This window comes from Mercenaria mercenaria, chromosome 5 (assembly GCF_021730395.1).
Source record: "Mercenaria mercenaria strain notata chromosome 5, MADL_Memer_1, whole genome shotgun sequence".
Taxonomy (NCBI): Eukaryota; Metazoa; Mollusca; class Bivalvia; order Venerida; family Veneridae; genus Mercenaria; species Mercenaria mercenaria.
The window spans coordinates 23,845,181-23,900,710 of NC_069365.1; the positions used below are offsets into that span (position 1 = coordinate 23,845,181).

The window sequence follows — 55,530 nt, forward strand, 5'->3', positions numbered from 1 at the left end:
ATACCCTACTCGTAGGCGGTTAGGCAAAATGGTTGGTAAAAATGTAAAAAATGCGAACGAAATTAGGTCTTACATTAAGACTTGCGCTTTACTTGGAAGAGGTTCAAAGGACATTTATGCTGACATATGTGCTGTTTCTGCTAGAAATGAAATGTCCTTTTACACAGTTTGCAGATGGGTTAGGAAGTTTTGTGCAGGCGTGGAGTCTGTCAAAAATGCGCCTAAAACTGGTCGACCTAAGTCTGCAAGTAGTCCAAGGATTGTTGAAAAAATAAACAAATAGTACTTTCTGACGCAAGATATACTCCTCAGCAGATTGCGGACATGGTTGGCATTTCAAAAGCATCTGTGTTGCGCATTCTGCGAAATATTTTGAAATTGAAGAAGAAAAGTGCTAGATGGGCCCCGCATTTGCTCACTGATGAGCAAAAACGCACGTGCGTTAATATGGCGCGCAAGCTTTTGAAAAGGTTTCCAAGATACGATAAAAAAACATTTATGAATGTAGTAACAGGTGATGAGTCTTGGATACATTTCTTTGAACCGCATCGAAATATTAGTAACCGAGTATGGCTCACCAAAAATGCCACAAGGCCTTGCATTGCCAAAAGGATTGCAAGTGTGAAAAAGGTTATGTATGCTATATTTTTCACTACTAAATGTCTCGCCATCAAGGTTCCTGTACCTAAAGGCAAGTCAATGAATGCTTAAAGTTCTTAAAAAGCTTCTCATGTATTTCCAGAAACGTCGACCAAAGACGGGTATCCGAGGCATCCATTTGTTACATGACAACGCCTCGAGGCACAAGGCTGGGATTGTGACGTCGTTTTTTGAATGAACAGGGAGTATATGTTCTAGAACACCCACCCTATTCTCCGGATCTAGCCCCCTGTGACTTTTTTCCTTTTCCCTTGTCTCAAGAAAAAGCTTGCAGGCAGAAAACATACATCCCGCCAAAAGATGGGGGCCGCCATATTTAAACTCTTTAGTGATATACCTGAAAAAGACTATCAGAAAGCTTTTAAGGATTGGATTAAAAGATTGAGACGTTGTGTCTGTCAAAGGAGATTATTTTGAAGGTTTGAAATAAAGATTTTCTTAATCCAACCTTTAGTTGTCATTTAACACCATTAGTTGCATTACTTTTGATCCCACCCTCGTAGTTATTAATATCATTTTTAACAAATTTATTTTCATAATTGCTGTTACATTAGATAATACAACAACACATTATAACACAACTGTCCATCTCAGCACTTACAGTTGCACTATAAACATTCGTACACCTTTATATGTATTATTTTTTATCACATTTTTATTCTTAAGCATCTCAGGGTTTGTCTATTTGCATACACCGGTCATTTCAACTAGCATCAGCAAAACTACGAAGATGATGCCAGGTTATGTTAAGGCTGCTGATAAATATACATAATAAGAAAAACTGAGCTCACCTTTTACTTGATCTTTTATTAATACACTCTTAGATATTGCCTAGAAAATGATATGGATTATAACGTACCAGTTCCGTTTTTCTTGCACCCGATTAAATAAAATTATTACACTCTGATAATTATGTAATCATGAGCTTAGACATCTATTGTAAGATACAACCGGATGTTGTGTTCATAAAATGGTTTTGCACTGAAGGTAGAAACAAATACAGATCTTTTATTGTTCACATTTAAACTGAAAAAAAGAGATGTAAATATCAACTTCATTGATTGTACAGGAAACAGGATTTGTTTTCTAATCAATATTGGAAGTTCCACATTTATACATATGTAAATAGACCCATATTATGCAATTAAAGGCTACGCAAGCTGATCATTTAGAAAGCCGTGGTTCTCTCGTAGAAGAGACATATAGTCCTAGACATTCTAATGAGTTGAGACTATACCTATGACTAAAGCTAGCTGGCATCTTATATAATTCCCTTGACGACAATGTGATTACTTACGTAAGTCTCTTCTTTTTATAATTACATGTATTTTCAAAAAGTCTCTATTTTAATTACATACAAGGCATCAAAATCAACGATATTATATGCAATGTTTATTACCAAAATATTATTTTTATGAACATAGTTCCAAAGTAAAATTATTTAAAATTTATCTCTTTATCCAACATTTATTCCGATTTATTAAATCAGCTATATAACAACCATTTATAACCGATTAAATTATGAAATATAACACTTTAATATAGTTCATTCTCGTTCATTACAAAAAGAAAATGTTTCTGAAACCGACTTGTACTTTGTCCAGTATTCTTTACAAAAATCTAAACGTTTTGAAAGTGTTTTCATTTTTCTAAACATTTATTGAAACCCGTAAAAAATTAGTAGTCAGTTAACTGCTGGTTACATATAAATAAACCATAACATAACAAGATTCGATTTTTTTTTTACTTTTGAATAATTAATTTCTGTATTTGTAACTAATATACAAACTATTTAGAGCTAAGAAGTTCTTAAAATATTCAAAGTGATCATCTCTATGGAATTGATTATAATGATGCCACGAGACCGTCCCAATCGATTTCAAGTATTGTTTGATCCCCTGTATATATAGAGACATACATACGTTTTTCTTGATTACGAAAACACGTGTAAAACAGAGGGGTAATAGTTAATGAAGTTGATTACATTCTACTCTGCTGATACCATTATTGTTGACTGTTATATCTGTATCTATTGGAATTATTATCGCAATAATTTGTGCATGTGTGAATTACATTTACTACTTATTTCTTATAACAGCCCAGACGGAAAGGCGGAATTATGTGAATAGTTGATGTAAGTAAAGATTTTTGCATGTTTTCGTTTTACATAATCTATTACATTTCAGGTTATTAGTAAAACTGCATTTTTAATGAACTTGATTTCTCGAGGAATTATGTGAATAGTTGATGTAAGTAAAGATTTTTGCATGTTTTCGTTTTACATAATCTATTACATTTCAGGTTATTAGTAAAACTGCATTTTTAATGAACTTGATTTCTCGATAAAATGCACGTAAGACGACTAGCAATCACCTAGTGTCTAATTAAATTCTAAGTTAAACCTATAATGAATGAAAGCTGTCTAAGACCATTTGCTACAGCGTGTAACCGTTGCCAAACTGAAAAATGTCTGTTTTTAATTATTTATTGAAATTTTGAAATTCTGGCCTGAGCTGATGTTGAGCTAGAACTGCGTTGGAGGAAAGAAATAAACTGCATTCCTAAATTACCACGTATGTTGTTCGCATCGAACCGCAACCCCCTCCCACACACTTTTGGTCTTAGTGTCGACATTATTTTTAAAAAAGTGGAAACGTGCAGAGTACGCTTGCTTTTGGAAATATGCACGAGGAATCAATTCTGTAAAACTTGAAGAAAATGATGAAAAGTAAACAAACAATTAGACAGCATGTAGTACCCAGTATTTCTGAAATAATTAAAGCTGGAAATAGTCTACGTAAAAAAGTTCGGATAATTATATATCTACAATTATTGTCTATATACGTCAAGTCTCCGGAAATGACACTAATGCATTTACATGTTACCACTTTTCAAGAATCAAATAATTATTTTTATCTAAAGTAAGAAGATTCAATCATGATTTATGTGTTTCTTTTTAACTATTTACTATGGCAGTTTATTAGGTCCTCAAAGCTTACTGCCTATGAATACGTAAATTATCCAGTTCAATTCAATTACATTCGTTCATTCACTCATTTTCACTGATATCATGACACAGTGAGGTAATAGATTACATATTCTACTGCATTAACATTGACAAAAGAGCCAGTAAGTTCTTAAACATATATGAAATTCATACGATAGTTTTTAAAATTAATGCTCATGCGGGACAACTTTAAATTTTACAAACATAATATACAATATCCAATGTGAACTGATGGAAACGACGAAGTTATTATGTTTCAAGTAAATGGCAGCTTTTATATGACTGAATTTGAAAGTGTTTGAACTAACTCCTATGAATTGTTAATCATGCCGATTTCTATCGTCATTACGAGGGTTGCAATTATTTAATATACCGGTTATACGTCTATATTTCATGGAAAATCCATATAGTAGGTTCATAAATACCATAGATGATATAGAATGTCCACATAAAAAGCTCTTCTATATATTCATGATTTTCTATAGAATATCCTCATAAAAAGCAATTCTACACAATGAATGAAATTCCAAAGAATGCCCACATAAAAAACTCTTCTATACATTTATGTTCCATAGAATATCCACATAAAACTCTTTTATACAATAACTGATATTCTGTAGAATGTCTACATAAAAAGTTCTTCTGTATAATAAATGATATCCCGTAGAATGTCCAAATTTGAGTAAACGATATTCCGTAGGAAATCCACATTGTACGCTCTTCAGTAAAGTAGACGATATTCCATAGAATGTCCAAATAGTAAGTTCTTCCGTAAAGTAGACAATATTCCGTAGAATGGCTAGATTAAAAAAAACTATAGTCCGTACAATGTCCAGATAGTAAGCTTTTCCATAAAGTAGACGATATTCCGCAGAATGTTTAGATAGTAAGCTCTTCCATAAAGTAAACGATATTCCGTAGAATGTCCAGCCAGAAAGTTTTTCTATAAAGTAAACGATATTCCATAGACTGTCCAGAGTAAAGTAAACGATATTCCGTAGAATATCCAGATAGGAACTTCTTCCATAATGTAGATAATATCCCCTACAATGTCCAGATAGTAAGTTCTTTCATAAAGTAAACGATATTCCGTAGAATGTCCAGATAGTAAGTTTTTCCGAAAAGCATACGAAATGTCGTAGAATGTTCAGATAGTAAATTCTTCCATAAAGTTAACAATTATCCATAGAATATCCAGATAGTAAGCTCTTCCATCAAGTAGACAACATTTCGAAGAACGTCCCGATAGTAAGTTCTTTCATAAGGTAAACGATATTCCATAGAATGTCCAGATAGTAAGTTCTTTCATAAAGTAAACGACATTCCGTAGAATGTCCAGATAGTAAGTTCTTCCATAATGTAGATGATATTCCGTAGAATGTCCAGATAGTAAATTCTTCTATAAAGTAGATGATATTCTGTAGAATGTCCAGACAGTAAGCTCTTCCATAAAGTAGACGATATTTCGTAGAATGTCCAGATAATAAGTTCTTCCATAAAGTAGAAGATATTCCGTAGAATGTCCAGATACTAAGCTCTTCGATAAAGTAAACGACATTCCGTAGAATGTCCAGATAGTAAGTTCTTCCAGAATGTAGACGATATTCCGTAGAATGTTCAGATAATAAGTTCTACCATAAAGTAAACGATATTCCGTAGACTGTCCAGAGAGTAAGTTCTTCCATAAAGAAGACGATATTCCATAGATGGGGAAAGGGTAGTTATATTAGAGGTTTTAAGCCAATTGCCCCCTTTAAAAACTTTCGACCCCTTTATATGAAAACCCAAAGAAAAATATGATTAAACATTCTGCCAAATTTTTCCCAAAAATTCCCCCCGAAGGTAGAAATGGGGCAGTCGCTCCCCTTGGGCAAACTTTGGCAGAATTTTTGGCAAAGTTATTAATGTACTTTAAATTTGAAAAAACACAATATTTAACTTCTCCCAAAATTTCTGCCACAAAGACGACAATGTGGCAGTGTCTGCCAACTTGGCAAACTTTTGGCAGAAATTTGGCAGATTAATTTCATTAATAAAATATAAGGTATTTGATCTTTTTTTAATTAGTAATTTAATTATTAGCATTAAAATCATTTTACCTTTTGAGTTGTCACACGCTTAAAAGTCCAACATTTATACAGTAAACGATAGGTTAACTTTATAATAAAGTATTTACGCAGGTGTCTTTTTTTTTGTATTTAAAAAGGGAAAAACATACGACTGTTTTTAAGAATGAAACCACTTTTCTTTAAAACTTCCCTGTTTTGTTTGATTTACTTTTGATACTTTGTTTTACGTTTTCAGCTATTTAATATAAGTGTTCTTTTATAAAATTTTTACGCTGATTTAATAAAAGTTTTCTTTTAAATTTTAAATACTATATAAAAATGAGTTTACAAAATAAAATATATTGTTTAAAAGAAAGAATTTTTACTGATAATATAAATCCCAATATATTCAAAAAAAAACGGGAGAAAAATGAAAATGGCTCCCTTGGCTCTTGTGGAAAAAAAAACAAAGTTTGTTAAAAGTACAGGGGGTTATTTAATATTCAAAAGCAATGTTCCTTTTATTCCCTTTTAAAGGGGTTTTCCACTTCCGGATATAACATTGTGGGCCGGGAAAAACCCCTATTAATGGTCCCCCTTTAACAAACTGGTGCTTATGCAAAACTCTGATATTGCTACGGAAACGTATTGATTAGCCAAATGCGAAAAAAAAAATGTTTTCCCAATTTAAAAAACACAATAAAAAACATTTGGGGAAAGATTGAAAAAAATTTTTGTTGTGAAACCTTTAAAATTTAAAAAACGAAATACTTTAACTTGGGCTGGGCAGGAAAAAAATTTCCCCAGGGGTTTAACGCCGAAAAAAACAAAAGTCAAAAAAGGGGAAAAGGGGGGTAGGTATCCCCCCGAAATCACTGGAGCTAAAATACAAAGAATTACAAAACCAATTTAAAAAGAAAATTTTAGGAAACAAGGTGATTGTTCATATGTTGAGATAGCTACGATTTAGTTGACATGAAAAGCTTTTTCAAAATAGATAAAGGAGTAAAGTACTTGTTAACCGTTATTGTATTTCAGAATTTTTCTTGGGTTATTCCAAAAAGAATAAAACTGGGAATCTTTTACAGAAGCATTTGAAAAAATAATTTCAGAAGGTAGAACCCCAACAAATTTTGGGTAGAAAAAGAAAGGAATTTTATAAAAAAAAGTTTGAATCTTTTTTTTAAAATAAATAAAGATTAAAGTATCTCATTTATGAAGGAAAGGTGTAGTAAAGAAAGTTTAATAGAATTTTAAAAAGAATAAGTGGAAATTTTTTTACAGCAAATAATATTATACTTATTTAGATAATTACAGGAAAAGGGTTGAAAATTAACAAAACAAAACACCTAGTAAAAAAATGCATAAACCCCGAACTAGAAAAACTTAAAAAAAGGTATGTTTACTTTAATTTATTAGTAATTAAAGTACCAAAAAGAAAAGAAAAATTTTAAATTTTTGGTGTCATGTTCGCTTAAGAAAACTTAAAGTTTTTTAAAAAAGGATTACACCAAATGGACAGGGGAGATTTTTAAATTGATAAAATTTAATACAAATCCAGAAAATACACATAAAAGATTTAAATGATGAAAAAATTCGGGTTCATTTTATGAACAAGAATTTTACCTATAAAAAGAGGTTTTTAGGATAGAAAAATTTCAAAACGAGATATAAAAAAAAAAAGCTTTGTAAATGGAAGGTTATAGTGAAAAATTTAATAGTGGAACCATTTAGTAAATTTGGGAAAGAAATTTAATTTAAGAAATAAAAAATTTATTAATTATATGAATGAGTCATAAAAATCTATTTTAATAAGGAATAAAAACAAAGATCAGTTAATCATTTTTTAGAAAACTAGTGGCTTCAAAAAATTTTAAAAATTTTGTGGAGAGAAGTAGGGTTAAAATTACAGCAGTTTTTTTGGGTTGCCAGCGATTCACGTTCCGTTTTCCCAATTTGTAGCAGTTGGGGCGCTGTTCCTCAATAATTACCTACTTACTAACAGCTAAAACTTGACGAAAAGAAATTTTTTAAAAGACATCACACAAAATAAACAACTAAAAACAAAAGCACGGTTTAAAAAGGTAAATAAAAAAGAGAAAAAATTTATTCAGGTATTTTTACAATACTATTAAAAATGCGGGAAAAAAAAAAATTTTCAATCCCCTTTTGAAACGTTTTGAAGGAATTTAAACTGAAGGATATAAAAGTAAAAAAGAGAAGAGCTGTTTAAAATTTTTTACGTGTGTTTTCAAAAGATTTTTTTTCTATAAGTATTTATATAGATGGTTAATAGAAAGGTAGTAGAAGTTATCCCAAAAATTTTATCTAGCACTTTAGGGGAAAAATGAATCCAACAAAAATTTTAATAAAAAAAAAGTTTTTTAAAAGAAGAAATGTTATTAAATCAAACTTGACAAATAGTTAGCGATGAGAAAAAAATCACGTTTTTGAAAAATTTCCCAAAAATTGTTATGGCCCTTGTTTTTAAAAAATAATTTTTTTGGAAGGGGGACTGTGGTTGTCTATAACTGAAGAAAAAATGTTAAAAGTTTATTGATTGCCCCCAAAAAAATTCATCGAAACCCCCTAAAACGTTATTGCAACGTTTGTGACACTAATGAAGAAAAAAATAAGATGCACTTAGCGCATTTAAAGCCCTTTGATATTAATTCTGGATAATAAAAGTGCTGCAAAGGGGAAAAAACATATAAAAGTGGAATTAAAAAATCAAATGAAAAGATTAAATTTAAATATTTTATTTTTTTTTAAATTTTTATTTTTTTTTATTTTTTTACCCTTTTTTTTTTTTTTGTTAACGTTTTTTATTTTCTAAATATAATATAAAAGGGGGAAATCGAGAGATAAAAAATCATTTATAAGAAATTGAAATTAAAGTTGAATATAAAAGATCCAAAGAATCTTTTATTTTAAAACTAAAAAATTTATGAAATACTTAAATCTGAATTTAAAAAATTTTAAAAAGGGTATAAAAATAAACGTTGTTTTAAAAATAATTTTTGCAAAAAGGGTTTAAAAATGAGAATTATAAATCGGTTATTTTCAATCAAAGGCTTTAGAATTTTAAACACAAACGAAAAAAAAAACACTTTACGTCAAGTTTTGGATGAAATTAATAGAATTGGTAATGGTTTTCGAGGAAGCGGCTGGGAATAGAGTCAGTTGATACTCATTATATAAATAGATATAAGAAAGTCCTTTGGCTGCTTCAATTTTTTTGAATTACAAAACCTTTTCAAAACCCAAATAAAAGGATAAAAAATATAAAAAAATTGATGATAACAAATTTTTTTTTAGTGGGTCATTTAGCTTAAAAATTTCCCGTAAAAAAAATTCTGAAAGGTTCAAATTATAAAAAACTATAGAAAAAATTAATTAAAATGAATAAATTTTCCCTGAAAATTAAATCAAATACCTAAAATAGAAGTTTTAAATGAAAATATCATTAATATTTTTTGGTTGGAAAACCCAGGGGAATTTATCCTTTACATATCAAAATATCATACGAAAAAAATGTGACTGTTGCTAATTCATAATAACGGAATAACTGTGATGCTGTAAATCACAGGGCCCCCGGTTCATCATTTGTTTGGATAAAAAGACTTTGTTTAGATTAAATGTTTAACAAAACAAAATGCAATAAAAAACACTTCTGTAAAAGTGTCGCAACTTTTTCCAAGAAAGAATATTAAAGAACACATCCCAATTTTGTTTAACTATTAATGGTACCAGGTGAAAAAATCCCAAAAAAGGGGGGAAGTAAAGTACTTTTAAAAAATTATCATAAGGGTTTACAGTACCTTTTGTAATTTATGCGTTTGAATCAATAATAAAAAGTTTTAATGCTTACTCAACTAAATCTTCTTTACTGAACCATATCAAAATCTTAGATTGGGGGTTAGGGGCTTAAAGTTGTTTTTTTTGTTATGAAAAAATTTACAAAACCCCCCCCAGTTTTAGAGGCCCTAATGCGTTTTAAATTTATGAGAAAATGCTTGGAGGGAATATTGTAAAAAATTTTTAAAAGAGACTTTAAAAAAAAACTAGAATGTCAAAAAAAGATGAAAGTAAATTTAAAAAGCGAAATCTTGTCCATTGTGAAAAGAATTAAGGAAATGAAAAACCCTGTTCGAGCCCTTGTCTAACAGGAAAATTTGGGGAAGTGCTCACTCAAAATTAATATAATTTTTTAGACTAAAAATAAAATTCCCGTTTTTTTCAAAATTTAAAGGGGTTATGACGGTCATTTTTTTATGTAACAAATGGGAAAAATTTTAAAAAAGAAATTAATTTTTATTACAAACAATATGGAAAGATTTGGCTTTTGTTTCCGATTTGGGTCTTTATTGATTCATTTCAATTTTATGTCTCAATCATTGGATAATTTTGGGAAAAAAAATTTTCCGAATTTAAATATTTATTCAAATTTTGATAAAAATTTTGCGAAGCGGGAAACCCTTGGGGGTTACACTAAAAATTATTAAAAACAAAAGGTTTTTATCCATATGATTACATGGTTTTCATTAAAAAAATTCAAAGAAACGAAATTACCCCCTAAAAAATGAGTTTATTAAATTTTAAATAAAACACATATCAAACAATGAAAAGAACATGCAAAAAATATTGGAAGAAATTTAAAATTTAAAAAAAGGGGAGAATATCACAATCTATTTTTAAAAATGTGTATTACTTTTAGCTGTGTATTCGAAATTTTAGAAATTATTTTTAGGTCTACAAATTAGCCCTTGTCTTATTTTAGTAGCCCTGGTTAGTTGGGGATGAAATTTAAAAAATGACGGGAAATTTAAAGTTAGATTTAATAACTGATTTGTTGATCTTTTATTGAAAGGGATTGAGGGGGGGAAAAAGTTATATTTCAAACAGTACAGTAAAGCAAAAAAAAATATAAAAAGATTATGATCCAAAACTTGACAGCAAATACTTATGTACCTCGACGCCAATAATTTTTTGGTTTGGGGCCATGTTAACCTTTTACCCTCTGGAAACTTTAAATTTATATCCGAAAAAAAATTCAAAAAATTTAATTGAAAAGGTAAAAAAACTTTATAGTTGAATGTGATCTTGATATCCAAAAATTACTCTGTACATAATGATTATCCTTTAATCCTAAAAAAAATTAAAATACCAATAATGGTTCCCAATTGTAGTAAAATTATTAAAACAGAATTTGAAATAGGAAAAAGTAATGTAAAAAATTAGTTCCAACTTTAATGAAAAAAAAAATTATGTAGTTCATTATAAAATCTTGAACTATATCCAATTGGGGTTAAAAGTAACAAAAATTTACATAAAAAATTTTAAAATTTTTGACGAAAGTCTTTTTTTAAAAAAGTATGTTGTTTTTAAACTAAAAAAAGTTTCTAAAGAAAAAAATTCTTTTGAAAGGATTTTTTTTATTTGATGAACAACTCGTATTCGGAAAGCGTGGGAATTTAGAAAGGGGGTTAATTTTAAAATTAACACATGATGAAAAATTTTTATTAAAATCATACCCAAAACCTTCATTTGTTATTTCAAAAATTTTAACAAGTTTTTTTTTGGTATTCATAGAATAAAAGAAACTTTTATTAAACAGCCTTGTTATGGGGAATGTGCTTTCTAATTTATAAAAAATATTTAATGTATGATTTTCATTATAATTACTTTAAAGGGAAAAAGTACGGGGTTTGAAAAGCTTTTATTCACTGACACTGATCATTATGTTATGAAATTTTAAGCAAAAGATCTATGAGGAGTTTTAAAGGACAAAGATTTATTTGTAATAGATTACGATGTAATTCAAAATTTTATTTCGACAATAATAAAAGGTATTGGAAAATTTAAAAGACGAAGCTGCTGGTATTCCCAAACGTTGAATTTGTTGGATTAATAGTAAAATGTATTTATTTTTTAAAATGAAGTTAAAGTTAAAAAAAAAAAGGAATTTAAAAAAATTGTTGTCAAAAACAATAGTTCATAAAAATTACAAAGATCTTTGTTTAATTCAAACCCCAAAAAATCACACCCTTTTAAAATTATTCGTTTGAAAGCATAAAACTTTCCCGCTATGTTATAAATAAAAATCTTTATAAGGTATGATATAAAAAATATTTTGATAATGGTATTGTACATTACTTTTCTTAAATTTTTTAAAACTTAAATTAAAAATTAAATTAAAACTTAAAATTTAGAACCTAAATTGTTAACTGTATTTTTAACGTTTAAAGAAAATTTAAAAAAAAGCATCATTTATTTTAAATTCTTAGCTAATGGAAAAGAAAATAGATTCATTTTTTCTGTTATTTTTTTTCATTGTAACTTTGAAAAATTACTTTTCTTTATTTTTTAGCTGTAATTTAGCTTCTCCTTTTGCTATTTTAATTGCATCAAAAGAAAAATTAAATGCAATTTTTTTTAATTGTTAATTTTCACATTTTGAAATAAAACCCGGGGCTAATTTACAGTTTTCTTGAAATAATCCACTATCGGGATCTTGGGATAACTGTTAAGAACAATGGAGGTTTTTTTTTATTAATTGTCTTTCTATTGTCTTTTATTTTATTACTTTTTTATTTATATTATTTAAAATTCCCCCCTTTATAAATTTTTCCCGTTAAATAAAAACTAAGTTTTAATTTTTTAAAAATAAAAATTAACTCAAAATCTGCTTTTCAAAAAATACATAATTATCCGAAGTAGAATCTGACGTAACTATTCGTCAAAAGCTAAAAATTTTTTTCTGTAGATGATGAACTGTATAAGGTGAATGTCAAACATTGTCCCTTTTTTTTTTTATAAAATTCAAATTTTTTTTTTTACATGATATTGTTGTGTCCGGTCCAATGTCAAAGTCCCGGGTGTTTTATTTACATATTTTGTAAATATATAAAAAATGGATCAAAAAAAATTTTTTCACCCAAAATAAAAATCGATATTGGCTTTTCCTCAGTTCTCTTTAACCCCGGCCCCCCCTAAAAAAAACTTTTTCTATTATAAATTTTTGGTTTTTTCGACTAAAAACAAAACCTTTTAAAAATACACTGATACAGTTTTTTTTTTATTTTTGGTTTTGTGTTTATAAAAAATCTTTATAATTACGTTAAATTTCCCGATCCCAATTTAATGCTTTTGATAGTTTAGACACTTATTTTCAATTTGAATTTCAGGGACCCCGACGGTCAAAATACTTTTTCTTTTTAGTTTTTATGGGGACCGTATTTAAACCTTGGGTTGCTTTAAAAAGTATTTCAAAAGAACATTTACGTTTTTCTTTTTCTATTTTTTTTCCAATTTTTTTTTTTTTTTTGTCTTTCTTTTTAAGTTTAAAAATTACTTAGCTAAATTACAATCGTTTTGTTGTAGCAACTTCAAAAACAGTTAGTTTTTCAACGTATTCTTTGTTTTTGTAATTGTGTTTCTTGTTTTAAAAAAATTTTTTATTTTTTAATTTTTTAAATTAGTGGTAATTTTTTTCGACATTAGGGGTTTTTGTTTTTGTATTAGCAGTAATTACTTGGGTTTGCGTGATGATTTCCTTGTTTAGCTGATTTTTTAATACAGGTCAGATCATTTATTATTTTTTTTATTTTATCTTTTAAAATTGTTTATATCTTTTTTTAAAAAACCTGTAAGGTACTTAATTCCCCCGTACTTTAAATTTGACGTGTGTCAAAAAATATATTTAAGGCGAATTGTTTTTTTAAATTTTTTTTGCTGATCATTTAAATTTTGTTAATTTCTTCAGTATTGTATAATTGATTCCCTTTTTAATGATTTTTTTTTAACTACAAAGTCCAGTCATTTTTATTTTCACTTTTTCATTAAACTGCTGTATCTTCTTGTAATTTTTTTGATTTTTACTTAAGTCTGATTTTAAATTGTGACGTGTGTACAGTACTTTAAACCAAATTCGAGTTGTTTCTTAAAGTCTTCTTTTTAGAAATTAAACTCTTTTTTAAGGTTATCTAATGCTGTGTTTTGGGCATACCTCTTTTTGATGTGAAGCTCCTTTTCCAATTCAGATTTTTTATTTTGAAGTTTTTTTGAAATAAATTTTATCAAAACTTGTGTTTTTTTTTTCAGTTTCTTTTTTGTTTTTTTATTTCTGTTTTGATTTCTAAATGATACATATTTTTTTAAAATTTTTTTCAGCTTCAAAAATCTTGTCTTTTGTTCTTTTGTTTAACATACATCTTTAATTTTGAACTTGATTGTATAACTTTTCAAAATTGGTTCTAAATACTTTCTTTAGGTTGTCACTGTCAAATCAGATTTCTCTTCAAGTTCTTTATTGAATCAACCCCTACTTTTATTTTTTTTCAATTTTATCTTGTATTCAACTATTAATAATGAATTCTTTTTTTAAAACTTTTGTTAATTCTTCAATACTCTTTCTTTGTTCTGGTTGTTTTATACTTTTTTCTCAAAATTTAGTCATCTATTACATTTTGAACTTTTTTAAACAAATCGTCCTGAAACTGCATCGTTGGGTTTTCTGGTTCCAAAGGGTTTATTATTTATTTCCTCACTATCTAAAGTTGTTTATTGTGTTATCAATTCCTTTTTTCTGTGAAGATACGATTCCTTTAATTTTTTTAAATTTTTTTTAAATTTTTTTTTAGTAGCATAAACATTAAATCAATACAAATTTAACTTTTCTTATACTGTCGGTTCATTTTTTGTTCATATTATTAAAACTCCCTTATATTTACCAGTGAATTTTTTTAAAAAAAATTCCTTGGTTTTGTCAATATTTAAGAAAACATTTTTTGATTTGTTGCATTAGCAAAAGATTAGGGTTAATTTTGTTCTTTTCAAAACATATCACTTTTCGTTTCCCGGACTTTTTAAATAAAATATAATTGAACGTTAATACGGAATTTTTGGTTTTTTATAGTAAGATGACTTAAATAAAAACAAAAGTTTTTTTTACGTCCTTGAAAAAAGTATTTTGTTATTTCATTTTTAACCCTTTTTTCTTCACATCAAAATTCAAATATTACTACTTTTGTTTTTTTGATTCAAGTCATTTAAAAAATTTTTCATTATTGAAATTCAAGTATTCATTTTTTGGGTCTACTTTAATTCTTTTTTCAATTTTATTAGTGGTTTTTAAATCTTTTTTTTGATTGTTTGGTTTTTTGCATATAAGTATAATTTTTCAAATTTAAGGGTTTTCGAAGTATATGCTTATGATTTTTTTTTTTCCCGACCCGAAAATCCCCTATTAACATTTTGAAACATGAATCTGGCTAAAAGGATAAAGTTGTTTTAAAATTATTTGATTTATACTTTTTCTATCATAATTTTGGGAATTTCCCTTTATATTAATAATAATTAAATTTTTTTATTTTCAAAAATTTTTCTTTCTTAAATTTCTTAATTATTTATAAATGCAATCAAAATTAAAGAAATAAGAATAAAAAAAAACCGGGAAAAGATAGGCCTTTTGAGAAGAAAAATGAGAAAAAAAATTAAGAAAGTACAAATCGGGATTTTTCACTGAAATTTATAAGCCCTTATGAAGAATAAAAAGTCAAAGGGAAAAATTTTAAGTAGTAAAAACTTATGGAATTAAAGGGGGCAATTAGCGTTATTCCAAAAGTAAATCAGAAGATCTGACACAAGGTATTACTGATTAACTGGAATGCGGGAGAATCTAAAAAGCAACAAGCTTTAAAAAAGGTCCCTTACACCCAAAAGATTGGGGAAAAAAACCCCCTTTTGGTGGGTTTCCCCGATGAATTAAGGATTAGAAATTATGGAAAAGAAAAAATGGAAAAAACTGAAACAATGATAAAACTGAAAAAATCAGAAGAAGAAAAATTGGAAGCAAGACCAAAGAATTTGATCGGGGGTTTTAAATAAAGAAATTGATTTAGATCTTTTAGATGCAAAAAAAATATTGGACGCCGTAAGAAGTGTTTGATTTTTTTACACTGAATCTGAAAATCCCGATGAAAAATGACTGGGAAGAAGTAAGGGTATCATAGAAAAGGTTCAAAAAATTAAAAAATACGGTAACAAATCTGGGGCAATAAGGAAAAAGAAAAAACCCCCAAAAATTTAATCTAAACAAAGGGGAAGCAAAATAACTGAGTCGGGTAAATTTAAAAAAATATAGAGAAGTAATCAAAGATATTCTAAAAAAGGGAAAAAAATTTTGGGAAAAAAGGGAAAAAGATTTCATAACCCAAATAAGTTTCACAAAATGGGCATTATGGTAATTTAATTTTAACTTAAATAACTTTTTAAATCAAAACAAATTAATTGCAAGGATAGAATAATGGAAAGGAGAATTTAACCTAAAGTAGATAAAATTTGTTGATTGATTAATAAAAAATAAATAATAATAAAAAATTCGATTTATTCAAAAAAAAATATTTAAAGAATTAAAGAAAAATCAGGGTTACCCATCAATAAAAGATCATGAAATTTAAAAAAGTAATTAGAGAACGGGTTATAACGTTTGTCCATGTAATCCCGAAGAATTGGTTAATGACTTGGAGTTAATTTTTGGTTCGATTGTGCTGGAAATAAAAATGAAGAACTAAAAATGAAAAGGGGAGTAGCCAATTATAAAAATGAATTTTTTACAGAACAACTGAAATGTTATATAAAAAATATTTTTCTTGAATATATAAAGGAACAAAAAATTGTGTTAAGTTCTGAAACTGTTAAAAAAGATAATAAAAATACCCGAGTGATTTTCAATCAATTTTGCGTTCTTTTTTTTTAGATAAAAATAAAAACTTATGTTGTTGGTTTGGATGTATTAAAAACCCATGAAACTTACTTTGGATAATATTAGTTGAATATGATAAAAAAGTTCGTTATAAAAAATGGTAAAGAAGGGGGAAAAATATTATTTTAAATGGTTTTACGTTCACAATTTAATAATTATATCGAGAAAATTAATCGTAAAGGTGATTATGATTTGAAAAAATCGACATTCTCCCAATAAATTTTTGGGAAATTTGATTTAAATAGTTTTAAAGGTTTGATTTCAATTCATGATAATTTTTTGTTGCATTTTAAATGCCAAATTTTCATACATTGCTGGATTTGGGAAAAGCATTGAAAATACGAAAAGGGGGAAATACAACCCAAATAACTAATCTGTGGATACAATTTATATTCATTGGTCTTATTTTAATTATTGTTGATGGAATTTCAGAATATTTTCTATGTTTAAATCTGCGATTTAACAGGCTTATCCTTTTTCAAAAGAAACCAAAAAAGAGTCGGATATTTTGAAATTAATAAAAAAATTAAAATTAATAAGAAAATTTTATTAAGATATATTTTGGGAGAAAAATCAAATTTTAAAAAGAGGTTGAAACAAGTTTTACACTAAATTAAAAGAAAAAATTTTAATTTAAATTTGAAATTATAAATTTTAGTTTTTATAAAGTACAAAAAAAATTTATGACAAAAAAAAAGGAATGTTTTTTTTGTTGATGCTCAACGGAGAAGAAATTAACTGGTAGACCTGCAGTCTCCGGAATTTCCAACTTGGTTTAGGTATCTTTGAAACCCCTTTCGAAAATGTTTTTTAAGTGGAGTTGCATTTCAATTTGCACAGCTGGAAAAAAAAGCATTTTAAAAGAGGAAAAAAGCACTTTAAAGGGAACAAAAAAGATTGGAACGGAATTGGAAAAAATTTTGTGTGATAAAAATTTTTGAAAAATTTAAAAAGAAACCTTCTCGGCAGTTGGTAATTTTTAAAGTAAGGGAAATTACAAAAAAGAATAACGTAAAAAAATGAGAAGGGGATTTAATATGAGAATAAAAAGATATTGTCGGATCTGGAACTTTAGCGACAAAAACGTATTAACAATTTATTTATAAAAAAAAAAATAATATATAATATTTCTATTTTTAACCAAAACTTTGTGAAAGGTACGAACTAAATCCTATTAAATTAGATAAGCTTTAAATCTGTCTTGGGGAAATAATGTTTAAACAACAAAAAAAAAAAAAAGGATATCCTTAAAAATTAACGATAGAAGCTCATATTTTGATTGGTTTAATGGTTATTTTGAAGTAAGTTTTAAAGTAAATAAGCTTGCTGATGGTAATAACTATGCTGGTGGAGATCAAATTGCTTTAATTAATAATGCAGCTTCATTAATTGTTCAGTTAGTGGTTAAACAAAATGGATTGTAATAATTTATATAAGGTAATAAATGTAAAGGATTTAGTTGAACTATCTAAGGATTATGCAGAATCAACTGGAACAAATGAATTTATCTCTTTAGATACTACTGCTGTTGCCGAAAGTAGGGATGATCAAGCTGGATATAATAAAGGTTTTGCTACTAGGAAGTTATTAATCCAAGGTGGTAATGAGATAAATGCTAAAATTCCATTAAATAATTATTCATTTTTTCAGGGTTTAGAAATTAATATTATACCTCCAAGTCAAATTCAAATAACACTACAGCTGACAGATGATGATGAATTAATTTTTAGAGCTAATGCTGCTGATGCTGGTAGAGTAATTGTAACAAAATTAATTCTATCGGTTCCACGTTTAATTTTCAGTGAATTTGGACTTGATCTAATTGCTACTGAAAGATTTAAAAAGCAAGATGGTCATACCTTCGGGAAATGGCGACACAATCAACTGATACACAACAAAATAATATAACCTTTAGAATAACAGCTGGTATAACAAAACCACAACATGTATTTGTTTATTTACAACGACCTGACAAAAGTAATTCACAACAACATAACCCACATTTATTAGATACATTTAAAATTAATGCAGCAAATAATAATTGCACTTTGAGCTCCTGTCGTCTTGAAGTTGGTAATGGTGAATTTTTTTCCAGAAACAGAATACAGAAGTATATCAAGAATATATGACGATGTAATTAATTATTATTATAAACAAAATAATAAGACTACTGGAAGTCTGCTAAATAGATCAAATTTTTCTAATTTATTTGGATTTGTTCATTTTAACTTGGAATATAAAAAGGAAGTAATAACAGAAGATCCTAAGCATATTACGTTAACAGCTAAATTAAATATTCCACCAGCAGCTAATATTCGTGTTTACGCAATTGTATTGTATGAAGAAACAGTTGAAATAAATACTATTGGAAATGAACTTGTTATTGTTTAAATAAAATAAATTTTAAATATATAATGGTATCAAATTATATTGAATATAAAGTTAACCTTACAGATGGAGAAAAGAAAAATTTAGCACAAGCTTATAATAATAAAATTCCACATACTTTTAGATTAAAACATGAACAATTACGTGGAAATTTCCCTTTACTTTTAACAAAAACACAAATTAATCAAATTGAAAAGTCTTTTAGAAATAACAAGGGATTAGAAATTACAATTTCGAAAAAACAAATGTCCAGTCAAGGTCAAAATGGTGGATTTTTAGGAGCTTTGGCTGGTTTGTTAGGAAAAACAATTCTTCCAATGGTAGCAAAAATAGCTCCAAAATATTAGCTCCTCTAGGCATCGGAGCCCTTTCTGGGCTGGCCAGTACTGGTGTTAGTAAAATACTTGGAAATGGTATGATTTCGGTAGCTAATGATAAGAGAAATATTATTTCGCCATATCTTACATCTAATCAAAGAAAGCAACTAGTAGGATCTGGAGTGATTAAATTAACACAAAAACAGAAACAAAATGGTGGGTTTTTAGGTATGTCGGCTGCTAGTCTAGGGATACCTTTGATTACGTCTTTGTTAAGTGGAAAAGGACATGGTCAGGGTATACAGATTGATTCTCAGAGAAGACCTTACAGACGAATTCCTATAGTAAAAAAAATATATAAATAAACCTATTTCTAACTTTGAAATTGAACAATGGGTAAAGCAACTCGGTATAATAAACTTTGGGGGTGTATTTAGTAGAAATAATTTACCAAAAACAAAAGCAAAGGACGAGTGCGGAATTATAAATTTGAACGACTCTGTTGGACCTGGAACACATTGGGTTTGTTACTTGAATACTTTGTACTTTGATCCATTTGGGCTTCCTCCGCCGAAAGAAGTAATTAAGTATATACTAAATGTAAAATACAACAATGTTCAATATCAAGACAAAACAAGTACACTCTGTGGATATTATTGTTTATTTTTCATAAAAATGTTACAAGACAAAGTACCGTTGTATGATTTACTGTATAAAATACTAAAAGTTAATAATGTAAAACAAAATGAACAAACTAGTATAAATTATTTTAACCAATAAGGACATATAATTTTTTCTTCCGGGTTTTAAACTTTGTGCACTTACAAAATAGAAACAACAGGTTAAGTGAGGTTAAACTGACCCTGTTTTCGTAGTAGGATTTTGACAAATACTTGGTGGAAGTGTTTAATCATATTTTACTATAGGTTTTCATATAGTACTATGAAAACTTGTTTATTTTTTGGTTTTTAATTGCTTAACTTTGGATTTTTTAGAAGTGGTCAAAAGGTTAAGTGAGGTCAGATTGGCTTAAAACCATCATAATATATACTACTGTGGAGGTAGTATGTTCTTCCATAAAGTAAACGATATTCCGTAGAATGTCCAGATAATAAGTTCTTCCATAAAGTAGAAGATATTTCGTAGAATGTCCAGATAGTAAGTTCTTCCATTAAGTGGACAATATTCCGTAGAATGTCCAGATAGTAAGTTCTTTCATAAAGTAGAAGATATTTCGTTGAATGTCCAGGTAGTAAGTTCTTCTATAATGTAAACAATATTCCGTAGAATGTCCAGATTAAAGTAGACGACATTCCGTAGAATGTCCAGATAGTAAGATGTTCCGTAAAGTAGACGATGTTCTGTAAAATGTCCAGATAGAAAGCTCATCCATAAAATAAACGCGAGATGAAAAATGTCTAGAATAAGATCTTGGTATATAGACATAAATATAGAAATTGTAAATGCATAGAAATATATATAAGTGGCCTACGGCAGAAAGGGAGAGAAAGACTAAAGTTATTAACAATTTTGAGCAGGGAATTAGTTGAACTTTCAAGATGATATAATACATTAAACAAAATGATGACTAACATAGTTTTCCTGTTGAAAACCAGTCGTTTCTTTGAAATTAAGTTATTAACTATTATGGTGAAATATTCTAAAAGTTAATCGTAAATGATTTGTAGGCACTTGTTCAAAACAATTTCACTAGGGAAAAGCCTTATACATTAAAATGTCCCTTCTTCCTATACTTTACAGTTATGCTTGAAAAATAAAACACCCACTGCCCTTAATGGTGGATTTGAAATATATATCCGTCCCATAATTGACAGTCGTCATCGTAAATTCCTCATATTAAATGACTTTCTACAGGCGGTGCATGACGTGAAATAATTGAAATATTAAAAATTGATAAATAAACATAGATTTAAAGATATATTTCAGCACACGAGTCACAATCCATTGAAGATGATATGATATTAAAACCTGTTTGCTGAAACAGTCATGTTTCACAATAAATCGTAAAATTACTGCGAAAATATTTTATAACTGTTACACTGAAAGGCTGGAAGCAAATGATGTTTGTTATTGGTTGATTACTCTTTGATGGTGCATACCTTTTCAAAGGCGGCTAGTAAATCTATTCCGGGTTACCTGAATTTTACGCAGAGGGTACAAATTTATTCTTTGCAAAGTCACTATATAAATTAGAGGTAGACTGTAAAGGAGCGTTTCATTAATTCATACATATGCGTCTAGTACAGAGGTCTTTGGCACATACTTTATTAACTGGAATGAATATATATATATTAAACATTTGCTAGGAAATAATTAAATATTGTAGAAAACAGTGTTTAAAGTATAAAAAGACTATAAAATAACTAGCATCTACAGTGCATTTTTTAACTTTCGCGATACGTAACATGAATATATTCGTATTTCTTTCTTAAATTTATATAAAAACACGAAATTAATTTTCAGTACACTTGTATGAAACCAACACACTTCTGCTTTACGGAATTCCTTTAGGGCCATCGCCTTTGAATGTGTTTCTCTGAACGGGATACTCGATAGTACGATAATGAAAACGCAAAATCATGAAACTACGATAACGAAAACATGACAATACAATGATAAAGACGCGATGCTACGATAACGAAAACGCGATAATACGATAGTACGACGATGATAACGCGATATACTATTCGTGTTTTCACCATCGTACTGTCGCGTTTTCACCATCGTACTATCGTATTATCGCGTTTTCATTATCGTAGTATTGTGACTTCGCAATTTCACCATCGTACTATCGCGATATCACCATCGTAGTTTCGCGTTATCACCATCGAACTGTCGCGTTATCACCATCGTACTATCGCGTTATCACAATCGAACTGTCGCGTTATCATCATTATACTATCGCGTTATCACCATCGTACTGTCGCGTTATCATCATTATACTGTCGCGTTATCACCATCATACTGTCGCGTTATCATCATCATATTGTCGCGTTACTACCATCGTACTGTCGCTTTATCATCATCATACTGTCGCGTTATTACCATCGTACTGTCGCGTTATCATCATCATATTGTCGCGTTATCATTATTGCATCATCGCCTTCCGATGGGTATGTGTATGCTCAAAATCAGAAGATAGAAGTTATGATTTTAGAACTACAGCTCCCGCTCTTGCCCGCGAAAGGTCGATATGCAGATTCGAACACGGGTCCTCGTGTGTGAAGATCATTATTTTTATTAATGATCCTACTATAGCTACAGCTGCTAGTTAGCCAAAAGCAACATAATTGGCTATTTATTTTGCGTAACTTTTCAGCTTTCGTCAGCTTAAGAGACTTATACATATTAAAATGAATTTAAGAAGGCGAAGCGTGTGGAATGTTAAACAGGTTCAAAATGCTATGCAGATATAATTTGATTGCATTTCTAATTCCTGTAAAATCATAAATAAAATTTCTGAGTAAAGAGGACTAAACTCTGTCACTTTTGGTTGTAAACCGCTTTACCTTTTATTTTAACATGTGGTAGGCATAGGAAATAGAGATCAATATAATTGCACCTTTACTAATCCTACCAGGTGTTCTGTATTACAAAAGTGCTTCTATTGTGACATAATGATACAAGCAAAACTGTATTATCTGCACTATTAATTACTTACTGGTATTTTATTTTATTATTGGCTTGTTAAAAATTAACTTTTTACCATAAGTAAGTTGACAAAATCTTAGGAACCATGTTTTGAGGGGTAAATGAAACACATATGAATAAATCCTAAATGTTTTTGTTGTGCAAAAAAGTATGATATTGTGTCTAAAACAGTTTTCATTTTCCACTCAATTGTGTAATTGCAAGGGAAGTAAACTAATAGATATCTCATAATCTCTGCTTATAAGTACTAGCCCAAGGCAAGAGTTGTCATTCTTTGTGGATCACAACTTTAAATTAAAAATTAAAACTTCTGTTATTGATATTAACAAAACTATCATAAACTTCACATTTGTGAAATCATTTTTGGTTATTTGAAGGACTTGGAAATAAATTTCTAGACTTTATTTAATGTATAACTATCATTGAAAATGTTAGGGTCTATCTCTACATGTGGGAATCAAAATTGAAATGCTATCTATTCTTACTATCTATTTTTTCCGACTTTGATGCATTAAAATGAAAACATGTGCCATGCAAACTGCAAAAAATATTCTTTAAATATTTGCGATGCTCCGATACAGTGTGGTTATGCGTCTTATTGAATTCAACATCGATAACGTGAGTTTTATAAGACATGTATTTGCTTCAATTTTCAGTGTAGAAATAAAAGCCATCATATTTGTGGAAATATTCAACATAAAAATATAACCCGGTCTGATCATGGTGCAATATGACTTTCTCTTTTGTTGTTATAAATCGTATTCTATATAGACAACTCAAAGCGATTGACTTGCAGAGGTTTTACCAAATTCGTACAATTGTAATTGGTTTTAGTTGAAAAACATTGTACAACCCGTGAAAAAACAATAGAAATCATTTTGAATTCTCAGTGTTTAAATAAAACACTGTTATCGCAGTATCGCGTTATCCTCATCGTGTTGTAGTGTTTTCGTTATCGTAGTTTCGTGATTTCGCGTTATCATCATCGTAGTATTGAGTATCGCGTTGTAGAGCAACACATTTTAAAGCAATGGCCCTTATGGAATTCCGTATTCTTTATTTACGTTATTTTGCTCATTTCGAGAGGATAAGAGTACAGTGAATACTATGAGGAGTCGTTGTCGTTTCTTAAACGTGTACCGTCGTTTCTGTAATTTGTCCTAGGAAGACTGCCTACACCAAGGGAATAGTTATTGTTTACTTGGACTCCCCACGTCAATGGAGTAGTTGTCGTTTCTGTAACTTTTACTTGGTGGACTTCTAATGTCAAGGGAACATTTCTGTAACTTTTATTCAGTGGACTTGTAAGGTCAAGGAAATAGTTGTCGTTTCTCTTAATTTTACTGAATGAACTAGTGACCTCATCGCTACTGTAACTTTTGCTGGGTTGATTCGCAACGTCAAGGGAATAGTTGTCATTCCTGTAACTTTTACTAGGTGGACTCGTAACGTCAGTAAACAGTTGCCGTTTTTCTAACTTTTACTGGGTGGACTCGTCACGTCAAGGGAATAGTTGCCGTTTCTATAGCTTTAAATGGGTTGACTCGTCACGTGAATGGAATAGTTGTTTCTGTAACTTTTACTGGGTGGACCCGTAACGTCAGTAAACAGTTGCCGTTTTTCTAACTTTTACTGGGTGGACTCGTCACGTCAAGGGAATAGTTGCCGTTTCTATAGCTTTAAATGGGTGGACTCGTCACGTCAATGGAATAGTTGTCGTTTCTGTAACTTTTACTAGGTGGACTCGTAACGTCAGTAAACAGTTGCCGTTTTTCTAACTTTTACTGGGTGGACTCGTCACGTCAAGGGAATAGTTGCCGTTTCTGTAGCTTTAAATGGGTTGACTCGTCACGTCAATGGAATAGTTGTCGTTTCTGTAACTTTTACTAGGTGGACTCGTAACGTCAGTAAACAGTTGCCGTTTTCTAACTTTAACTGGGTGGACTCGTCACGTCAAGGGAATAGTTGCCGTTTCTATAGCTTTAAATGGGTGGACTCGTCATGTCAATGGAATAGTTGTTTCTGTAACTTTTACTGGGTGGACTCGTAACGTCAGTAAACAGTTGCCGCTTTTCCAACTTCTACTGGGTGGACTCGTAACGTCAAGGGAATAGTTGCCGTTTCTATAACTTTACATGGGTGGGACCGTTACGTTAAGAGACTAGTTGTCGTTTCTGTAACGTTTTCTAGGTGGGTAATACCAAAGCAAGATTTGTTGCTTTTTAACTGTGTGAACTCGTAATGTGAATGGAGCAGTTGTCGTTTCGTTAAGGTCAGAGACCACTAGTTCAAAAATACAGGGGACTTACTGGGAATAAGACATTCGTATATCTGGGAATAAAATAATGTTAAGTACCTCTGACTAGTATGTTATGTAAACAAAGAAGTGATTATTTTTCGAAGCTGAACCTTATTTAAGTGCGTTTAGAATATGCTATTACACATTTCGACAATACTGCTTACATTTGATGTGCATGGAAAAGGGTTTTCTGGAACGGTTTTCTCTCGCCGTGCCAACTCTGTCAACAGTGGTCATTTCGATTTATGGAAGGCCGTACATCCAATAATGTTAGAAAACAATTAGTTGTCTCTAATTTTTAAGGTTTACTGGGCAGATTTTATGATATTATTCTTGCACCAATGAAAACAGCATGGTTCTGACTTATTATGCATGGTATTTTAGTCTTGTCCTAGAACCTGATTACGTACCTTTTATATTTTGCGTACGATAACAAATTAAAATAATTTTCTGTCTTTATGATTAAAGCAGTAGCTTTTAAGTTATTGCAAGTAAAATAATCCTCTGATACATGGTTGTTTCTTATCAGAGAGAAATTCGGTGCAATATTAGATATTTAGGTTTATATTTTGTATAACATAAGCATGTCAAATAACAGCGTATAGAAATAACAGTGTATAGAAAAATAAGTAAAAAGATAGATATCCATCATGCTTAAAAAGGCGAAATTGACATTTATGTTTTAATTAAGTTCTTGCGATTTCCATATATAGCTGAATACAAAATGTAACACACAAAGGTACTACAGATAGAGTAATTTCAACCCCACACGGCAGAATCATTTCCAGGAAGAAAAAACAGTTGTTTTTTAACCGACCACATATTTATATATTATGTATTGATATGTACGTGTAATTAATAACACTCTTGCTAAAAGCTCTTGGTGTGGTTGTAATGTCTTGGAAGCTACACCATATTTCAATATCTTCATACCAGACATTAGTTGTTTCATATGATCACAGTGTATTTGCATACCATCAGTCATTGATACGCGCAAAAACATTGTCACAATATTTTTTTTTATACCAGTTGCATGTTAACTATCAAATAAACTTCGTCATAAGCAAAACTCTTTTTACAGTAACTACGCTTTTTTTCAACTTTAATATATCAAAAACCATAATCAGTTGAGACTGGATTCGGCTACAAAGTTTAAAGCTGTAAATAACTTAAGTGCAGCTTTAAAGCACACAGTCATATCACAGAAGTAAATAATTGTCAATAGCAGTAGCAGTAGCAAGACTATTCTGAATAGAAACGTCTTCGATATAAATTCTTGTGAATATTGAAATGGCTTTCACAGAAATAATGTATGACATGTCTCTATAGTGTATTACATTCAATGTAGAAAAAACAGTTTCCTGCTGACATGTTAACATGGCCGCTTTTGTCCACTGCATTTCACATGAAAGATATGTTACTTCTTGCTGTCAAAGGTGAAAGTTAGTAGTTCTTTCAGTAAAACTAGTAAATCTGTCTATGCATGTCATTTTGATATAGAGATTACAGATATATATCGTTTCGCTACAGTAACGTTGAAACTGAAACTGAAACTGCTTTATTTGATTAAACGCCTAATTTTACACATAGTATATTCACCGGCGTTGTACATTAAATTATACCAGATTTATATAGCGCCAAAGGCGCTTTACATAGTTCAAATGCAGCCACACAGGGCGCATAATTCATCCTTTTTAGTACAGACACAGAGCGATCTGACCAGAAGGACAGAGTGAGACAAAGCCCCCACGACAGAGAGATCAGAAATCAGATACAGGCTTATCCGGCTAACTTAGCCTAGCTCGTTTCGAATAGACAGCCAGGTCTTTAACGTGCCCAGTGTATAGTACTGATACACGCAAGGATTGCCTGGGTTCCTGACCAGTACGCCTCTAGTTGGGTGAGAAACACTGAAAAGCGTTTCTGAAAATTCCCGAGTAGCTGCCGGGGATCGAACCCCGACCTCAGGATTGGAAGGCCAGTGTGCAAACCACTGAGCTATCCGTCCATCCAACGTTCTATAATCTTGATTAATATAATTAAACCATAAAATTTCTAAGAAGAATGTTCCCTCAATTTAAGACACGTTGCGAAATATAGAGTTAAATTATCAGGTTTCGATACTACACATTGTTTTAGCTATTGTTTTCTGCATACCAATCTGGATGCCTATGATAAAAAGGAACAAAAAGAGAGGCAGATGCAGAACTATGCCAGTATAGTGACAGATTTATTTTTAAAGTGTTTTGCCAGAAACCGAAGTACAGGCTACAAACAAAACAATAATGTTTAAACTGCTAGTTTGTGTGCACAGATTGGCAGACACTCGGTGCATTAATTGCTTACAGTTGCAGTGTGCAATTAATATATACTGTATCTTTGGTATGTTATAGTTCTGGGAATAGGGTTAACGTACGAATGGATACATGCAAAAGTCTTACATGAACCGTGAGAAGTATAATGCTATTTTATGTTTGAAGTATTTTATACCTAAAATCATATATGCTTTCATTTCAATTAATATCTAATTAAATATTGAAAAAGCCGTCTGCGATCTTTGACTTACGACATGTCACAAAGTTTAAAACATTTGGTAAAGTCTTAAAAGAGTCCGACATCAATGATAAAATAGCTGTTCAAATGTATGATACTAGTACTTAAAACTGATAAAAAAAGTAACTGTGTTCAAATACCTGATTGCCATTATTATAAAAAAATATAAAATACTTAGACACGTTTAATAAATAATAATTTTGATATTTGAGCCGCACTATTAGAAAACTAGCATAGTGCGTTTGTGACCAGCATGGATCCAGACCAGGCTGTGCATTCGCAGCCTGTGTTTCTCTAATTGTAATAGGCTTTGAAAACGAACAGCATGGATCCTGACCTGACTGCGCGGATGTGCAGGCTGGTCTGGATCCGTGCTAGTCGAAAATGCACTATGTTGGTTTTCTCATGGTGAGGCTCATTTATGATACTGGGAAAGAATGTTCATCTCGTGAAGAGAAAAGATTAATCCATGTTATAAGTGCGCTAACACAACTATAGTTTGGAATATATAGTTGAACATTTTTTCCTTCTATCAGTTTCAGGTATAATCTACATGTTGACAAATATGGAGATATCCACTCTTCCTGTATACCTAGTTTTATCTGTGGTAACACTTTCTTCCAGAATTAGATGCGAGGAATTAACAAGGTAATATATACATATCCACAAAAACAAATAATATATTTAATAGTATAATACAGGCGGAACAACTGAATAGATCTTATTTTCATTTTTGGACTAATATTTTTTCTGATAGTTGACGTTGTTTTTTGTTTGTTTTGTTTTTATTTTCGAAGGAAATATACGAGAGCTTCCGTATTAGAGATGCTTGTCGACGTTTTTGGAATAGAAGAAACATTCCATATGCTGAATATAATGAAGTCTATATTAATTTTCTAATTGTCTAGAATTGCATTTTACGCTTATTTCATGTTTACAGTTGTTCATTGTGGCACTAGAGTTATGATAAAACTGCAAAACACACGTTTGACTTGACCTTATATAAACATTCTGTGTGCTTACATGTCTTTAATTTCGTAAATGCCTTCTTGAAACAATAAACTTGTATTATAACTTGCAGACGTCAGATAACTTCGTATTTGCTGAATACCTCGAGATATGATTCAAATATTGTACCCGACTTTGATGAAGGTATGTAACACTCTCCAAATGTTTACATATTTATGCACCCGGTATATCGTTTTGCTCATATATGGTTTCCGATCAATAACTACAGAAAGTTTATGTCTGCAGTAGCCACATTTTATTGTGTAATTGCTTGAATCAGTTAATAATCCCTATTGTTGAGAAGGTTAGAATGTCAAAGGATGGCTCCGAGACTAAACACTAAAGAAAGATCTTGGCTAGTGTTTTTATACTGCATAAAGTTACTTTCTCTTTTCAACAGATGTTCTGTATTGTTTCTGATGTCTGCTGGTCAATGGTCAAGTTCATAGTGATCTTGAAACTGAAAACGGTTTTTATCTGTAGCTGGAGCATTTTTATGTTAACTGCCGTCAGATTTGTAGGACAGTAGATGAGCTTTTCGTTTTGTGGTCAGTACCACTGTGTTTATAGATACAGCCTTCGAACTGCTCTCGATGATTGCATGTAGTCCGTAGATGTTGTTTTTGATGTCATTAAGTCAAGAGTCAAGTACACAGCCTACAAAATTATATTATATAAGATCGACTAGTCGTCGTCGACATGGCATCACAGGATATCTTGTTTAAAAACAACGTTTTCTTTATTATTCTCCCTGATACAAAGTTTATGGAGGGCTATATTGCTATGTGTATTTCCGTCTGTCTGTAATTCGTGTCCACTTCATATCGTCTTCTAAACTGCCTGGAATATGTTCATAAAAGTAGCATCAACTAGGTTGATCAAATATTAATTTCACAAAACCGATATGCAGAATGCACAACCCAGGTCACTATGCGTTCTTTAGGACAAAGAGAATTGTATGGTAAAATCAACAAATGTTTAACAGTAACACGAACCTCTCAGGATACATCTACCTTTGCATTATTAAAATTCAATGAGGATGCAGGTCATATTCCTTTTCTGTTCAAAAGCTGTTTAAAATTAATAACTCTCAGCCCGTAACAGTATCTACTTCATTTTATAGACATACGGTTTCAGTCGTTTTAGAGGATCGATCGAAGGGCAGTTAAGTATAATGTGTGCCATTGCTCTTTTTTATCAAAATAAGGAATGATTAGGTAAATGCAATTTAGCAATAACCTCAAAGGTATTGATCATATTTAGTGGCTATGAGCCAGGTTTGCAGCGACGGTGTAAATATAAGACATATCGTCTAATATTTGCTCAAACATAACCAAAACTACTGATTGTTTTCACATGCAATACAGACTTGTCATATAGCTCTAGGAAAAACAGTACTGTAATAGACCGAGTTACAGTAATCTAGCAATTAAATGTCTTACTTGTGTTGATATCGTGCCCTACTTGTATCAGGAAGAATATTCTTGATAGTGTTGATTTGGTATCTTACTGATACTGTTTTTGATATTGTGCCGTACATATGTTGATATTTTGTTTGTTTGTTTTTGGTTTATCGCCGTTTTTCAACAGTATTTCAGTCATGTAACGGCGGGCAGTTAACCTTACCAGTGTTCCTGGATTCTGTACCAGTACAAACCTGTTCTCCGCAAGCAACTGCCAACTTCCCCACATGAATTATCAGAGGTGGAGGACGAATGATTTCAGACACAGTGTCTTTTATCAAATCGTCACAAAGAGAACATACGCCCCGCCCGAGGATCGAACTCGCGACCCCGCGATCCGTAGACCAACGCTCTCCCTACTGACTGAGCTAAGCGGGCGGGCTATTGTGTCGTACATGTGTTGATATTTTGTCGTGTCGTACATGTTTTGATATTGTATCGTACATGTGTTGATATTTTGTCGTACATGTGTTGATATTTTGTCGTGTCGTAAATGTTTTAATGTGTCTTACATGTGTTGATTATGTATCGTACATGTCCTAAAAGTGTGTTTAGACGTGTTGATATTGTGTGTATATTTCAGAATACCCAACAAACGTCACCATACAAGTTACTATACATGATATGCATTCCATCAGCGAAGCGAAAATGGTAAGCTTGTGTTATCTTGTGTTTCTATTGATAAAAGCCCCTGCTAAATCAAGTAAATCCTATGGCTTAAAACCTTACTTTAGAAAGTTTATCATTCTTGAATTGCAATTAAGGCAATATTTCTAAATTCTAGTTTTATTTTTTATAACGTGATCTTGTAAAATATAATATAGCAGTGTAGTAATTCTGTTTCAGATTTTGTTTAGATATTTGCAGGAGTTTGTTCTTTAAGTTTATTATTAATCGATTGCTGAATCGATAAACAAGTATTTCAATGGTAAAGAATTGGACGTGTCGTCAACAAGTAATCAAGGCGCATGCAATACATAAAGTCATATAGGCAGCAGTTGGTCAGATACAAGTATATGTTTAAAACAAGCTTTCAAGTATGAAATAAACCGGCACTTATTTTACTATCCAGGAATATTCCATAGATGTTTTTCTGCGCCTGTGGTGGCGAGATCCTCGCTTAGATTTTCATGGTAACACGACAAGTGTGACAAAACTGGAACTCGACTCTAAGAATGCCGACAATGTGTGGCAACCAGACATTTTCTTTGAAAATGAGAAGAGAGCATACGTGCACAACGTGATGGCGACGAATAAACTAATGCATATCCTTAAAAATGGAACGGTCATATACAGCATCAGGTCAAGGCATTCTGTATTGTAATGATTACTTTGAAGTTAATACACGTATGCGATATGCCAAATGATACAATAAGAGAAATATTAGACCAAGTTTCAGTTCAAGCTCCACTGTTTTACTAGGTGTGTGTGCTTTGGCGGTTAGAAGTCATATTCCATCCGTTTATTGACTTTTTGTTATATACATTGCTATATGACCTCGACGCCAGAACGCACTGACGTATTGGCATTAGCATTTGTATCAGTTGAGAAAATCGAATGGCATTTGTATCATTTTACGTAAATTTATTACTATTTAAAGTAAGATGTATGATAAACGTATTAATTGTAGATCTTTGACTGTGATAATATAAGGGATGTTGCGATGATGTAGGTTTTCGTGTAATTGTATCATCTGTCTACTAAAACTTCTAACCTTGGTTGTACGACTTTATATAAAAGATGATAGGTAAGGGTAGATTTTTTGGAAGCACAGAGCACCACAAACACAGCCTCAGAGCCACGCATTTGCAAAGTAGGCCCACAACAAAAAGAAGCTGTTCGGCTATAAACATGTTCGGCTGTATTGTATGAATAACTTGTAATATTTTAAATGTTTACGCATCACATGCTTCTTAACACCTACGCGTACAGTACTACACAGTACTACGCGTAAGTATGAAACGTATTCTATGTATCTTTGATCACTTTAAGTAATAAATAATATGATTATAAAGTCTTCGCTTTCGCTTTCCGCTTATATAAGTACAAAACTGTGTTATTTTAAATGACTGTGTCTAATTGTAGAAATTATGCTTAGAAATAGGTTTGGACTGTGTTCGGAACATTTCCATGCTAATAGGTGCAATTAGTGAAAGATATGTATATAAACTCGATATACTGTCTTACCTAGTCTAATTCCATGCACTGACAATAAATAATTATTAAGTTTGTTTGTTTTCTTCAGACTGTCTTTGTCGCTAACCTGTACCATGTTATTACAGTACTATCCATTTGACAGCCAACGATGTCCAATAACTATACAGAGCTGTGAGTACGTGTTTGGAGACAGTTTTCAGGGAATGTATTTTAATCGCGACTATTCATAAGATCACGTTTCGACCTACACGCTCAGTCCATTTTTATAATTATGTTCTAGTACATTTTCAAGATTCATATCAGTAAAAGCCTGTGAAGCCCATGCACAGTATAGCAATTAATCAATAATGACAAGACATAAGATATTTGCTCTGCTAAAATGCACCTGGACTATTCCATGTGTTAAAATAGCTGTTTTTATTTTGACAATCGTTGTAGTTGTTTTTTGTGTTCTTCTTGTTGGATTTTATCTAACGTTAAACAAAGACAAAAATAGGTCAAAATGGGGACTTTCTAGATTTTCATGGTGGTGGAAGACCCCAAGTGCACTTCCATTCATTATTTCAGGCATTGTCGAGCACCTGCACCGGACCATAGATCACAGAATGATATCTTTGCATGAAAGAATTCTACACCTAAAGCAAGGTGTCGAACTCATAGCAGAGAGGGGCAAATAAGTCGAAGTTTTGACATTAGATAGACAGTTATATAGCACATGTGATTAGAAATTTTACGTCGTTAATTATCGTGGGCTGAGAACGTTTCTTGTGTCGGATATCAGGAATATATGCTACAGCGATGTGTATAACATTTCGTACATTTGACAGAATATCTTTTTAGGTACAGAATATCTACTTTATTACAGTTGGATATACCAAGGACAACATTGATTTGCACTGGCATGATACAAATCCTATCCTCGCAGAACATCTGGAAATGCCACAGTTTATGTTGCAAGAAGATGAAATCGTCACCAGTGATTACGAATCCCCGTATTCCGAAAGTAAGCTAGAAACGTATTTTAAATTGAAATGCGCTAACAAATAAGAAGGTAAAATAAATTATTCATAAAAGCGTCAATGTGACTTTATCAGAGCAAAGTCCGCGTACTTATTAAACATGGAGGGTCATGAAGGCCTTTAAGTGCTTACTTGGGTATTTCAATTGAACCGCGGCGACCATGTTGTTTAACAAGTCAACATAATAAACAGTTTTAGCAGGAGGTCATCAATGGAAAAAAAATATGAAATTATTTTGAAATTGAGCAATTTCATACCAGAATTAAAAGTAACTAATACAGCGTAGATTGAAAATCGCTACAAACAAACTTCTTTTTTATTAACCTCTAATAAAGTTCTACCATTTTCATTGGTTAAAACGTGGTCACGTGGTGACCCCCTAATATATCTGTGGAGGGTGAGCAGATTTTCATGTCGATCTAGGCTATAAATATGTGGTTGATAAAGCAAATTAATCATACGGTTTGTCAGTGACCCTCCACGAAAATATATAGGGTCAGCATGATACATATTTGGACTCGGTTCCCCAAAACCCCCGCACCATCCATTTATTAAGATATTATCGAACTTAACTATTATGTGCACCTTAAAGAGTGAAAACAGTCGCTTATTGCAATACGTCTTTAAATCTGCAGTATATTCATACAGAAAATTAAACACGTCGATTGTGATTATATACAACGTATTGACAGGTGTTTAGCTACTATTTTTTTCTGAAATATGGTTTTAGTCGATTCATCCTAGAAGCTATTCTGCCAAACTACTTTAAAAACCTGCCTGTTGATTCGCAGGAAAAACGTTTTAGGTTTAGCATTTTCCTATTTTTGCATGTTTAAAAGTTATTAGATTCTATGTTTCTTTCAGCTGGAACCTTCTCGACGCTTAAAGCAGAACTAGTTCTAACTAGAAAAGTTGGCTTCTATTTCTTGCAAGTATTTGTACCAAGTATACTGCTTGTGGTACTGTCCTGGGTCTCATTCTGGGTTGACCCGAACGCTGTACCGGCACGGGTTTCACTTGGAGTTACTTGTGTTCTCACCATGACAACGCAGAGTTCTGGTATACGACAATCACTTCCACCTGTGTCCTACGTTAAAGCGATAGATGTTTGGATGTTCGTGTGTTTACTTTTTGTGTTTGCTGCCTTACTGGAGTTTGCCTATGTCAACGTTCTTCAACGTAAGAAGTCAAAGATGGCCATTAAACCTGATGACAAGAACGGGGGAAATGATACGGTGTGTATAAAGAAAATGAACAAAACATTCTATTGCATTTTATTCTATCTTTTTATCATGAACAACAATTTACAAAAGTTTCTGTTTATTTCTGTTGAACATGAGGACAATATTGTATATATATTCCCGCTGAAGAGAAATTGGCACAGGAAGAATGTGCCATTAATAATATCTGATCGTTACATCTTCAGGGAAGCGGACAGACAAAAGAAGATGATGCAACAGTGAAGCAATCTACTCTTATAGAATGTCTGACTGTAAGTTTCGTTTTTTTTTATTTTTGATGTTTGATATTTAATGCAGGAATTAATATTTATATGCATGGACAAAATCATTAAGATTGATTGTATTTCTTTAAAGTTTACGTACCTATACCTATTTTTGTTAACACGTTCCTTTTCATTCATACAGAAGCGCTTAGACCTGCTTGGTACAAAAGCAAATATATACATGACAGCAGTGACTATATAATCAGTACTAATAGATGGAATATAACTATAGGACACACTTATTGAATGGCTAGAATGTTTTAAAGTTAAATCAAATCCGAAAGGTCCGACCCACCGAAGCAGATAGTTTTGAACATGAACCGGCAAGCCATTCAATAAGTGTTTTTTACATGGCATTAGAAATAATTTCAAAGATTTTTGCTAACATTTTGACATTTACTTAGCAAACCTGTGTTGAATCCAGTCTGTGTTGATCTGCAAATAGCACAAACTACGACCCGGCGATATATAGATGGAATCATGTGCATGTAATACTACAAATTTATTGGAATGGTTTAATGGTTTGATTTTAAGATGATAGTGTGGTACAATATAGTTCATACTAATTATTTTTGCGTATTGTACATGGCAATGTCCAGTGGGAAAATTCCAAATTAATGGTTGTTTTTCAATTTCAGAAGGCGTTCAGTAGAACAAAAGCTGACGAACAGATGGTAGCAAAGAGAACTGATATCATATCAAGAGTGTTATTTCCATTGTCGTTTCTTTTATTTCTGATTATTTTCTTCAGTGTATGTGGTCTTGCTCCGCACCAAGAGCCTCGCGATAACTGATTGAATGTCCTTCTTATACAGCCCTCTCCGTTTTGAGAATCATTAGATCTTTTTTTCAATTGAGATATTTTTCATGGACATTTCACTTACTTTTGTATTTGCCTATAACATAAATAATATTTGTTAAGCAATTTATTGTAAATAGTGGGATTCGGATGATGAATTGTAAAGCTAGATACTGCAATCTGTGATATATGCCTACTTGTGTACCATTGTTCCGTGATTTTTATTTATTTCGAAATGAACAACGGAATATACATTTGGAACCATGATTCTTATCCATCCTTTGTTCCTTAACCATAAATATGTTAAATACAAATGATACTTGACTTTGTCCGTTATTCACTCCATTTCGTACTGTCTGAGCATGGTTCAACAGTTTCCTTGGACACGAAACCTAATCAAATACATCTTTAAACAGCGTATCGCCTACTCTTGACTTGACGTGCAGTGGGGAATCGTTAGATGCCGAGGGACGAAAACAAAAGAAGTCCATCAGTTTCTTTATCAACATACCCTTATACCTCTTCCACTCTCGCAACTCGATATGTCAGTAATACAAGTTTTATGGTACGCCTTCACTGTCTTGTGGTGTTACCACATGCTGCCAGTATTATTTTATGTACACCCGTTGTTCACAAACATTGTTATATTGTGTACGACCGTTGGTATATTATGTACAAATTTTGTTAAGCACATGCCTAGCCCCGTTTTGTTTAAAATTATCTCAATTTCATCGGCCATTTTGGTTGGAGATTTTGCTGTATCAATATAAATTATATGTGGTTGCATAGTACAAAGGAAATTCTATGTAATACATTAGTCAAACATAAAACTTGAAGACAGAATCAACAAATACATACTTCAACATATATTCCACAAAATACATGAAGTGAAACCTATCATCATAATTTAGAACACGGTTATTATGATAATCTGATATAACGAAATCACGACATGAAGAACTTTCAGTACAAAATAATTTCTTATGCAAGTAATATACCTGTATGTGCTTACAATATACCTTACTCTATAAATGATAACACAAGGAGAGCACACAAGTTAAAGATGGTTGTTCATAACATAACGACGTATGTACAAACTACGTACAGCTCGTTTAAATGGGTCAGTCGTGTTGATGTACTTATAAAATAGACTTGCCCGGTTTATAGGTTGGTCAGGGCTACGGATATGTATTGTATTTTGCCATCGGAATATTTCTATAAAATGCTTCTTCCCCTTCCGTTTGGATCCGTCCATGTTTACAAATACGTTTGTTTATTTTATGGACTGTAGAACAACGGTTTTACAAAATAGAAAAATAAATGTAAATAATATTACGACGTTTGTACACAATACAACAACATTTCTACAAAATATATAGACGTGCCTAATATTAAGACGTTTATACACAATGTATCGAAGAATGTAATCAATATAACAACATTTGCACGCATTTTAACGATGTTTTACATGACATAAACACTTTTGCTGGTAATAGATGACAATAAAACTGGATGATTGACAAGCATACTTGTAGTGTTTATTCCCTCCTTATTTCTGAGGAAGTGTACAGCCACTTGAAGTAATTGTAGTAGTATTAAGAGGAGATGTAGAGAAAAAACAAAAACAAGAAAGAGATCCAAAAGGGATTGCCACGTTTGTTAGAAGCAACCTCCATAGAAAATCCTACATTTGTATATATATGGTTGTGTATATACAAATACACAGATAAAGTAATGCATATACACAACAAGAGTAAAAGGAATAAATAAAGGGACATAGTTAGGCACCGCCTTGGAAAGTACAACTGAATTTTTTCACTAGTTAATGGTGCATAGTAATCCTCACTTTATTCCAAGTTACAAGGCAGTGTAAATAAAAGCGGATCAATATCATATGTAATTGAAAAGAATGCATGATGTGTAAAAGGCCCACCACGACCTAGTGACCTACTTTTTCCTCCCACATGAACTTCGTGCAAATCATTCTGATAATACTAATATAATACAGCTATTTTACAAGATGACAGGTGGACAATTTAGGCCCTCATTGAATTAATGTATTTTCATAATTCGTCTGCAAACTTTTTCAGTCATTCTCTTTTCAGTATAGCTATATAAACATAGAATAATAACTACTTTATACTGTAGAAACAAAGTGTGGTCTAAACTCACCTTAATACATACATATGTCATGAAAATTGTATAAACAAGAGGGTCATGATGACCCTGGATCGCTCACCTGATTAATATGAGCTACATGTTTTAAATGTCAAACTGATGCTGAAATATTAAGAAAGTAGGTCAGTAAGTTACATTTATGCTAAAATTCAGATTTAAAGGCGTACGCTAGAATACCCTGTATATGAGATGGGCGAAAATTTTCCCAATCACAGAATTTCTTTAAACTTTGGATATTGAAGGACAATCATCTAAGAAACAAAAAAATGCAATAAAAATCATAGGTCACCGGATTCGAAAAAGAGTTATCTGCTCATTTTTTGGGGAAATGCCATTTTCAAGGGCAGATAACTCTTTTTCGATACCGGTGACCTATGGTTTTTATTGCATTTTTTTGTTTCTTAGATGATTGTCCTTCAATATCCAAAGTTTGAAGAAATTCTGTTATTGGGAAAATTTTCGCACCAAATTCTAGCATACGTCCTTAAGATCGGTGTGCAAAAATGTACATGTCGTCAACATTTCAAGGCTGTATCTTAAAAAACACAAGAAAGTAGGTCAGTAGGTCATGGTCTCCGTCAAGTGGCCCCTAATTACTTGGGGTCATCAGGTAATTATGATTAAACAGTCTAGGAAATATTATCTGATATTTTTAAAAAACAATTCTATAAAACTCATTTAACAAGTGAGCCCCAGAGCGGGGCCTCTTTTCACCCAAGGGTCATAATTTGAACATTCTTGTTAGAGATCCACGAGGCAATGCTACATACCAAATATCAAACGCCTAGGCTTTGAACTTCCAGACAAGAATATTTTTTTCTCCTATATAAAATATAATCTGGAAAGTAGAAAGTGGAAAGTCTATGTTAAACTTGGGACCCCCAGGACAGGTCCTCTTTTCATCCAAGGTGTATAATTTGAATAATTTTGGAAGAGGAGCACTGGGCAATGCAACAAACCGAATATCAAAAACCCATGCCTTGCAGTTTCAGGCAAGAAAACTTTTAAAGTTTTTTTCCTATGTAAGTCTTTGGGGCAACATAAGGGTAATAATTTGAACAATCTTGGTAGAGAACCACAAGGCAATGCTTTATACCACATATCAAAAGGCCTGGGTCTTGTAATTTCAGGCAAAAAGATTCTTAAAGTCTTTTTCCTATATAAGTCTATGTAAAATTTGGGACCCCCGGGGCGGGCCCCTTTTCAACCTAGGGGCACAATTTGAACAATTGTTATAGAAGACCTTTAAATGATGCCACATACCAAGGTTCTACGCCTTGCGGTTTTGGACAAGAAGATTTTTAAAGTTTTTCCTTTCGGTTGCCATGGGTTCTATATAGAATTCAATTGTTTGAACAATTTTGAAAGGGAGCTACCCAAGAATCATTCCTGTGAAATTTGGTGTAATCCTGCCCAGTGGTTTTCAAGAAGATTTATTTAGAAAATGTCGACGGACACACGACGGATGACGGACATTGAGCGGTCACAAAAGCTCACCATGAGCCTTTGGCTCAGGTGAGCTAAATAATGATTAAACTTTTTCTTCTAATATGTCAAACAAGTATAAGTTGACGTATTGTAGCGACCAAGAAACTGAGTGTCAATATTTGATTTAAATCGTAATTCTAACACGACCAGCAAATAAACTATATACATGTAGAGCAAAATCTATCTCGGGTTATTCTGCAACAACCCATGCGCGTGCAATGACGTCATCCGATCCAGGTGCGTAGAGCGGTCGTAAAAAGTAGTTACCATTTTTTCTAACACTGTTGATACTAGTATGTCGTGTTATTTCCCATGTGGTTCTGGGACGATCTGTGTATGAAAAGAACTGGAACCACTGCCTTACCCTTGCATGATCGTAAGAGTCGACTAATAGGGTCTTAACACTTTGTTTTGCTGTAACTCTGTGATTCCAGCAGGTATACAAATTTTGATTCCATACCTCATGTTTTTATTTCGATGTAAATGAAATGTGAAATCAAAATTTGTAGTCCTGTTTGGCGCTATATAACCTATACTGTGTTGGTGCGCCGTAAAACCCAAATAAAATCGAAATAACAAGTTCCCAAATGTCATTTATCGTAGAATAACCAGAGTTTTTCGTTCTACGGCCTTCGTGATATTTGTTTTACGCATAAGAACTCAAAACACGGGCTATTCTACGATAAATCACGATTGGGAACTTATTAGTTCTTAATTAAACACTCGGAATTAATTACAATAACTTTATGTCCTTTTAGGTCATTCATTCCCTACGTGTTTCATTGTTTCCCTGGCTGCTAAGATTTGCTTTAACAAAAAAAAAAAAAAAAAAAAAAACCCGCACCACACGTATAAATAACAACTAATCATATTCATATGATTAGTTATTTGCTGTCTCAGTGTACATTGCGTGATTAAATACATGTGTTTGAATTATGATAACGCTAGGTTAAACCGAAATAAGAAGTATAAAGGTAAATACCTTCCTGGTTAGAGGGGCCATTTCCATGAACTGCTCAAAGTGAATCAACATTAATATAGGAAGGTAAGTTATTTCTTTAATTGGTGAATTTACCATAATTATCCTTTGCAGATAAAATAATTAAATATACCATACATTCTAAATCACACGCGCAAATATATATATTAAACCATTTCATCTACTGTGTGTGACCAGATTGATAATACCGTACAGGACTTGGATATTCAAGCATTTAACAATAAATTAGCAACTAAATACTTGTCGGTTGAAACAACAATGGTAATTACGAACTGGATGTATTTAAACCACTGATAATAATAAAAAGGTATGTAGATCCTTACTATTGACTCTTGCAGATACACATCAGTGATTAAGACAGACAACCAGGAAGGATAAACATACAAGTTTTATCTCGCATAAACGCCAGCAATTTGAATACATGCAGTGTAAATATCAATCAGTATTTTCTACAATGGATGTGGTGTCAGAAGAAGTGATTGTTGGTCCTTATTTCATTTTATTTAGATTTTAAAACACCTGTAATTAGATAAGCAAAACATTATTTACACCTCGTATTTAGACGCCGAATGAGAATTCACAAAAAGGTATGGGTAGATTTAACGGAAGCATAGAGAAACCCAAACGTGTGTCGTATTACAAACATGTTTAGACCTACGCTAAATTTTATCGTTTCACCGTTACAACCGTTCAAAATTGTGTGAGCTGAATAAAATTGTTAGTACAAGTATGTGTTTTATTTACCAAAGTTTACTTAATACAGTATAAACCAAACTGAACATTGAAAGAGAATTTGATTTCAGTTCAATCAGCGAAAGCATATTACACTTTTCAAATACATTCAATATAGTGTGAAAAAAATATTAAATATTGAAACGCATATGATTTCAAAATATCCTTTTACAAAGTATTATCGGCGGAATCTTATAGAGGGTTACATTTTTCACCTATACAGATGGCAGAAATGGCTGATGACCACGTACCAAACTTTTCCAGTGAAAATGTTGCAATGAAACCTATGAATGCAGAAGCTAGGGCAGACACGTCTCATTTGTTATTAAGGGAACTGGAATATGCGGTTAGCTTGGTTGGTCCTGCTAAGGAAGAAATCACAAAACTTCAGCTGGAGCTCAAAAGGCATCAAGTAAGTAAAATGAAGGAAGATGCAACATGAAAATAAGCAAAACGAAAAGCAATTTTGATTTCATGCGAGTACAAAACTCCAAATATCAGTTCTTTACTTTGCTCCGACTAATATCTAGAAACCAGATGCGAAAAATAAGTAGAGGAATCATCAGAAATTTTGGAACCAGTTCGCTTTGTATATGCGTATGTCTTTCCTTGCACAATATTCGATTATCAGGAAGTGAATTACATTTATATGTTTGAAAGGAAGAAATGAAATATTACTTATCCTTGTCAACTTAAAATATTATTCTCATCTAACAATTTTAATACTTTATTAGATAAAACATGTTGAAATGAGTTTAACAAAAGTTGTTAAATGCATACTTCTGACAACAAGTGTTACGTTTTTGCATGCTTATTACTTAATAGAGAAAATAACTCGTCTGATTGTTTTGCTTTTAATACTTAAAATGTTTTTTTTGGAAAGGTATTAAAATTTTCTTTCTTCTGTTGAGTGGGTTTCCATAGAGTTTATACACCTCCAATAACGTAATGTCTTGATAAGCGAACACATAACAAATTTCACTATAATCAAAAAAGCAGATAACCTATTCTTTCTGTAAACAAATAACAAAAAAAAAGAAAAAAAAGAAAAAAAGAAAACAGAAATGAATGCTGTTTTCTATATTAGGTAATTCCTGAGAGAACAGGGTCGGAGAATGTTGTTGAAATGCAGTATCAGCTTGAAAATGCAAAGAGAGAATGCAAAGATCTGCAAAAGCAGCTTAAAGATGATAAGTATAAAAACGAAACACAGTACAATGACTTACTTGCTGACTTGCAAAACGCAAATGCAAAAATACATGAACTTGAAATATTGAAAAAATCAGTAAGGGAGCAAGAAGAGAATATGCGAGCACATCATAAAGAAGAGATAGATGCTTACAAGGAGGTCAATCAAAGCAACGAAATGCTACTCCAATCGGCTTTAAAAAAGGTAAAACAATCTGAAGAATTTCAGCAACGGCAAGAACAAGATTTTACAAATGATATCAGAAAACAGCAACAGCAAATTGCAAAGCTTACGGCCTCACTACAGAATTTAAAATTGGAGAAAGATAAACTAGAAAAAAGCCTTTCGGATACACAATCAAGGTAACATTGATGTACATATACATTTAGAAAGCGAAACTGTTAATATATATAAAGACAACACAATGAATACATCTTTTCATTAAACATGAAATTTAGACCACTAAATGTAATTTGCTCTTGTATTTTGTTTGACGTTGTTTGTGTATTTTGACTCACACGACGGTAAGACACCTCGGCAAATAAAGGGCGTCAGAATGGCATTTTTACACCCGCAAACACGATAACTCGATAAAAATGTATTTGCCGTGCTGGCGACATTTATTTGTCGTTACGTCATGCAAAATCTCTCAAGTTGTCGTATTGCTTGAAACTGTTTTATTTGATTGAACACCTATTTATACAAGTACATATCAAACGACGTTGTATAAGAAGTTTTAATCTTTAAAACGTAAAAGTCATGTTGATTACTAAACACAACAAATATGTCAATTACGCGAAAAACAATACACTTAACTGAATAAAGGTAGTGTCATGACGTAACGTCATTTATCTTGATAATTTGGAATTAAGCGTGGACTCGGCTTACGGTTATGAATAAATGGCAACATTCATGAGTAGAATTATTAAAACGGCAATGTTACTATCTGTTTAAAGGTAAAATATGATATTAAAATGTTTGCCACGTTAAACATGTATTATACGCGTGACAATGGCCCAGCAAATTATTGCACATGTAACAATACTCTTTTTTATTTTGTGTTTAGGCTGAGTAAGTTGATGGGAGACAAGCTTTCTGATAACAACCCTGATATTGCCGATCTCAGTGACAATAACCGACCAACTAAGTTAGCAGAAAAGTATCAAGAACTGTACGACAATCAGTGGACTGACGCTTACGAAGTTGCAGAGGATTACTTTCCTGACAAATCAGAACATTATAGGATAAAAGTGTTGCTTCAAATTTTAATGGTATTATATTTAGATTTTGTACTTTTTCGACCTTTTATATAATTCGTTTAATACGAAATAAATACGGGTACCAGCATGCATCCTTAAAGTAACTGATAACTATGTTAAAGGAGAGAGTCTGCCTGTATTATCACAAATCCTTACATCCTTTTTTGTTGTTTAGGGTTAGGAACCCAAAGATCAATGGTGCCAGATATCCTAATGCTATTGATAAAAGTTGTAAATCACTGTTTGTTTCACAGTTTTAAATTGCACTCTGCTTAGCAACTCACCATATCACCATCATAATAACAGCTTATCTTATTCATAACCCTATACATGTGTTGTGATTTACATGTACACAGAATACAAAGACAAAGTTATACAACGAAACAAACAAATGAATGAAGAAAGTGGGGCACCGCCTCCGAACGGTCAGTAGCACAAACCGTTCTTGAGAGCATTCACTGGTATATGGTGCGAAAATAACCCACTATGTTTCAATGTTAGTGTTAAAACATTAAAACAAAAACTAAAGAACCATAAACACATATTGTTTCCCTCTCCTCATCCCACTCCATTTTCGACCACATTACACACTGATTCGTAAGTAAAATTATATTATATTTCCTGTATACTGTCTTTCTGTTACTTTATATTTTCCCTAAGATCTCACATTCACATACTCTTCTACCGCAGAAACCCAAACCCGAACGTAATGCTTTTGTTTTGTTTCTTATTGTGTCTAAAAAGTTCCTTGCACAGTCCTGCAAGTCAGTCGTTGTATTTTATTTGAATTGTAGAAAGTATATAGCCATTGTGCGCAAGAAATCAAAAGACAGGACAAGGAATTGTTGCAGGCCATGTACAGAACAAGTTCGATCGAAAAGGTATAGTCTGAACGACACTGTTAACGCTACATTTAAAGTTTTACAAATTTCTTTAACACTGCACCCGCGTTTTGTACGAAATTTAGCGTAGCAAGGAACAATATAACAATCAGCTTCTATCTAATTTTGTTAAATGCGTTTAAAAGTTTTTGAAATAGAGCCAACAAAAGAGATAATACGAAATGTCAAAAGTCTCAAAATTCGAATTAGTTAATGATCGCGCAATGGTGTACTTGAAAGCAAATATACATATGTATCTGTACTCAGGTTCTCGGTAAGCCTGAATAAATGCGGCTGTATTTAATATTTCAATTGTGGAATGATGAACAATAAAAACAATGGTCGTATGCTACAACGCATCTGTAGAGATTATTTGCTATACATGCGTAACCTGTGCAGAGCAGCCATTGACTAGGTGTTTAAAGATTAAGATGTATGACTATTCACGTCAAATGTGGTTCTGGGCCAGAGCTTTTTTACGGAAATATTACAGAAACATCATCATTTATGCCTTTTGGATTGTTTCGTCCAAATACCCATACTCCTGCAAATATTTTATTTTCATACAGTTTTATTGTTAACGGTCTAAACATTTGTTGTTATTTTGGATATTTTAAACATTTTATATTATGTATTTGATTTAAAATACAAAAGAATGAAAACATTAAGTTGAGATCAACAAAATACGTGATTTATCTTCCGCAGTTGACATAAATTACACTTGAAGAAAAAGAGTTTCTATCCAACAACCCATACAATAATTATCAAAATACACAGTTACATTAAGATAGTTCTGCACGAGTGACGGTATAACGCTATTTAAAACATAAAATAACGCCTGGTAACCGTTATAACGGTAGCATAGAGGTAGCCTGCAATATATCATATCCCATGCATTAAAGTTAAACAGTCAGTGCTACTGTTTCTTAATGTTAATTATAACAAAAGTTTTGATGTAAAATAACTCATAGTTAAACCTTAAAATAATCAGCAATGTAAGGACTCCGATTGACGAGTAGTGAAAAATTAAAAACATTTCATTTGGACGTAAGATTGAAAATACATCTGTATATAAATCTACAACTATGAAAAAGATTAATTAAATTCTACGTTATGAGACTTTTTCCATCCGCGTAAATTCCACCAACAGTGCGATATGTCCAAAACGCCCATTGTAAAAATAGACTAGAGAACGAATATTTTCAAATTGGTTTTGCAGAAAACAAACACACGGATTGGCTGAATTTCTTTCGTAAACAATGATGCTTTAAAAAAAATATGCTTTAATAAAATTCTACATTGTAGAACACATTGTAGAACAATATTTGATTTAAATGTGCAGATCTACCTTAAACTCTATCATGCGCTGATTTGATACTGTTTAAAGTTATAGAGACTATAAAATAAAGCCTAATAAGTAACGTTAAGTGTAGAGTAAAGTTATTCTCCACAGCGAAGTTATTGGCGACTCATTGCCCTAAAATTTGAAAATCACAAACTTTTTATACCAAAATTGAAAATTATTTATACTATTGTCTATTAGGTTTAAAATGGAGACAAAACAGTGCAATGATTGGAAACGTTGACATTTGATCGTAGTGAACATTGAACTTGAATAAAGCGAGACGTTACATCTACAGTTGCAGACATTTTCGCAGTAGGTCAATCATATGCGAAAGCAGAATAAGACCAAATAAGACACTGTCCTAAAATGTTACATTCTTGCGTTAAAATGTATCTACACAGAGCAGCTAAGGATTATAATCTGGTGTTATAACTTTACTGACCAGTGTTACCTTAGTGTTACCTTAACAATGTCGTAAATATAACCTCGTAAATTCAGTGATATCGTAAGTTTCGAGTTAGCCACCCCTGAACTTTATAGAAATTAATACATAATCATTTTACGGAAACAGGCGCACAAGACATGTACTAACAATGAATTCACAAATGTGTATTGCCACTGGTGGCATATACATCTTTTTGTAGAGAAAGTGGGAAACATATAGTGTTTTAGTAAATAGAAATGTACTAATCAATATTTTATGCTCGTAGAATGGTTACTGTGGTAGTATTCGCTGGGTTTGAGTCATCACATATTGACATTGCAAATTTTTTATACATGTATTTCCTGGAAATTTTAACTTTACAAACATGTTATTTCTGTTAAAAGATAAGTCATGCATATATGATTGTAGCGATATATGTTACACGATTTGTCAGTTGTATCCGATTTGAATGGTACGTAATACGTAATGAACCTCATCTCCAGAATCAGTTCAAGAGCACAGAACCCATTTACATTCCTTGAGTGGTAAAATGTCTGACGGAATGAAAATCACTTTGTCCATTAAAAGTCTAATTAAGCGATTCCATGTGGAGACAATTTTGCTTATAAACACGTTTCAGTACAATTATGACAGTTGAAATCTTTTTGAATCCTCTTAATATCCAACTTATAGCAAAAAGTAATGCTTAAATGAAAATGGAAACATATATTCGACACAAGCTGTCAATGGAAAAATATGGACCGCTATTTGTAAATGCAATGCTCTTTCTAAAGCGAAACAATTCCATTGGAAGTTTTTTATCTTACGATTTGTACATAACATCAGTTAGATTTGATGATTTTTTATCATTTCCTAGGAAAGTAGCAAACATTTAAAGGTAACATTCGTGGTATGGTAATCAATACGGGAAATATATGGGAAAGGTATCACCGCCAAGGAACATTTAAAGGAGAAATCCGAAAGAAAGAGAAAATACATATATCCGAGTTCTATTTTTCTCCCCTTATGTATCAAGGACATTTTACTGGACACTGAATAATACAGAAATACTGTCAACATAAAACAAACTATATATGTATACCTTCCATTTAAACTGATAACAGACAGATCGCAGCAGTGGTCAGTAAAAGGTGACAAAAGTTTTAATGACAAAGAGTATACGCGATAGTATTGATTTTTATTCGAAGTCAAATGAGTAATGGGTATATTGCTTTATAGGTTGTTGTATTATTGATCTTCAGAACCTCATAGTAGCATATAGGGGATACCAATTTGTGAGCGTGATCATTCCATGAACGCCTAAAAATAATTTGTATGCTTTTATTTCAGACAAGCCAGGATTTACCTGTGACAATGAAATCGCTTCTGAAGGAGATAAAACGTTTGGCTGCCCCTGATGCCATTGGGAATTTAACTGAGGTCAGTAATTTTTTACTAATATTTCATAACATTCTTGTTCTCTAATCGCCATATGATTATTAGAATTTTACACTTATAAACTATCAAAACATTGAAGGTATCGTTGTTTGGAAAACACCCCATTTTTCTTCTTCTCTTTTCCCCCACGTACTTGTTTTGAAATATAGAGAATCAGTACCAAATAGTCGTGTTTTGTTTTTTCAAATATTTTGTTTAATTCAAGTTGTTTGGTCGTATTTCACCTGTGCGTATATAAGCCATCATTTTAATTTGTGGGCATGAAATGTCATGGTTCTGGCCAAAAATAGACTACTTTAGGGGATATGAATTAGTTGATTTCAAGTTTTGAAGATAAAATGAATGGAAATTTTAAATGTTCGTTGGGATTTAATTTTGCGGAATGACATATCCTGCGGAAACCCACGGACATTAGACTTCACAAATATAAAAAAACTTGCGAAAAGCCTTTTCCAATGAATGATGCAAACACTAAAATGCCTTCTTATTTCAATTCTTTCAGGGATACTTACAGGATTATACAAAGACATCATTTGGAGAATTTAATTTGAAAGTAAAGGATTTTGTGCGTGAATGCATCACTATATGTTGGTTAATGGTTTGTCAAGAGCCCCCACTTGTTTTTCACTTGAATGTGCAAAAGGGCGAACAGTTTGACAACAATAAATATAAACATTATACATTGACTGGGACGGTTATTGACTATGTTGTTTGGCCGGCACTTCTGCTTCATCAAGAAGGGTCTGTACTTTGCAAAGGTGTTGTACAATGCACAAAATCAATCCAAGGCTCGAAGTCTGTAAAGGTTCGTTCACGCCAGGTAGACGCTGCAGGAATTGGTATTCCAACCGGATCAGTACGTTTAACTAGCAGTGAAACACCAATTGATACAACAAAGTGGTATTCAGATGGTAACTTCAATGTTTTATGCAACACAACCGATTTGAGTTCAACAGACACAGATAATACGAACAACTCAGGCCAGAAACAAACTCAGTCAAATGAAAGTATCACAAATCCACCGGATCAACGTAAATTTGCATCGAAGGAAACAAACAATTCAGCAGATACAAAAGGTCTGAAATCAAAGCTTCAGCAGCCAGCAAGAATGAATGAACAACCAAGTCGAAACCAGGATCCTTCACAACATTCTGGTAACTCTACAGAAAAGACAAAAAATGATCACAAGACAAACCAGCCATTGAATCAATATCGCAGTGAAGCTAAGGTACACTTACATACGACCAAACATGGAGGTATATCCCAACATCAGTCAAGCGTGGAGCATTCTCCTGATTCAAAATATGACAATTTTCAACAGAAACAGCCAACAGCAGCTAGTATCTATCAACAAAGTCAGCCTGCAACACGTAACAAAAACCAGAGTCAGCCCTCACCTACAGCTGACAAGAAATATCAGAATCTTCATGCAGTTAATACAAACCGTGATACCAATCCTGAAGCTGTCAGCTACCACCAAAATCAAAATGCAGCTGGAAACTACCAACAAAATCCGCATGCAGCTAATAGCTACCAACAGAGTCAGCATGTAGCTAGTAATTCGTTTCATGATCAACCTGTAGCTGGTAGCTTCCTACAGAATCAACCTGCAGCTGGTAGCTACCAACAGAATCAACCTGCAGCTGGTAGCTACCAACAGAATCAACCTGCAGCTGGTAGCTACCAACAGAATCAACCTGCAGCTGGTAGCTACCAACAGAATCAACCTGCAGCTGGTAGCTACCAACAGAATCAACCTGCAGCTGGTAGCTACCAACAAAATCAACCTGCAGCTTGTAGCTACCAACAGAAGCAACCTGCAGTTGGTAGCTACCAACAGAATCAACCTGCAGCTGGTAGCTACCAACAGAGTCCGCAAAATGCAAGCTTTAATGGATCGACACAATATCCAACACAGCAGTATTCGGGAAGTCACCAGCAGAATCAAACAAAATTCTCCCAGTTTCCACAGTCATCGTCATCCAATGATCAGGGTATCTATCAACCACTACCATATAACTTTCAGACATCTACTGCACAATATCCTGCTCATTTAATTCCCACAAAAGAGGAATATGACTCATTTATATGGTATAGTTACACAAATCCATATTCAGCTAGATCCTTCATGGGTGCACAACTATATGACAAGTGCAGCAACTACGTAGCCTGGTTAAGGTATAGGATCCCTAATAGTAATGTTTGAAAAATGACATTTGTTTGGTATATTCTTAAAGTTGACCATGTTTCGCACTGTGTTGCAAATTTTTAACAACTTTTACCGTGCCGATTTTTGTAAATTTTGTATAATTTATGGTATTTCCTCAAGCTGAAGTAGAGACAAATTTCAATGTGATTGTCACTATCTAAAACGTTTGCAGAGAATTCGTTACAGCATTAAATTTGATAATCAAACTATTGTTAAACAATTATAAAACACAAAATAAAACTGTAAATATCATTTTTTTCTAGGGTGCCTCAAGTAAACAGATTTAATGAGACAGAGATCTAACTCCAACATTGAAAATTTAAGGTCGAATCCTGTGGATCTGTTCTGAATTTTGCTCACTTCATTCAAAAATAACCTTTGGGCAAAAGTAAAACTTACCTGCATTTCTTCCACAATATGTAGTCTCAAGAATGAAGGCAAAACAGAAAACTTTTACCGCATGTAACTCAGCATTTTTAAAGATGCCCAACTCTACCCCTCCTGATTCAGAGTTAAATTCACTTTTAACAGCAAGAAATCGCTTATAAAATGAAAACTTTCCACTTTAGTACAATACATCCATAATAAGTCTTGAAAGAAGTAAAAACTTACTAGAAAAAAAGGAAAATATGGAAAAAAAAATTTGATCCCAGTGGGGCTTGAACTTCGCCCCCCGCCCCCTCTCCCTTAAAAATTGCAGTCAAAGTAGGTTTATGGTAGGAATTGAATACTCTAAAAAAATGAGGTACTCTATTACGGGTCCAATACCTTAAAGTCAATACAATACACTGTAAAAGGAAATGAAATTTTGCCGGGGAAATATTAACCTTTTAAAATGAGAAAATGAAACTGGTTTAATATAGAAGTTAGATTTTTAATATCCCTTGCGACCCTGGTAATAATATCGCTAAACATTACCAGTGCTGTAAAACCCAGTTTTATAATTATGTTCTTGAGACAATATTATCCTAGCATAAAACTCAGTTCAGTGACTTTTTACAAGTATATGTCGTCACATTAAGAAAATGAACGTCTTGCAGGAAAATACTTATTTGCGAACCGCGTTTATAACGGAAGGTATGGATTTAACAAAGTCACAGGGGACTCTTACCCCAACATCTTTAAGTACAAGCTCAAGTTCTTTACACATATATTTTCTAACTAATACTATCTGCAAATTAGTATGAGATTTCCTCGAAGGACATCTGCTTAATTTTTGGAAAGCTGTCCAAAACTTACTACCACTCACATTCATTAAATATTGTTTTAAAGACAATTACTTTAGCAGTACAAATCAGTAGGCCAATTGGCAACATACTTTACTACTTGAAAGGTTAAGTGTTTTTTGTTTTCATTTTATTTTTCCTTTAGATGTTTTCGGGGTTTTTTTCTCCATATAAAATCAATTGTGTGGAATACACTTAAATTTAGCAAAATGAAATGTAGATTTATACATTTTCAGATTACAAATATTATTTTGAAACGCCTTGTCCTCGCTTTTTGAATGTTCGCTTTTTTGTGCTTGTAGTCAATATTTAGTAAACGTAATGATATATATTTTTATTCTGTTTCTATCAACCAAAATTGTTGCGTGTTATACCGGCAGTTCGGTTTTAATTCCGCGGCCTCAACGGTCAGTGGATTGAGACCGGTGAAAAAAATGCCATAAAATGTCACATTTAACTTTTCTTTTTTGATGCTGCTCATTTTTACCACGGTTAGAGTTTGAATGTCAAAGTCCTGATTGGGCGAGTTTTCATATTTTTTTACGACTTCCAATAGTCGTATAGCAACTACCACATCAATATTTGATTCAGCAAAACGGTCTCTTTGTTTTCTTCAATTGATCTAGTAAAGTACAATTATAGATAAATCATGAATCTATATCTTGAAAACCTACCTGAGTATGTCCTTAACTTGTAGAGATATGTCATAGGTCATAAAATAAGAATTATCAAATGTCTACAGTATCAATACAATTTATATATGATATTCCAATATTTTATGATGCATTCTCCTCTACGACCTATACATCCCAACACAATAATCTACTGACGGATGCCGTACCATACTAATCCTATAACGTCACATAACCCTTCCCGTGAACCCCTTTGTTATTGTTGTCCGCCATTATCTAATAGATAGATTGATAGGCATTGTATAGCAATAAATATATTATATATATATTTCCAGGTACGTTCATATAATATGTAATACACACTATATATGTAATGTCTTAGTTAAGTCATATATTGTTTTATACTGCAGTTGTATTATGTTTTTAATGAGAAATCGTATGTAATGTTTTACGTAAACCCTTTTGTTATTGTTGTCCGCCATTATCTAATAGATAGATTGATAGGCATTGTATAGCAATAAATATATTATATATATATATTTCCAGACTTCCTCATACAGAACCCATTGCACATAAAAGTCCCCCGTGACTTTTGGCGCTCAAGAAAGGAGTATGAGCAAAGTCTACGATACTTTGACTTATTAAGATTATGGACTATTCAAGACTTGAAAAAGGACAGGTTAGATTTGGGTTTTCCCCTACACCTGTGTTTTCCTGGATTTCCCCAGATAATATATAGACTAGTGACGTCACAACCATATACCGACCAAGCCATTGGATAGTTCTATACGGATAATAGGAATTCCCTATATTTGTAAACATTGACTCGTGCGCACGCATTGGAATCGTTGGGTACCCGAACTAAGAAGTAAGCAGCTGCAGCATTTGTCGGTCCGTCGTCGTACTTGAAGGCCTTAATCGTCGTTGGAGCCATCACAGTCGTCGTCAACGGATATAGAATGGATTCGTGCCATGGAAACATTGTGATTTTCAAAGTTTGATACTTTGACAGGTGTGACATAAACAATAACATTGAAACTTTTGAATTTGGTGTGTAGTGTATAAATCTGGATTAGAAATATTTTTATGGATTATATATTGATGGATATACATGTAACTGGTAAGAAGTTTTAGTTGAGATTTTATAATTTTACAAACGTACTTGATTTTGACACTAGGCTGTCAAATTTGACAGGTGGTTCTACCCTCATGTGACTGTGTGAATAAACACTATAGTATAGCATTTGATGCTTATAGTTGAAAATTTAGTTAGAATATCTGCTAAGTGTTATAGTTTTGTTGGCGGCTGATAAATTTTTGCAAAGGTACACTGGCACAATAAAACGTCTAACACCTGCCTTTCAAAACACTACCTTTCCAATATTATCGATAAATCCTATAGTTATTGGTGTATAATCCATAAGCACTCATAGCGCAGTCGGTTAGAGTGTTGTCCAGAAAAGTTGAGAACAGATTTGAGGTACAGTAGGTGTTGGTTCGATTCCAGCTCGGGCCTTGAAATTGTTTTTTTGTGTCAATATTTTTTAATATTTATTTTCTGTGTGTATCAAGGTATTATCTCAAGCAATACAGTAGTATCATACGATATAATTTATTTATATTGTATGATAATAAATTCATTACCGGCGCGTACAAATATGTGATCACAGCGGTATTTTGAACACGGAATTTTCGTACAAGACAGGTTTATTATTTTCTGAAGATATTATTTTTTGATTGAATTCAGAGAAAGATATCTTATAAGAAGATAAATAATTTAGAACATTGCTTTCGATATCAGTCGGGACATTGTTCTTTAATATAATCATATTATTGGAAAGTTGTGATAGTTATTTGATTGCACTCGATAAATCTGGGCGCGTTAATACGGTCGATATTTATCGAGTGTATATAACACAGCCTGCGTAGCTCAGTGGATAGCGCGTCGGACTACGAAGCGAGAGATCGCGCGTTCGAAACTCAGTCGGAGAAAATATTATTTATTTTTTTTTTTGTGTGTATACTAAATATATACAGAAGTATATATTCTGTATTAAATTTTTTTTAATAACTTTTATATTCCTCTATGAAGAATATCGTTTGATATTTTCATAGGGTTATATAGGATATATTGTAAGGATCCTAGGAGTTACTTTTCTCTCTACAATTCACACACATATTTTTACATTTCAAGACAACACATAAAACATACAATATTTAAAGTTCAAAAATAAAACAATAATCAAAGTTGTGATATTGACATTTGATACATACATACATACAATGAATAAATAGCGTTTATAAGTGAAACTTGGAAACTGATAGGTCAATATTAGTACAGTGCTGAAAGCGTTTATAGGTGAAATTTGAAAGGTTGAAAAGAAACAGCTGAAACTTGGAAACTAATACGTGAAGTATTAGTGCAGTGCTGAAAGTACATACATTGAATAAAATGTGTATAGAAGTAGAATAAATTGAAGACTGAATGAAAGTGAAAGCTCAATGTACAATAAATAGGCTTTGCAAAGTGAAAGGAAATATTATTGATCATTGATCATTTAGTACTGAATGAAATTGAATTGAAGTGAAATTGAAAAGTGAACATAAAGCAATTAGTACAGGCTGAAAATAAAAACAAGTTGATAGAAAGAGTATTGATCAAAGTGAGCATATAAGTGTTGCTGTATGAAGTTCTGAGAAAACTTTAATATGTCACTTTGAAAAAGGAACATAAGTGAAATATCAAATGTTGGAGTTAACGGAATTTATATAGCTATATGTTGAAAACATAATATTAAGAATAGGCTGAAAATTTATAATTCAGTAAAGGAGTTAGACACTTAGTGGTACAATAAAACATTTGCATATAATTCCGGGTATTATATGAACAAGTTTTGAACAGAATATTGTGTGAAGTGATAAAAATAAAGTGAATGTGATGTGATATTTTGCATAATCAGTCGCAACTAAAGTGAACACAAACAAGCGTAATAAAGAAAACGTGTATAACAGTATAGTGATCGGTTGGTTTGGTGAAATTGATAGTGACATTGTGAAAGGTTGTTGTGAACTTAGAATATATAAGAGATGGCTGAATATATTTCACCGTATGATTTACGCAGACTTACGTTAGAAAGGAGAAGAAAACAAGCACTTCTAGAAGAAGCCATTAGAAAGGAGGAAGAAGTAAAGGAAAGGGAGAAAATGCTTTAACAAGAGAGGTTGAAAAACCTTCAAATGCAAAGAGAATTGCTAATACAACAAAGGAGAGACTTGCGAGTCGACAGAGAAGATAAAGAGGATATAAACCCAAATGAAGAAGAAAGTATATATGAGTATTTGAGCGAACACGGTTTACCCCTGGATAATTTAGCAATTGTAGATGAGTTAGATTTTGAAGAGGGAGAAGCACTTTGTAATTCAACATACGAAGAAGCAAGTATTGCAAAGAGTCTTTCAGGTGTAGAAAATCCAGAGAAAGAAATCAATTTATCAGGCGAAATTGAAAGACTTGATATAATGTTGCAGTCATTCAGACATGAGGATGGTTTTGTAAATGATAAAGATGAACATACTGATTCAAGAGACTTTACTGTACACAAAGAAATATCTACCAATGAAATTGGAGATACTTTCAAAGTATACCCTGAACAAATCCATTATCAGAATACTGAAGCTGAAACAAATAAATATATTGAAAAAGATCAAGTGCCAAATGAAACTGTATCAAACAGCATAAGTCATAGAATGACTCATAAACCAGAAAATCCTGTAATAGATAGAGATATGGTTAACGACAATGTACATACAGGATACAGTAGAAACCAACAGAGGAGTAGAATAGAAGAAG

The 55,530-nt window shown here is 32.0% G+C and overlaps 2 protein-coding genes across 4 annotated transcripts; both read left to right on the forward strand.

Annotated features, from left to right (window-relative positions):
* The first annotated feature begins 2,602 nt into the window (after window positions 1-2,602).
* Window positions 2,603-35,983, forward strand: LOC123558828 (glycine receptor subunit alpha-2-like). 2 transcript variants are annotated; one of them, XM_053542923.1, is made up of 10 exons: window positions 2,603-2,794; window positions 28,246-28,357; window positions 28,791-28,861; window positions 30,764-30,831; window positions 31,253-31,482; window positions 32,426-32,508; window positions 33,203-33,340; window positions 34,221-34,591; window positions 34,783-34,848; window positions 35,499-35,983. In XM_053542923.1, exons 2-10 carry the CDS (start codon window positions 28,263-28,265, stop codon window positions 35,652-35,654), a joined length of 1,278 nt encoding a protein of 425 aa, XP_053398898.1. In that variant the 5' UTR covers window positions 2,603-2,794; window positions 28,246-28,262; the 3' UTR covers window positions 35,655-35,983. The 2 variants fall into 2 exon arrangements, with proteins under 2 accessions (XP_053398898.1, XP_053398899.1); XM_053542924.1 differs by lacking the exon at window positions 2,603-2,794 and adding an exon at window positions 2,811-2,909.
* Window positions 35,984-40,256: 4,273 nt separating this feature from the next.
* LOC123556660 (uncharacterized) lies at window positions 40,257-54,900 on the forward strand. 2 transcript variants are annotated; one of them, XM_053542922.1, is made up of 7 exons: window positions 40,257-40,370; window positions 41,281-41,469; window positions 42,145-42,608; window positions 43,313-43,517; window positions 44,300-44,386; window positions 47,506-47,595; window positions 48,116-54,900. In XM_053542922.1, the coding sequence occupies exons 2-7, from the start codon at window positions 41,281-41,283 to the stop codon at window positions 49,817-49,819; spliced, it is 2,739 nt and encodes a 912-aa protein (XP_053398897.1). In that variant the 5' UTR covers window positions 40,257-40,370; the 3' UTR covers window positions 49,820-54,900. The 2 variants fall into 2 exon arrangements, with proteins under 2 accessions (XP_053398897.1, XP_053398896.1); XM_053542921.1 differs by lacking the exon at window positions 40,257-40,370 and adding an exon at window positions 40,575-40,753.
* Window positions 54,901-55,530: the final 630 nt, after the last annotated feature.

Excerpts from the sequence above, each read along its gene's own strand:
- LOC123556660 (XM_053542922.1), top strand. The coding sequence starts at position 41,281 with ATGGCAGAAATGGCTGATGACCACGTACCAAACTTTTCCAGTGAAAAT. Across the intron at positions 41,470-42,144 it reads TGGAGCTCAAAAGGCATCAA|GTAATTCCTGAGAGAACAGG; the intron begins GTAAGTAAAATG and ends TTTCTATATTAG. Across the intron at positions 43,518-44,299 it reads TGTTGCTTCAAATTTTAATG|AAAGTATATAGCCATTGTGC; the intron begins GTATTATATTTA and ends TTTGAATTGTAG.
- LOC123558828 (XM_053542923.1), top strand. The coding sequence starts at position 28,263 with ATGTTGACAAATATGGAGATATCCACTCTTCCTGTATACCTAGTTTTA. Across the intron at positions 28,358-28,790 it reads AGATGCGAGGAATTAACAAG|ACGTCAGATAACTTCGTATT; the intron begins GTAATATATACA and ends TATAACTTGCAG. Across the intron at positions 30,832-31,252 it reads CCATCAGCGAAGCGAAAATG|GAATATTCCATAGATGTTTT; the intron begins GTAAGCTTGTGT and ends TTTACTATCCAG.